Below are 72,089 nucleotides of genomic sequence, written 5' to 3' on the forward strand. Positions count from 1 at the left end.
AAGCATCAAATAAATATAACGACCACATTTTTGCACTTGACTGAAGTCAGAGTTATATCCTTAGTTAACATTTAATGACTCATTTTTTAGTGCAGTTTGAACATGTCCCTCATAGAGTAGGACATTGGCAGCTTGAAGCATTGCGCAGAATTACATTGAAAATTAAATAAAGATTTATGTCTTCATACTGGATCACCAAACAGCTATAAATACAAAATAATAACTTATGTGCCAAACTGTAGGAGTTCAAAGAAGTCAAGGATATATGTGCTAAATTGTATGCCATACTTTATTTTACATTTTTTGCAAGTGTGTAATGTCTAAATAATATACAAGGTATTAAAAATTAAAAATCATAAAGTTCCTTTTCATCAATCTCAAAAGTCAAATTTGGCAGGGTTAAAAGGAACTTTTAGTTTGAAAGTTAACTAAGACAGTGAATATCTAAACAAGTGGAGTCTTGAACGGAATCATAGGATCTGGGACATTGTGAATTGTGAAATTTTGGGGGAACATGCAATTATGGTCTTTCAGTGAACCAATGTGATTTGAGCATTGCGATGAGCTCAATTTAAGAGTTTAACTTGTTCATTATGAGTAGTTAAGTTCATGAAACAAACTTATAGTTTTCCTCACTTAGAATAGAGTAAGGGTGGAGTTATGGACAATGAAAGTGAAATAAGTTTGGATAATGGGAAATATAGGTTCTTAATATAACCTATTGAAGATGAGATTTATGATCTTGTAAGAGAAGATTGTACATAACTCAATTGATGATTATCCTAAAGCTTAGTCGTGATAAATCTTCTTCACTCATGGAAAAACTCTATATATTTCTCCTCCCCAATACACTCTTAAAAAAGAGTGGGCTCTGAAAGCTCACTGATTCACTCAGATAGCCTCTGTTGTGTGAGGCCCAAAAAAGGTTCTTACAACACTGAGAGAGAGAGAGATATAAAGAGAGAGGGAGAGATTGAACTTCTTCCTTGGGTTTATTTCTGATTTGGGCCTCTCTTCTCCTATCATATTGCTCTCTAATCCATAATAAATTTATTTGAGCCCTTCCATACATTAAAATCTCAAGGAAATGTGAGAACCAAGCTATTTGATTTTGAGGAAAGGCATAAAACTTAATAACAATCATTATTCATGAAATAAGGTTAAGTGTTGGTCTATCAAAGTTTCATGCAATGCATAGTTATGATGTAGTTAATGTAAAATTTTAACAACACCACAAAAATTGTGGTTAATCATAAATTAAATGGCATAGTTATTTTATTAAATCACCTTAGTGACCTTTCCTAAAATAGATTATATATTTATTCAAATGACAACTCACTAAGGCATATCCAAGAATGCGTTCAAGAAGTATATTCTCTCCCATCAGTTACTTGTTTATGCACGCAAATACATTAATTAGTTTGATGATATTTCCATATGCTTTTCTGTCACATATGCATCACATAGACTCAAATTATGTGTCTATTGTTTAGATTGCATCAATACACCAGATGTAATATTTTATTATTCTTAAAAAATGGAAAAAATTAATCGTTTCATTATGGTTTGGATCCTTTTTACATTTTTGTCTACTAGTATATGGAATCTTCTGACATGATGATTTATGTTCATCTAATCTTCAAGGTTTAGATCATAGATTATTTGATATTCTCCTTATATTTGAAATATCTTTCTTTTTACAGATGTGTATCCTGAGAGCTTAACAATGAGAGGAATGAACCTACTTCTATTTAGAGAATTTTAAATAGTTATGCTGAAGTTTTGGTTAATGCATATACCTGTCATCTAATTTGTTGTTACTTAAGATGATACAGAATTATTTTCAAATATTCTTTGTCTTGTTGGAGAAAAGTATAAGGCTACCATCTCAGAAATTAGATGTGACTTCTCATCTTGTCACTTAAAAATGGGCTAGCTTATCAATTTTGCATACCTCCATTTGTTTTTTGGACATAGAAAAAACCAACTATTCATAATTTTTTTATATATATATATCTTATAATTAGATTACCATTGACATTTTAAATAGTAAACATAAAATACTATTGAAATAGTTTGCTAAAACCACCACATCTAATTTCAAATGCGCAGATAATGTTGATTTTGGCTAAATAAATGACCAAAAAAGCTCACCACATTGGTAAGATCATAATTCTGCGATACATTCTGGCATCCTCACGCTTCAGCAAAAAGTATCCCAAATATTCTCATTTCAAAGTTCAGTCATTTCATATAAAATACTAAGAAAAAGGGATCACTCTTATTTTAGAGTTAGAACAAAACTATTACAAATAAACAAAAATTATTTTAGAGATAGAGAGATAATCCACCTAGATGATGATGATGATGAAGATGACGATGATGACGATGACAATGAGGATGACGATGATGATGACGATGAAAATGACAATGACAATCATAATGACGATGACCATGATAATGACAATGGTGATGTCGATGGCAATACAAATGATAATGACAATGGCAATGACAATGATGATGCCAATGATACTGACAATGGCGATGATGGTGACATTGACATTGGAGAAGGTGACAACTATGATGTTGATGATGATGACTATGACAATTGTGATGTGATGGATATTATGTGACATCAAGTCCAATCACACCACCATATATTAATTAAGCTCATTAAATAAAATATTACTCTTAGTAATTTTCTAGTGTGATGTTTATAATGAAGTTCATGAATATATGTAATGACCTAGAGAATTATGATGAGATCATAATACAGTGATCACTGGTCTTTAAACATGTAGTCTAAATATTCTTATTCAATGGATAATTGAGATGGACATCAAATTATATGGATAGAATTACCTTAATTGATCCTACTTCTACGGTAAGTAAAGTTGATCATGTGGCTATTAGTGTGGAGACGCTAAGGACAGATAGTGAGTGCTCTTTGGAGAACGAGTTAACTGAATTGATCCGTATAAATCCCTGAATGGTATTATACGTAAACGTCAATCAGGTTGATTCATGTCACGATTGTTTAAAGTGATCCACTAGCCTAAGACACCAATGATATCTTGTAAATGGACTACTATATTTTGACTATGACTTATGAGCTTCTAATCATGGGATTTAAACAAATCATTGCTCGGACGTAGTAAGAAGCTCACGGAGATGATTGAGTTGTCAAGAAGGGATCACTTGCCCTCGGTATAAGAGAAGATTGACTCAAGGAAGATGATGCAGAAAATCCATGGCCAAAGTAGTGAAGATATAGGAGAAGGCATTCTTCTGTGATCCTCGTTATGCATCAGTACTAATTGAACGACGGATCAGGGTTTAACGATCAACCATACCCTAAGTCTTTTGGATCACACATTTACGGTAACCAATGATGGTAAAGGTTGCATGAGAGTGTTCGAACACTACTTGATATCTTCTAGAGCGTGAGGTGTAGTTTAGCACCCAACTGGTTGGAAGCTTATCATGTCGATTGGGTTAAATCGATCCTTAGTTAATTAATTTATATGTTGATATAGTTAATAAATAAGATTATCTAATAATTAATATTGGGCCACCAAATTTATTAACTAGAATGATGCATGGCCCTAGAGGGTCACACACATAATTAACTAGAATGAAGGATCATAGGGGCATTGGTGAATATATTTTACTTAATGAATTTTTGAGAAAAACTTAATTAAGAAAAACTTAAGTGAAATATAAATAGGGAAAGGGGCACCCATTTTAAGACCCTGGCTTGCCCGAATTGGGAGCCCTCCCCTTCCTCCACTCTGATCCCTTCTCTCTCAACTAAGGAGAATGTCTTCATGGTGATAAGATCTTCAACCTTAACTAAGAGAGAACAATCCTAAAATGAGCAAGTCAAGGGTGGAATAAGTTCCCTATAAGGTACATGTGATGTATGATTTTAAAGATTGATTTGGAATCAATAATTGCTTTGGCATTCATGAAAACCATGCTTTAATGATTGAACTGAGGCACATAACCCAACATGATGGAGTGGACAACCAAGATGATGATGACGGTGACTATGACAATGTAGAGGATGATGATGGCGATGGGGATGATGATGATGAAGACAATGATGATGTGGGAGGACGACACGGATGACACTGATGATCATGATGAAGTGGGCGATGGAGAGGACGATGATGACGACACTGATGATAGAGGGGAAGATGAGGATGTAGATGATAATGCTAGTGACAATGACAATGGAGTGGAGAATCAAGATGATAATGATGACGATGGAGGTATGGAAAGGACGATGAGGATGATGATGACGATGACAATGATGATGATGATGACGACAGTAATGAGAATGATGGCGATAAGAATGATGATGATGAGAATGATGATGATGATGGAGAAGACAATGCAGATGACGATGATACTGATGATGCTGACGACGACGATAATGATAATGTTGACAATAGAGAGGACGAGGACAATGATGATGATGACGATGGCGATGACTATGATGATGCTGACGACGATAATGATAATGTTGACAATAGAGAGGACGAGGACAATGATGATGATGATGACGATGGCGATGACTATGATGATGCTGACGACGATAATGATGATGTTGATAATGGAGAGGACGAGGACAATGACGATGATGATGATGACGATGGCGATGACAATGATGATACTGACGACGATGATAATGATAATGTTGACAATGGAGAGGAAGAGGATAATGATGATGATGATGATGGCGATGGCGATGACAATGATGATGCTGACGACGATGATAATGTTAATGATGACAATGCAGAGGATAATGACGATGATGATGATAATGATGGTGATGATGATAATGATGGTGATGATGATAACAATGACATTGACGATGGTGATCCGGATAATGATGACATTCATGATGACATTGCTGATGATGATGCGTTGATTACGATGACATTGCTGATGATGATGCGTTGATTACGATGACATTGCTGATGATGATGCCGATAACTATAACAATGACATTGTTGAGGATGATGCCAGTGACCATGACGTTGGCGTTGCTGATGATGATGTCGGTAAGATGATGATGGAGAGGATGCTGACGAGGACGATGTAGATGGCTATAAGGATGATGACAATGATCATGGAAAGGATGGTGACAACAGTAACAATGACGAGGATGCTGACGAGGACGATGCAGATGGCTGTAAGGATCATGACGATGATGACAATGATGATGTAAAGGATGGTGACAACAGTAACGATGACGAGGATGCTGATGAGGACGATGCAGATGGCTGTAAGGATCATGACGATGATGACAATGATCATGGAAAGGATGGTGACGACAGTAACGATGATGAGGATGCTGACGAGGACGATGCAGATGGATGTAAGGATCATGACGATGATGACAATGATGATGTAAAGGATGGTGACAACAGCAACGATGACGAGGATGCTGACGAGGACGATGCAGATGGCTATAAGGATCATGACGATGATGACAATGATCATGAAAATAATGGTGACGACAATAACGATGACGAGGACGATGCAGATGGCTTTTAGGATCATGACGATGACGGCAATGATGATGTAAAGGATGGTGATGGCAGTAATGATGATGAGGATGCTGATGAGGACGATGCAGATGGCTATAAGGATCATGTCAATGATGACAATGATAATGGAAAGGATGGTGACCACAGTAAGGATGACGAGGATGATGCAGATGGTGATAAGGATCATGACGATGATGATAATGATCATGGAAAGGATGGTGACGACGGTCACGATGACGAGGACGATGAAGAGGATAACGAAGAGTCCTTTCACCATCCCCAAGGACTGTCAAATGACATGGCCCAGAAACCATGCCACGTCAGCATTTGGAGTGGTTTTAGACAGTTTGGCGCCGCCATCGGTTCAAACTGGAGATGGCGAAGTTCCCGCCGATGACGGCTCATCACCTTCCTCTTTCCGTTCTTCACTTTCTTGATTTGTTCGATCCATCGCTCTTCCTCTCTCTCGCGCGATCTCGATTGATCCTTCTTCTCCGGTAGAAGGAAGGCGATGTCCAATTCCGACATGATCCTCCCGGCGATGGCGGAGGCCACAACTTGTAGCTCCATGCTTAAAGAGCTTCAGGTGCTGTGAAACCCCCCTTTCTTATGGGTTTTTGAGATTTTTGATGGGTCGATGTTGATTTATTATGATGTTTTTTTGTGAAAACAGTTCATCGGAATCTTGCGGCTCTCGTTCGATTATTTTTTTCCCTGATTGATGTGAATCCTCCTCAATTCGTTTCTCCTATCTGTTGTTTGGAGCTTTTTAGATTACGGCTTAAAGAGTTTTTTTTTTTTGTTGTTGGGTTCGTTTCTTCAGGATTTTCTTCGGTTTATATACAGTTGAGGATCTATTATGCTGTTTGGTGGATAATTCCTTAGCATTGGGAAATTACTTCTTAACCCTTTAACTTGTGGAGCTTATTTTTCGTAGAATCTTGCTCTGCTTCGGTTAAGTCTTTCCCTGGTTCATGTTTATAGTCCTTACTTAATATACGAGTTCCTCCACTGCCGATTTAGTGTATTTTAGTTCCTGACAGTTGACTGGAGATTAAACATGAAAATTGTGGTTATCGCTGAAGTTGTGGTCCCATAAATCTAAGTAAATCCAAATCAGATGCGGCCATCTACTATAGGACATTTCCCTTTTTAATTTAACTACTATTTATCCTTGAGATATAAGTTTCGGTAAATGAGATCGAAATTTCATTGTAGTTAATTGTTTCTAGAGCAATATGGATGCTTTGATTTACACATGCTACATTGCTAAAGAGTTATTCATAAACAAATTTCAAGGTCTATTTAAGTCGTTTTTATCTGATTGATCCTATACCATCGCTCCCCAGTTCCATTTCATGAAAAGATATCCAATTAAAGATATCTGACATGTTTTTTGAATGTGAGCAGATTCTATGGGATGAAATCGGGGAAAATGAAAATGAAAGAGATCAGATGATTCTCCAGCTTGAGCAGGAGTGTCTTGACCTGTACAGGAGAAAAATTAACCATACCAAGAAACAAAAGTCAGATTTGTGTCAGATGCTGGCAGAATCAGAGGCAGAAATCTCCTTACTCGTTCAATCCCTTGGAGAACATCACGACTTTGTGTCCAGGGTCTGATCTGATATTACCAATTGCGTCGATAATGTTATGATTTTTTAATTCTGTATTTTTTATATCTTTATATGGTTATCTAGATGGAAAAACGAGACCGAAATCTAAAGGAGAAAGTAGCGATGACAATTCCTGAGTTGGAGGATCTGAGATTGAAGAGAGATACGAGGTTGAAGCAATTTATGAGTGTCCAAACGCAAATAGCTCAGATTCAATCTGAAATATCTGGAAACTCTCTTAAAAATTCACATTCAATTGACCAGAGGGACTTGAGTCAAATAAGATTAGAGGAGTTGAAGTCCCAGCTACGTGAGCTGCAGCTAAACAAGGTTCGTTATTCTTTTTTGTCTCTCTTCATTCAACCAGTTAATTTTATTTTCTAATTATCTTTCTCCGTTCATCACTTTCAGAATCGTCGGTTGGAAGAGGTTGCCAAGTTTCTTCATGGGATTCATGAATTATCGGGTGTGATTTCAGTTGACTTCAGTGAAACCATACGGCAGGTTCATCCAAGCTTTGTTGACTTCAGAGAAGAGCAGCCGAAGAGCATAAGCGATGAAACACTATCAAGGTTCAATGGGTCAATCAAATCACTAATGAATGTAAAGAAGCAGAGATTACAAAAGGTGTGAATGATTTGCAGCAGAAACTTTCATCGTAATTTGTTGCCTTTTGGGCCTGCTTGGTTTGATTCGTTTTCTGTAATTTTCACAATTTTTCAGTTCGGTCTAATGTTTTTTATTGATTTTAACTTTCCATCCATCATCCTTTGTTTTGTCTTGGTTTATCATAGTTATTCAGAACAGAGGTTATTGAAAGCTCGAAAGATTTTCCACAGAAACTTTCATAGTATTCTATGGGTCTGCTTGGTTCAAGTCGTTTTTTGCAATTCCCACAAATTTTCAGTTCAATTCATTTGATGCTGTTGAGTCATGTATTTTTATTGATCTCTCATATTTTATCTATTATCTTTTTGTTTTTACTTCAATTAGTAATCAAGAACCAGAGGTTATAGATGGTTTGAATTATTTCCCGCAGAAACTTTCATAGCATCCGATGGACCTCTTGGGTCTGCTCAGTTTAATTCGTTTTTGCTAATTAATACGTATTTTCATTTCAGTTTAAGTTGATAAAGTAGTGCCATATATTGTATGATCTCTCTTTTTTCCTTGATTTATCATGATTTTATAAAACCACTCAACTACATTCGAATTATACGCGCAGTTACAATTTATTGGTGCCAATATTGTGGAGTTATGGCACCTCATGGAAACACCTGTTGAGGAACAGAAGAAATTTGATTTTGTCACACGTTTTATATCCCAGTCAGCGGATGAAATTGTCGAACAGGGCTGCCTTTCTGTTGACGTGATTGAGCAGGTACTAAATCTTTATTGTTATCAGATAAGTTCCATTAAAATCTCTGCGCGTATTGATTTAAATCTTTACTGCTCAATACGAATATGTTTGTTTGTTTATGTTTGTCTGTTTTTTATATCATTTTAAGTGAGTATTGTCTCATGAAAGTCACTATATTTTTAATATTTTTTTCTGGGAAGGCCCAAGCAGAATTGGATAGGCTGAATGTCCTCAAATCCAGCAAGATGAAGGACATCATCATGAAAAAGCAGCTCGAGCTTGAAGCAATATATGACAGTGCCCATATTTATATTAACGGCGATGATGCGCGGCTGGCGATCAATGAAGCCATTGATTCTGGTTGGTTTTTTTAAGCACACCTTTTAGTTTTCTTTTTACATTGTACTCTTCCTTTTTCGGGTATTTTGTTGGGAACCTTTCGCCCCATCATCCTTTCAAAGAATCATCATGGTATACAAGCAGTGATGAACAAACACAACATAATGTGATAAATCCTGCCTTCTTTTCCTTGATAAGTTTTTTCCTGAGATCACTATTTCTTGCTTCGGATGACGATGACCAGTCATGGTTGTCTCTGTCTTTTTCATACAAATGTTGATGGTGAATCATCGTTGCATTCATCCAAGCCCAAACACGGATAATGATGACGATAATGATTTTGCCATTGCCTGCTAACCCTAGTTTGTCCTCAAAGATGACAGGCTGACTGTAATGTTTCATCATTGTTAGTGTTCTCATCATTCGAATGTTTCATCATTGTCATTGGGCTTGGACGAATGATTTTTTTTTTGTTTCCAAAAAAAAATCATTCGTCCAAGCCCAAGCATAAATGACGATGCCAATGAAAATACTAAAGGATGCTGATGACAAGTTTTCCATCGCATTCCAATACAAGGTCATCGCCACCAATGAAGATGACCTGTAGACAATGATGTTTCATGATAATCATAGTCATCCAGTTTCCAATTTCACCTTTGACGTCCTCATCCATCTTGCAATAATGAATTTTTCATGGTCATGAAATTGACTTTCAGGCGAGGTTGATGTCTCACAGTTGCTTTCGGCCATGGAGGATGAAATTGAAAAGGCCAGAGAGCTTGCTCTAAGCAGAAAGGAGATATTGGACAAAGTAGAGAAATGGAGATTTGCTTCTGAAGAAGAACACTGGCTCGATGATTATGAGCAAGTCGGTAGTTAAAGATAAATTTGCTTGGATTAGCAGGCTTCTTTGTAATTTTTCAGGTTTTTTTCAGGATCATAATCGATACAATGCAGTTAAAGGATCTCATAAAAATTTGAAGCGGGCGGAGAAAGCGAGAAAATTGGTTGCCAAATTACCTTGTGAGTTCGTGATTTTCAGATGATATTTGGCTTTTTAAATTCTATCCTTGATACTTATCAATGTGAGTGTTCAATATGAATTGTGTTATTTGGGGAATGACTGGCAAAAATGTATCTAAAATGGATAAAGTCCGATTTAATTGAAATCAAACTTCGAGATACCTCTTTTCGCGAAATGGAAACATATAGAGCCGTATATTTCGCAAAGAAGTGATTTTCCGCTGCAATTTGCATAAAAAAAATCGCATCACTGGTTTTAGTTATGTCATATGATGGAAATCTATAGAAAAAATAAAGGATGGATCAAGCTCAATTAAACTGAAGTCAAAACCTTTTGAAATACATTTTTTTGCTGACAAATTGAAGTAAATATCATGGTTTTTTATCAAAATGCAATTTTCAACTGATATTTTCATCCAAAAATTGTACCTTAGATTCGTATCATTGCGAGCGGTCAATGTTAAATGGTTTTTTCAAAAAATAGAATAAAATGGTGATCCGTGGAAAATCTCTGGCAGAAAATGCCTTCAGATGGGGAAACAACTTTTTATTGTGGACAAACATAAATGTAAATAGCCATAACGGATTCATCAACTTTTGAGCATTTATTTTATGTTTATTCGATTTGTGGCAGCCATTGTACAGAGCTTGGTGGCGAAGGTCCAAGCGTGGGAGAGAGAAAGGGAGTGCCTTTTCCTGTATGATAAGGTTTGAACTTCACTTTATCCCTTCTCTCTCTCTGCACTTGAGTCTACATCATTGAGGGCAATTGACGGATGATAATCTTCTTCAGGAGCGACTTTTGGATGTTCTGGAGCAATACTCTCTCTTGAGGCATCAGATAGAAGAGGAAAAACGAAGATCAAGAGTAAGAGACAACATAATCTGCGCATCTCTCTCTCTACTTACATTTCTACGCATCTCTCTCTCTACCCATTTCTCTTTCTCTACGTACAGCTTTACCATGTCTCTCTACGCGTCTCCCTCCTTACCTAAATTTCTTCCATATCTCCCTCTAACCTTCTCTCTCCTACTCAACAGTGCTCGAGTGAGAGCCACCGTTATCTGCCCATCCTTCTCTCTATGTACATCTCTACCATGTCTCCCCGCCATATCTCTCTACGTCCATCTCTACCATGTCTCTCTCTACCCATCATATTTACGTAGATCTCTCCCATGTCTCTCTCTAACCATCTTTTTCTACATACATCTCCACCACGTTTCTCTGTACTGATCATTTTCACAAACATTTCTGTTTTGTCTCTCTACTGATCTCTGAAATGTTAATTTCTACCCTTTTTTTCTCATCACCTCTCTTTTTGTACATCTCAACCATGTCTCTCTCTGCGTGCTCCTCTACCATGCCTCTTTCTATCCATCTCCCTCTATGTACATCTATCTTTCTACGCATCTCTCTCTCTACATACATCTATCTTTCTACACATCTCTCTCTCCATTTACTTGAGCCATATCTCTCTCTTTCTACCCATATATCTCTACTCACATACCTACCTTGTCTCTCTACATACATTTATTCCATGTCTCTTTCTACCTCTCTCTCAACGTCCACCACCATCCGTCACTCCACCCATCTCTCTCTCTCTCTTTGTACATTCCTACCATGTCTCTCTCCACTCATCTCTCTCACTTACAATCTCTCTCTAGGAGCAAAGGAAGCTGCACGAGCAGCTGGCAACAGAGCAAGAGATGATGTTCGGCAGCAAGCGCAGCCCGCTGACGTCCTTCTCCGGAAAGAAGCCACTGGGCCAGAGCTCACACATGAACATGAACATGAACATGAACATGAACGGCCGCATACTAACGCCGCTCGGCCGCCATGGCGGCGCGTCGTCGACGATGGGGATGACGACAATGGCAAACAAGGGAGGAGGAAAGACGGGGAAGGTGGCTGCTGTTCCAGTTAACTACGTCGCCCTGGCCAAGGAGGCTTCTTCTTTGTCTCCCTCCTCGGTTGCACCCTCACCGTAGATCTGGTGCAATTATAGTATATAGTGCACAAAGACTGAAGCTGGATGCTCTTTTGTTCATGCATAATGTACTTTTGCACTCTTTGATGATAATGCAATGAGGGTCAGGATGATCATGCATAGAGGGAAATGAGGTAGGTTTGCATGGTTTCTGTTGGTAGGTTTGGAAAGACAGGTTTGCATAGAGAGAGATAGAGACAGAGAGAGAGACAAAGAGACAGAGGGATAAAGAGAGAGATAGAGAGAGATAAAAAGAGATACTGAGAGAGAGAAAGACATAGAGACAGAAAGAGGTAGAGAGAGAGACTGAGAGAGAAAAACCGAGACAGAGAGAATGATATAGAGAGAAAGAGCGAGAGAGACATAGAGAGAGACAGATAGAAGGATAGAGAGAGACAGAGAGAGACAGAGAGAGATAGAGAGACAGAAACAGAGAGAGATATAGAGAGAGACACAAAGAGAGATAGAGAGAGGCTGAGAGAGAGAAAGGCAGAGAGACAGAGAGAGATAGAGAGATAGAGAAACAAAGAGTTATAGAGAGAGATAGATATAGAGATAGATAGAGAGACAGAGAGAGAAAGATAGCTAGAGAGAGAACAGAGACAGAGACTGAGATAGAAACAGAGAGAGAGAGAGACAGACAGAGAAAGGCAAACAGACAGAGAGAGACAGAGAGAGATAGAAACAGAGAGAGAGAGACATAAATAAAGAGAGAGACATTGTGAGATGGAGAGAGAGACAGAGAAAGAGAGAAAGAAACAGAGAGAGAGACAGACACAAAGAGAGAGAGAGAAGAGAAAGAAGGAGAGAATGAAGACAATGAGGCTTGTAGTCTCTTTTAGCATATCTTCCTCAGATGGAATCCTCACTATGAATCAAGTCACTGGCAGCTTATTGAATGAGGAGTTGAGAAGAAAGAGCTCTGAAAGTTCTCATGGCGAATCACATTTACTCGTCTAAGAAAATAGAGGATTGTCAAAAACAAGAGACAAAGGTCACTCGCAGAAGACAAGAAGCAAGTCAATGTCAAGGAAAGACATTGCTTGGTATACTTGTGACGAGAAAGGGCATTTCAAGAATCAATGCAAGCAACCCAAGAAGAAGAAGAAAATGGAGAAAGAAGGAGAGAATGAAGAATCAAAGAAGAGCGCCATCGTTATGGCAAAAAGACGGTAAATTCTTTGTCCTCTCTACCACAAATGGATTTTTTTCTTGTACTTGTCAATAGTCTGAGTGCGTGGTTGAATCATGTGCATCTTTTCATGGGACACCACGAAGAGCTTTGAGACAAACCTCAGCTACAAGATGGTGCTCCAGAATGTGAGACATGTGGCTAACTTGAGGCTGAATTTAATTCCAGTTGGAAAGTTTGATGATCACGGCATTGAAGGCAAGTTCGGTGGAGGATGGATGAAGATATCAATGGTTCGCTCGTTGATTCTATAGAGAAGAAGCATAATACCTTGTATAGGTTGCAAGCTGAAGCATGTAGCAACCAGGTGAATGTCACTGAAAAAGCCTCCAACATGGAGTTGTGGCACAAAAGGCTGGGGCATATGAGCGAGAAAGGGTTGCAAGCTCTTTCAAAGAAGAATGTTCTGCCAGGCTTTCAAGGTAGGCGACTGAACCCGTGTGTTGATTGTTTAGTTGGCAAACAACATAGAATTTCTTTCTCCAGTCCTCTAGTGCCTATAAAGATGTATGTGGTCTCCTCAGGACAAAGACACAACATGGTCCCACCTATGTGTATGGCATTAGTGGTATTATTTATTTTTTTGCATTCATTGATGAATATTCCAAGAAAGTTTGGGTCTATCCTTTGAAGACTAAAGATCAAGTAGTTGATGTCTTCAAAGTATTTCAACTCAGGGTCGAAAGAGAGGCACGGCAAAAGCTGAAATGCATCAGATCAGATAATGGTGGTGAATAGATGGGGTTGTTTGATGAATATTGCAGGCTACAAGGTATTCGTCATGAGACAATAGTTCCAGGGACTCCTCAGCATAATGCAGTTACATAGAGGATGAATCACACCATCATGAAGAAGATCATTTCGATGATATCACATGCCAAGCTACCTACGAAGTTTTGGGATGAAGCTCTCAAGACGACGGTTGATTTGATTAATCTTTCACCACATATCCCTCTTGATGGGGACGTTGCAGGGCATGCATGGCCTGGAAAGGATGTCTCTAACAAGCACTTGCGGGTGTTTGGTTGTTGTGCTTTTGCACTTGTTCCTGACATTGAGAGGCCCAAGTTAGATGGAAAGACAAAGGATTGTGTTTTCCTTGCCTATGGACATGATGACTTTGGCTATAGGCTGTGAGATCCATAGAAGTAGAAAGTGTGTCATAGCAAATATGTTGTCTGCTTTGCAAAATGAGAAAACCGAATATATCGAGGAGGTTGATGGATATATGTAGCTGTCAAGCCAATCACACTACCAAGTTTATTTAAGTCTATTGACTAAAATATTTACGTTCATTATTATTCCGTGTGATGTTTATAATGAAGTCCATGAACACATGCAATGACTTAGTGAATTATGATGAGATCATGATGCAGTCATCACTAGTTTTTAAACATGTATTCTAAATATTCCTATTCGAGGATAGTCCAGACGGAAAATCGAATTATCCGGATAGAATAGCACTAGCTGATCCTACTTACTCGATAAGTATAGCTGATCATGTGGCTATTAGTGTGGTGACACCAAGGACAGATAGTGGTGCTCTTTGGAGAAAGAGTTCACTGAATTGATCCGTATGAATCCCTGAATGGTATTATACCTATACGTCAATCAGGTTGATTCAAGTCACGGTTGTACAAGTGATCCACTGACCTGAGACACCATTTTGACGACTACATTTTGATTCAAGGACATCTCGCGAGTGGACGACTACATTTTGACTATGACTTACGAGCCTCTAATCATGGGATTCAAATAAGTTATAGATTGGATGTAGTAAGAAGCTTACAGAGATGATTGAGTGGTCAAGATGGGATCATCCCCGCTCGGTATAAGAGGAGATTGACTCGAGGAAGACGATGCAGGAAAATCCCCGGCCAGGGTAGTGAGGATATTGGAAAAATGTGTTCTCCAATGATCCCCATTACGCATCAGTACTAATCGATTGATGGATTAGGGTTTGACAATAAACTATGCTCTAAGTCATTCGAGAGTCTCGCGCAGATACTGGATTATACATATACGGTAACCGATGACGGTAAAGGTTTCATGAGAGAGTTCGAGACTACTCGGTATCTTCTAGAGCACGAGGTGTAGTTTGGCACCCCACGAGCTGGAAACTTAACCTGTCGATTGGGTTAAATCGATCTTTATTTAATTAATCTATATGTTGATATAGTTAATTAATAAGGTTGGTCAATAAATGTTATTGGCCATTAAAGTTATTAACTAGAACGATACATAGGCCTAGAGGGTCACACGTACAAGCTCATAAGGGCATTGGTGGATATATTTTTCTTTGGAGGGTTTTTGAGAAAAACCTTAAGTGAAATATAAAGAGGACAAAGGGGTCTCATTTTAAGCACCCATGCAAGCCTCATTCGAGAGCCCCTCCCCTCTCCACTCTCTTCTACACTCATCCGAGGAAGAGTGTCTTCATGGTGAGGAGATCTTCAAGATTCTCAAGAAGAAGTGAAGAAGAAGACGTGGAGATCCAAGCTCCGAGTGATCGCGTGGACACTTCTAGAGGCCGGACGCATGAACGGCTTCAGAACGATCTCGGAGCAGCAAAGTCAAGGATGGAACAAGTTCCCCAAAAGGTACTACAAATGTTTTGTTTGATAGATCGATTGAGAATCAATCGACCACGCTTCTGCGTCCATGAACGTATTTTTCATGGATGAACCAAACCACAGAACCCAACAGAGGTTACTATCAAAACTTCTCCAGTGATGTTTGCGGATGTAATCCTGCAACTCCATCCACACATAGCACTAGAGTGGGAGACACAGATGAAGGCAATGATGTAGCTGATGTGGCTTTATCTACATGACATGAGGATCAAGGAGAATAAGAGAAACCTCCTAGAGAGTTTTAACGATGGAAATCCTCGAGACAACGTCAACCTTCAACAAGGTATTCTTATGAAGGTTTTATTATGCTCGCTGATGGTGATGGACGATAGAGATACCAAGAGGCCATAGAGAGTGAGCATACAGACAGGTGGTTAGAAGCTAAGCAAGAAGAGATCGATTCATTGATTGAAAACCACACATATGACTTTGTACCACTACCAAGGGGGAAGAAAGCCTTGAAAAACAAGTGGGTTTTCAAGCTAAAAACCCAAAAATATCCCTCACAGCGAAAGTATATAGCAAGATTGGTCATAAAGGGCTTTAGTCAAAAGAAAGGTATTGACTTTGATGAAATATTTTCTCATGGTGTGAAAATGTCTTCTAGTTGTGTTTCTCTAGGAATGGCTGCCCATGTGGACTTAGAAATTAAGCAGCTGGACATGAAGACATCATTTCTTCACGGTGATCATTTTGTTGGTTGGAAAAGAGCTTGTATGGGCTTAAATAAGCTCCAAGGCAGTGGTATGAAAAGTTTGACTCATTTATGGTTGAGAATAGGTACAAGAAAAATGCCTTTGACCGTTGTGTATACATCAAGTGGTTTGGCAAGGATTTTGTCATTCTTTTGCTATATGTTGATGATATGCTTATCATTGGGAAGGATATGGCTGCCATTGATAGATTAAAAAAGGTACCGGGTAAGTCATTTGCTATGGGGGACATGGGGCTCGAAAATCAAATATTGGGAATGCAGATCTCGCATGACAGAAAAACCAAGAAGATATGTTTATCTCAAGAGAGATGCATAGCAAAGTTGCTTGACAAGTTTGGTATGAGTAATGCTAATCCTGTTGGTTCTCCTTTAGCAAACCACTTCAAGCTCAGTTCAGATAAAAGTCCTACAAGTGATGGAGAGAAGGAGAAAAGTCCTAAAAGTCCTACAGCTCAAAAAAGTCCGGCGCCACATTCTGCCCCAAAATTGGTGGAAATCGGATAGTTTGTTGCACGAAACTCACCCAATCGACTGGAAATCATTCCTGGTACTTCTTGGTTTAATTTGAATTCATTATGAAATTAATTTTGTGTTCAATTTTTCCCAATTCCATAGTTCATTCCTGTTCGCCATTCTTCTTTGAATTCCCGATATTAATTCTCTTAATTCTGAAAATTTAGCTCGTTTTAGGATAGATTAAGTTTCAATTGAGTTAATTAGATAGATCTGAAGTTAATTTGAACTTTAATTCTACTAAACCCTAACCCTAAACCCTAAATCCTAAACCCTAAATCCTAAATCCTAAATCCTAAACCCTAAATCCTAAATCCTAAACCCTAAACCCTAAACCCTAAACCTCCTCAGAACCGCACTTTTTTGAAGATACCCGATTGGCTCGACTTTCCCAAATGCCCACCACCGGCCCTTCTCCTTTCTGGGTCTTGATTTGTCACATCGTTTTAGTCGTAGTGGCCGACGTTGAAGAAAGAAATGAATGAATGTCCTTTTGGGAAAATGTAGAATAATACACCTACTGAGACGAAAGCCAAAGGAACTTATCGTAGGCAGACATATTGAACCGAAAGAAGATCTCAGATTGACATCTTGATACACCATTTTACCATAATAATAAATAGAGTCAATGGAACGTGGGAAGAGCCGCTTCTTTCTTGCGGGGGCTTCCATTCACCAGCGCAGACGACATACAAGTGCTCTCCGAACCGTGCAGGATACTCACCTATCACACGGCTCTCAAACCCGGTGGTTACGAAGTAAAAGCGCTTGAAAACAGCCTTGCCCCATAGAGATGCTCCTCCCCGCCGATCAAGCAGCGACGCTGCTTGTGATAGGTAAATTTCAAACAAAAGGGGCAGGATTATAAGTTATATCTGTTTAAATTGGTAATTACATCGTTGGGGAATTCTTAATTTGACACTCTATAAAGAAATTAACGTGAGATCTCACTCAGTGTGAGCTCAGATCGTGCGAGTGAAAGACTCGTCACCGTGAATGGTAAGAAAGGGTATTTCAGCAAATATTAGATGAGTTGAGGTAGGATTGCAATTTCCTAGATAAAACTTTAGTAGTCCTAATCCGAGGAAACAATAGTTAGATCTTACGAATTAATTTCAATAGAGCATTTAAAATTGATTAAATTGCCTAGAATTTAAGGCCAAATTAACTAGTTAGCCCTCAAATTTAATTCATTTGAGTTAACTTTTGGGCAAAAATAATTGATGATATTGTCTAGTTAGCACTGAAACTTAATTCACCTGAATTAAGTGTTAGGGTAAATAATTTGGGAAAAATTCTGAGAATCTAAGACCAAGTCAACGAACTCAATATATTTACGGATTAATTACTAATTCTCCCAAGAATTGCTAACTAATCATTAATTTGAGTATAACTAACTAATCAATATATTTAGGGATTAATTAGTAATTCTTACAAGAATTTCCAATTAATCATTAATTTGAGTATCACTGCTAACAAGAATATCAGGATTACATCTCCGATTAATTGAGAAAAGTTGAATTGGAAGAGTTTAGAAGGGAAGTTGCAATTTATACGCCTCTTCCATAACTTGAGTAAAAAAAGTTCATATCTGATTAATCTAGAGGGTTAATCCCGAACTAGAGAAAAATTGAATTTCCCTATCACCTCCCTAGGGTTCGACCCCTTACTTAAACACTAAGGGATAATTAAATATTCTTGACTAAGTTCAGAAACCCTTAAAATAACAACAAATATAACATGTCATTTTTGAAAACTTATCAAAGAGCACTAGGCAGCTGTCAAGGGGATATTGATACATCTAAGAGGAAGCCCAAAGGTATCTTGGAGTTTTGGAGATGACCACTAGGACTATCTGGTTATACAGATGCTGATATGGCCAAGGATGTTGACACGAGGAAGTCTACTTCAGGCTATGTGGTCACATTTGCAGGGGAAGCTGTATCATGGCAGTCCAGACTGCAAAAGCGTATAGCTATTTCAACTACAGAGGCAGAATACATTTCCACTAATGATATCTGAAAGGAAATGTTGTGATGAAGGAGCTCTTGCAAGAACTTGGGCTGAAGAAAAAATAATATGTTATTTATTGCGACAGCCAAAGTGCCATCCATTTGTGAAAATCCCACTCTTCATTCCGAGTAAAAGCTTATTGATGTGCACCACCACTAGATCAGAAGTGCGATTAAAGAGAAGCAGTTAGAGCTGAAGAAGATTCACACTGATGATAATGGAGCCGATATGTTGATAAAGACCCTGCCAATAGAAACAACAGATTTGCCGATAGCTAGTCGGCATGACAACATTATGACAATCATGGCATAATTCCCATTATGGGTTGAAGGGGGAGGTTGTTGGGCATGTGGCCACTTAGAAGGCATGTGACTTGCTTATGTTGCAGCCCTAAAAGCCACATTTTCAAACATGGCCCATTAGCTTGGACTAGAATAGTTCATTTAGGGCATTTTAGCCTTGTTTCTGTGTTATTTTGATTGTGCTCAGGTGGTGGCTTCTGCGGAAGATGAGGGCTGAAGCTCACCACCAAGTGTAGAATGGTACCAAAAGCTCCCAAGACCCAGGTTAAGCTCGAGAGGGCTCAAGAGTTCATCCTATTGCTTGTGAAGCAGGGGGAGCTTGTGGAGGGAGCAAGCTTGTGCTTCTTAAGGGCACATTGAATCAATTAAGGCCTTTCTCAAATAGAGGACATAGAGAGAGGAAAAAAAAGGTTTATCCAGTTTCTTGTACTCTCCATTGGACCTAGAATAGCGTTGCTTTTGTGCTTGAGTCTATTAGAGAGGCTTCGCAAGTTACATTGGGATTCCTTGTTTCCTTCTCTTCTTCTCTTGGACTTTTTTATCAAGTGCTTGGACCTTATATCATCTATAGTGTATTTCTTTGAATATCTGGTTCCTTGTTGGAATTTGAGCAGCATAGCTCATCTTGGTATCTATATGGTCAGCGTGTTAATGTTGAAGGTGTGAGTTACAAAGCCCTCATTGAACTATTCATATATTGCGCCTTTTTTATTCTCTGAGAGGGAGAGGGGTATATATATATGAGAGGGAGGGAGAGGGATATATATATATATATATATATCAAAGAGAGAGAGAGGGAGAGAGAGAGGCAGAGAGAGGAGTAATACACTAAGGAGACTTTGAAAGGCTAACAAGCTCAATGACCGAGGGACAAGTGCATTTGAAATAGGCCACAGCCAATGAACAAGGAATTCACAAGCAATTCTTCTGTCCTTATTACTCTTTATCTACGAATGCCGCACCATAATACAATCTACGAAGTTCTGGATTCTCTTTTCAATGCATTAAAAAGGGCGATGTAAAGAAAGATATTACTTAAACCTATTTATGTATGGTTTTTCTATTTTAATAATTTCATAGGCAATCCAAATACTTCTTTCTGAGCATCTGCTGCAATGGGGAAACTGTTTCCTTGAGGATCAGCTTCCTGAACGGTTCTCTGATCACTTTCAGTTTCTTTGCTCTTCCCCCACAAGACAGCGTAAAGGCCTGCCACAATAAGCATCCCACCAATTACCCTGATTATTCAAATAAACCAAAGTTAGAAATTTTCATACAGTGATATTGTTGAAGAAGAGAATGAGGGTAAATGAGATAAGAATCACCCTCCCAGGTAAATTTTCTCCGAGAGGATGAAAGATCCCATGATAGCCACTATTATCATCATCAATGGGCTAAAGGCTGATGCAAAAACAGGGCCCTTCCTCTGGATGACCAGGCCCTGCATATAGTATGCTAGGCTAGATGTCACAATCCCCTGCACAATCAAGCTCCGGCTTCCATAAATTCGTAATGTCACAGTAAACAAGGAAGAAATAGAGATATAGGCTTATGGACATATTTTAGGTTGCTTCATACTTCTACATGAAGTAGGAATAGAGACAGAGAGAAGCTGTGTGTGATGGAGTGATAGATTGCTAGGAAGGCAGCTGTCTTGGTACATGTATAAGTATATATGCAGATAAATATAAAGGTATATTAGGAGAGGGCTATGGAGGGAGAGATGGACAAAAAAATTTAAGAGGGAGGTGAGAGAGAGATAAAGAAAGAAGTAGAAGGAGAAAAAAACAAAGAACTAAAAATACAGAGAAATAAATAAAAAGAGAGATATTGAGATAGAGATGGAGGGAGATAGAGACACAAATAGAAAAACAGATATTGAGATAAAGATAGAGAGAGTTAGAGAAGCAAATGGAGGGGGACAGAGAGAAATATACGGCGAAAGAGATAGAAAAGAAATATAAATGGAGATAGAAAAATATATAAATAGAGATAGAAAAATAAATATAAAGAGAGATAGAGATAGAGCTGGAGATGGAGACGGGGAGAGATAGATAGAAAGAAAAGAAATCGAAAGAGATATAGAGATAGAGAGAGAAAGAAATAAAAGTAGAGATGCAGAAGGACAGAGAGATATAGAAAAACAAATATAAAGAGAGATATATAGAAAAAATAATATAAAGAGAGCTATAGACGGAGAGAGATATATGGAAAAGATATAGATATGGAGAGAGAGAGGGAGAAAGAAATACAAAGATAAATAGAGATGGAGAGCTATAGAGAAAGACATAGAAAGAGAGATAAAGATGGAGAGAGCGAGTGATGGAAAGAGAGGTTGAGATGGAGATAGAGAATTACAGAAGAAATAGAAAGAGAGATAGAGATGGACATAGAGAGACATAGAATTATAGAGAAAAATAGAAAGAGAGAGAGATGGGGAGAAAGAAAGAGATAAGATATATAGAGAGAGATTGAGATGGAGATATAGAATTATAGGAAGAATTATAGAGAGAGATAGAGAAGTATATAGAAAGACCCTAGAGATGGAGAGAGAGAGCAAGATAGAGAAATAAATATAAAGTAGGATAGAGGAGAGAAAGAGATGGAGAAAGAAATAGAAAGTAGGATAGAGAATGAGATAAAGAGATAGAGAAAGAAATAGAAAGTAGGATAGAGAAGGAGAGAAAGAGATGGAGAAAGATATAGAAAGTAGGATAGAGATGGAGAGAAAGAGATGAGAAAGAAATAGAAAGTAGGATAGTGAAGGAGATAACGAGATAGAGAAAGAAATAGAAACATAGATGGAGATGGAGATAGATATATAGAAAAACAAATAAAAAGAGAAATAGAGATGGAGACAGATATAGAGTAAGAGAGATGAAGATAGAGAGAGATAGGAAAACGAATAAAAAGAGAGATAGAGAGGTATGGAAAGAAAGAGAAAGAGAGCGACAGATGGAGAGAGAGCTAAAGAGAGATAGAGATGGAATGAGGGATACTGAAATAGAAGGGCGAGAGACAGATAGATGGAGGGATTGAGAAATAGAAGAGAGAGATAGAGATGCAGACTGAGACAGAGAAGTAGGAGAGAGATCTATTAATAGAAGAGAGATAAATAGGTAGAGCGAGATAGAGAAAGAGAGGGAGCGAGAGCAATGAGAGAGGGTGTGAAGGAGAGATAAAGGAGATAGACTTGAAGAGAGAGAAAGAAAGGAGAGAGATAGAGATAGGAGGTAGAGATGAAGAGAGAGAGAAGAGGGATAGACATGGAGAAAGAGATACAGAGAAAGAGATAGAAAGAGAGAGAGAACGGAGATAACCATGGAGAAGGAGAGAGAGGAACGAGACAGAATGGAGAAAGAAGAGAGAGTGGGCATTTAGATGGAGGAGGAAAAAGAGGGAAATGGATTCAGAATGGAGAAAGAAAACAGAGAGAATGGTGGTAGAAATGGAGAAAAGAGAGAGAGAAAGGAACACAATGGAGAGAGAGAGAGGAGAGAGACAAAGGAGCTAAGAATGGAAAGAGAGAAGGGAAAGGAAGGAGATAGACATTGCGAGAGGAGATAGACATGGAGAGAGAGAGAAGCGAAATGAAGGAGATTGACACGGAGAGAGGAGATAGAGATGGAGAGAGAGAGAGAGAGAGAGAGAGAGAGAGAAGCGGAAGGAAGGAGATAGACATGTAGAGAGGAGATAGGCATGGAGAGAGAGAGAGAAGCAAAAGGAGACTGACATGGAGAGAGAAAAGCGAAATGAAGGAGATTGACATGGAGAGAGAGATAGATAGACAGAGAGATAGATAGATAGATAAAGAGAGAGAGCGGTAGACAGAGAGAGATAGATAGATAGATAGAGAGATAGACAGAGAGAGATATATATAGATAGAGAGAGAGAGATAGACAGAGAGATAGATAGATAGATAGAGAGATAGACAAAGAGAGAGAGAGAGATAGACAAAGAGAGATAGATAGATAGATAGAGAGAGAGAGACAGAGATTGATAGATAGATAGATAGATAAACAGAGATAGATAGATAGATAGAGAGATAGAAAAGGAGAGATCGATAGATAGATAGATAGATAGATAGAGAGAGAGAGAGAGAGATAGAGAGATAGAGAGAGATAGAGAGATAGAGAGATAGAGAATTAGAGAGAGAGAGATAGAGAGAGAGAGAGAGAAAGAGAGAGAGAGAGAGAGAGCGATAGACGGAGAGAGATAGATAGATAGAGAGATAGACAGAGAGAGATAGATAGATAGAGAGAGAAAGAGAGATATATAGATAGAGAGATAGACAGAGAGAGATAGAGAGATAGATAGAGAGAGAGAGAGAAAGAGAGATAGACAGAGAGAGATAGATAGAAAGAGAGAGAGATATATATATACAGAGAGATAGATAGATCAATAGATAGATAGAGAGAGAAAGAGAGAGAGAGGGAGAGAGAGAGATAGAGAGATGGAGAGAGAGAAAGAAAGAGAAAGAGAGAGAGAGCGATAGACAGAGAGAGAGATAAATATATAGAGAGATAGATAGATAGAGAGATAGACAGATAGAGAGATAAACAGATAGAGAGATAGATAGAGAGAGAGAGAAATAGATAGATAGAGCGATAGACAGAGAGATAGATAGATAGAGAGATAGACAGATAGAGAGATAAACAGATAGATAGAGCGATAGACAGAGAGATAGATAGATAGAGAGATAGACAGATAGAGAGATAAACAGATAGAGAGATAGATAGAGAGAGAGAAATAGATAGATAGAGCGATAGACAGAGAGATAGATAGATAGATAGAGAGACAGAGAGAGAGATAGATAGATAGAGAGATAGACAGAGAGAGAAAGAGACAGAGAGATTGATAGATAGATCGAGAGATAGAGACCTGAGAGAGATATAGATAGATAGATAGAGAGATAGACAGAGAGAGAGATAGATAGAGGGAGAGAGAGAGATAGACAGAGAGATAGATAGATAGAGAGATAGACAGAGAGAGATAGATAGATAGAGAAAGAGACAGAGAGATTGATAGATAGATAGAGAGATAGAGACCTGAGAGAGATATAGATAGATAGAGAGATAGAGAGATAGATAGAGAGATAGATAAAGAGAGAAAGAGAGAGACAGATAGAGAGATAGGTAGAGAGAGAGAGAAAGAGAGAGAGAGAGAGAGAGAGAGAGAGAGAGAGAGAGAGAGAGAGAGAGAGAGAGAGAGAGAGAGAGAGAGAGAGAGAGAGAGAGAGAGAGAGAGAGAGAGAGAGAGGGGGAGAGAGAGAGAGAGAGAGAGAGCGAGAGAGAGAGAGAGAGAGAGAGAGAGAGATAGAGAGAGAGAGAGAGAGAGAGAGAGAGAGATAGAGAGAGAGGGAGAGAGAGAGAGAGAGAGAGAGAGAGAGAGAGAGAGAGAGAGAGAGAGAGAGAGAGAGAGAGAGAGAGAGAGAGAGAGAGAGAGAGAGAGAGAGAGAGAGAGAGAGAGAGAGAGAGAATCTAACGGCATATGCAGCTGCGAGAAGATTCATGTCGAAGCCAATGACCCACGCGGAGGGCTTATGTTCCATGACCAGCGTGACGACGATAGCTTGCAGAGTACCCACGAAGCAAATCAGCGCAGTGAGAGACAACGGGGCCGAGTACTTTTTAAGGGTGAAAGCCTGACAACGAAGAAGAAAATCTCTTTAGCTCTATCAGCCAAGTGCAATCCTTCTTTCTTTCTTCTTCTTCTTCTTCTTCTTTTTCTTCTTCTTCTTCTTCTTCTTTTCCCCTTTTGAAAAGGCTCCAAGTTTTACCTGTATAATAAAAAGCGCCGCCCACGCTGCTGTGGCTATGATTAGAAAAACAGAGCCTTTTATCCATTCGGTCTCAGCGGTTGCAGCTTGTTTAGCAGAATCTGAGGAATTATCTTGGTGGGTTTTGCTAGTCCAGACCATATCCACAATGGGTCCTTTGTAAAGTGTCATTATCATGGCTCCAGCAACAGCCACCACCGTCCCGGCCACTTTCGCCTGGCATCTCACCTTCCTTATGTTCACCTTCTCCAGTCTGTTCAGAAGAAATTCTAGCTAAGTTTTAATTTCCTAAATAGAGAGTAACATAAACAAGTCGTAGATCATAAGCTATCTTATAAATCTCACTAAAATGTTTCCCTTTTAAGTTAAAATGAGATTTGGGCATTCCAATAGTGTGTATGGGGTTTAATTAATATGCAGAGGCTAACGCTATCCTAATTAAAAGGATGGGATAACTTAGAATGGACTAAACAGGATTAAGTTTCTCCTGCTTTCTGTAAATAAGGGCCAATCCTTGTCTCAAAAGTAAAACCCCACTACTCTTAAATGATTAAGCTAAGTCCTAGCTGTTAAGTCTCAGAACTCTAAAAAACATCCCCCTTCGATGGATTCATTTGTTTCTTGATTTCTGTTTATTGATTGATTCCTCCATAGAAGGGGGATATTTTTAGAGTTTTGCGACTTAACAGCTAGGACATCCCCCTGCTATGGATTCATTTGTTTCTCTATCTTCTGTTTATTGATTGATTCCTCCTTAAGAATGCAATGAAAGGGTATCTTTAAGTTGAATTTTAATAAACATTAGGGTTTCTACCTGCAGAGGAGAGCCATGATGAAAGTCATGGCTGGGAGTATGTTGCTCATGGCGCAGGAGAAGGTGGGAGAGGTGAGCTTCAGTCCAGCGTAGTAGAAATTCTGATCAATTACTGGCCTACAAGAATGCAATGATATCTTAGCCATAAAAGGAAGATAGCTGTCCGGGAGAAGGCTAAGCTTACCCAAGCATGGCTAGAACGAAGATGTGTAGGAACACTATTAGAGTCATCTTCGGCCTCACCTCCCTGTCAGTACAGAGACAAACCCTTTAAATTGAATGTCTTGAGAGAGAGAGAGAAACGCACACACCCAACATGTAGATGCATAAAGAAAAGAGAGAGAAAACCGTTATGCACAAGGCCTAGGGAGAAAGAGAGAGAGAGGGAGGGAGAGGGAGATAGAGAGAGATGGAGAGAGAGGAGATAGAGAAAGAGGGAGAAAGAGAGAGGGAGAGGAAGAGGGAGATGGAGAGAGAGGGAGAGAGAGGAGATAGAGAGAGGGAGGGAGAGAGAGGAGAGAGGGAGAGGGAGGGAGAGAGAGGAGAGAGGGAGAGGGAGGGAGAGAGAGGAGATAGAGAGAGGGAGGGAGAGAGAGGAGATAGAGAGGGAGGGAGATAGAGGGAGATAGAGAGGGAGGGAGAGAGAGAGGAGATAGAGAGGAGGAACGAGAGGAGATAGAGAGAGAGGAGAGGAGAGAAAGATAGAGAGGGAGGAGAGAGAGGAGATAGAGAGAGAGGAGAGGAGAGAAAAGATAGAGAGGGAGGGAGAGAGAGGAGATAGAGAGAGAGGGAGAGGGAGAGAAAAGATAGAGAGGGAGGGAGAGAGAGGAGATGGAGAGAGAGGGAGAGGGAGAGAAAAGATAGAGAGGGAGGGAGAGAGAGGAGATGGAGAGAGAGGAGGGAGAGAAAAGATAGAGAGAGAGGGAGAGAGAGAGGAGATAGACACAACGACAGAGGGGGAGAGAGGAGATAGAGAGAGAAGAAGAGAGAGAGGAGATAGACACAGCGACAGAGGGGGAGAGAGGAGATAGAGAGAGAGAGGGAGAGAGAGAGAGCCCCATTACGTAGAAGGCCTAGAGAGAAGATATAGAAACCATTTCGTAGAAGGCCTCGGGAGAGAGAGAGAGAAAAACACCTCACTTTCATGGCCTCGAGAGAGAGTACCCATAACGTAGAAGGTCCGTAGACAGAACATTCAACTACGTAGAAGGCGAGTAGAGAGAGAAACCCATTGCGTAGAAGGCCAATCGAGAGAAGAACCAATCACGTAGAAAGTCAGTAGACAAAAGAAGCAACGACCTATAAATCCTAGAGAGAGTAAAGCCTATCACGTATAACGCCTAGAGAGACACGAAACCATTACAAAAAGGCTAGAGAGAGAAAAACCCATCACGCATAAGGCCTACTGGCCTAGAGAGAAACGAAACCATTACGTAAAAGGCTAGAGAGAGAAAACCCCATCACGTATAAGGCCTAGAGAGAGACGAAACAATTACATAAAAGGCTAGAAAGAGAGAGAGAGAATTGGGAGGGGAAAGGAGCTCTGAGACCTATCGAGAACGAGGGCGAAGGGGGCGATAGAGAGGGTAGCGAAGGCGTGTCGGTAGACAACAAGAACGTAGTGACTCATGCCTCCGTTGAGAGACTTCTTTGTAATGATGTTCATGCCAGCATAGCCGAACTGGAGAGAGATCATAAGCATGTAAGGTTTGAGCCTCTCTTTGAAACTGCCGCTGCTTCCTAAACTCCCCATTGTTAAATCCAAATGAAAGGGTTGCCAGACAGCCGACGGAGGAGATGAATTGAAACTAGAGGAGAGGAAGCACCGCTAGTTGCTGGTGCTTCTCCTAAGAATGATACTGGCGACGTGCCTTAGCATTTATAGCCTTTAATTGGCATTGGCCCCTCTCTCTCTCTCTCTCTTTCTCTCTCTTACCTCACTTTCACTGGGGATTGAAAATTACCCCGTATCTCCAAGTGGGTCTCGCGTAGAGCACCAAGACAATGTAACTAGGAGGTTTACTAAAACAAGAAAACGGATGCAGTTTAGGAAGGAAGAGAAATATAAGAAAGCCAAAGAGGGGGGAGAGTGAATTCTGACGTGTTATGAATACTGGGAGAGAGAGAGAGAGAGAGAGAGAGAGAGAGAGAGAGAGAGAGAGAGAGAGAGAGAGAGAGAGAGAGAGAGAGAGAGAGAGAGAGAGAGAGAGAGAGAGAGAGAGAGAGAGAGAGAGAGGTTTCCGAATTAATAGATTTTCTTGAAATGGTTTACAAATAGTAATTTTTTTTAAATCTTAAGTAAATACCTATGAATAATAAATTATTGATCTGTGGCATCATTTAGCCATATTATTATCTTATCCTCAAGGATAGAAAATATTTCAAATCATCTTATCACTTGTAATTTATCCTGAAGCTTGATTCATTTTATTTTTTCTATTGGTTAGATTATATTTTCCTCAATCAGTGTTATCTCATTTCAGTAATTTTTATAGAGGATATTCATTGTAGAAGTTAGAGGATGAAAAGTAGTTTATTTTATTTTGAATGCAAATGCGAATTGATATTCTGATTTTTGGATTTTTATAAAGGCCTATTTTTAAATTTAAATACCCAACGTGTCACTTAAAAAAGTGTACCAAGGGAAAAAATAATGGAATATTAATAAAGAAATATCATTTTTAAAATACTAGTAATGAAGAAAGTACCAAATTTGTATTGTACCTGTAACTATCACCGCGAATCAACTATTTTGAATCTTTCTAGAATCTTAATGGATATTATGTGGCCTGATGGCAAATAAAACTTCCATGTCTTTTTAATATTCGTTTAAATAAACTTATATTTATTATTGTACTCGTGTATTGTTTGTAATGAACTCATTGAATGCATGCAGTGGCTTAGTGAAATATGATAATATCATGATTCATTGATCCCTTGTCTTTAAACATGTGTTATAACTATTCCTATTCAAACGATTCTCAAGATGTACATCCCAATATTCAAATATAATAGCATTACCCAATACCACTCATGTAATGAGTATGTCTGATATAGTAGAAACTGTAATGTAGATGCATATCCTAGACAATAGGTGTTCTTTAGGGGGAAAGTTCCATATGTATTCTTCAATAGTATTATACCCAACCATTAATGACATACAAGGGGAGACCAATCTCATATGGTGTATTTGTGCTCATCTCCTCTTTAATCTTTAATGGAATTTTGAATCACGCATCTCTTACTTTCAAAGATTCCAATATACAAAGAAAACTCATGAAGAAGTGCATTCTCTTGGATTTATGAATCCCGATATTCAATATGTTTCTTGTAATAATTAGTTATTTTATAAATGATCTGTGATATATTTATTTGATAAGTCATTCCTTTAAGAAAAAGGCTGAAAAAGGATTTATAAATGAAAAGAATGGGACGCTTTGAGGAGTATCGTTTTCTCTGTTCTGGAATATATACTCAAATGATTAAAAGAGGAACTGTATATATGGCTCCAACGAAATTTTAACAGTCCATGTGATAAAAAAATAAAAAAATGTTATGGTTTTGGAAATAGTTTTTAAGCTCATTGATATCTGATTATTGAAATAGTGACAAAAAATTATGTTTATTTCAGTCAAAAGTTTCCCACTTTGTATATTTCAAAAGAAATTCATCTAACTAGAATATTAGTCCCCACCAGGAAATAAAATTGGTTGATGCTGCATAAATTTATATTTTTTATATAAATTAAGGATACATATTGATATTGTCTTACCAAAAATCAAATTCATCTTTTATCTATTATAATATTTGTATATTTTTTAGTATATAATGAATTTGAAATCAAATCATTGGGTGAATTTTGTTCATGGCCTTCCCTTATTTATAATGTGCATATGCTTTGTAAAAACCCCCAAACTATAAGTATATCTTTTGGTATTTCAAGACTATTTACATGTGATCCTCTAGGCCCATGTATCAATCTAGTTTATGATTCCAATGCCCAATAACCTTTGTTGACCTTTAAAATTAATCAAATATATCATCATACATTAATTAAAGATGGATCTATCAAACCCAATCGAGAGGTCAAGTTTCTAGACAGTGGGGTCCCAAGCGACACATTGTGTTGTGGAGGAAACAAAGGATTGTGTGCCCACTCTCTCATGGAAACTGTCTGTCATTGGTTATTGTGAAAGTATAGTCCCTCATCCAATCGATGCTCCTAATATGACTTAGGTATAGTCCAACCCTAATTAGTCATCCGACTTAATATTGATGCTTTTGGAAATCAATAAAGAACTCTTCAATGATATTTCACAAACAGGACTACAAACTTCATCACATCATATTATTTGAGTTGTCTCCTCTAATACCAAGGGCGTAAGATTACCTCTTGAGCACTTGATTGTTGTCATAGACTTCTTGATGCACTCGAACTAAGATTGTTTAGAATTCCATGTTTAAGAACATATAGGTCATAGTCAAAGTACAACCATCTGTCCACAAGATGTCTCAGGTATAGGGACCACCTATACAACCATGATTTGAATCAAAAAATTTGGGAATTTGTATGGATAAATTCATTGAATACTTTCTGCTAAAGAGTACTCACTATCTATTTTTAGCGTCTCCACATTAGTATCTATGAGACATGACATACTCATATGAGTGTGACTAGATAGTGTTATTTTATTAGGACACGACATAATGTCCTTCTCAAGTATCCTTTGAATAGGAATATTAAGAACACATTCTTAAAAACACATTACAATAGGTTCGACTTTATTGTCAAACAAAATGTCAAATGGAAGACAGATCGGAAACCAAAAGCATCACCTTTGCACATTCCAAATTTGTATTCCTTGTTTCCTTGAGTGAGCATCTTCAAGCCATTCATATCTCTACGTCTAGGCATATCCACATGGTCCTTAGAGCACTAGGTCTCCTCTTGTTCCTTTGAACCCTAGTGCTAGAAATATGATTTTGTCACCATCCAGTCTCAACAAAAGCACGACTTGCGAAGAGGAAAAGAATAAAGGAGAGGGCCATTCAAACTAACATTATATCAAATGAGTGTGTGTCATGCTATTTATACTTTCCAGGAAATTTTCATAAAGGTCTGAATATTTTTCACAAAGCTCACATCACTAGGAACTTTTAATATATGCCCTTGTGCTTAAGGTTACATCCACCAACGTCCAAAAATCTTGTATGACCTCTTAGGTTCATGTATCACTCTGGCTAATAATTTCAATGACCTTCTAACCTTCATTGGGTTGGCCTTATTAATTAAATAAATAAAATATATGTTAAATAATCAAGGATCGATTTAACCAAGTTGATTGGTCAAATTGTTGCCTCATGGGGTGCCAAGCTATACTCTATGCCCCATAATATATATAGAGGAGTATGTCAACTCTCTCGTGGAATATTAACCATCATCAATCTTGTGTACGTATAATCCTTCACATGTGTAGGCTCTCAAAAATAACTTAGGATAAGGCTAATAATAAAACCCTAATTGATCATTCTGGTTAGGACTATGCGTTATAAAATCATTGGAGAACACCTTTTCTATTATTTTTATACAATTTCTAGGGATTTAATTATACATCTTCTTTATTGAGTTAATCTCCTCAAATATTATGGAGAAGAATGCCCCTTTTTTGGTCGCACAATCATCTTTATGAATTTGTTGTATATGAGCTAGGGCAGTTTGGAATCCATTGAAGATAGATTTTGTAGTTCATAATAAAAAAACATCCGACCATCCACAAGGGAGCTTTAGTGTCTCAAGTATGATAACCACTTACAAAACTGTAACATAGATCATCTTGATTGACTCTAAATATAAGACCATTTATGAATTCATTAAGATCAATTCGATGAACTCTTTCCCCAAAGATCACCCATGGTTTGTGTTAAGGATGAGAATCCAGCAAGAGTATACGGACGAGAGTAACAAAAAACACACACTGATTAAAGAAAAATAACTTTCTTGAAGGGGATCATAAATGTTTACATTAGAGGTCCAAAACATCAAGTACAAAATGAGAAAAGAGAAAAAATTTACAAAAGGGACTAACCAACCAGACGATACATGATGCAAGTTGTCGAGATGCATATAAAAAATCACAATTGATCACACAGTTATTATGAATTCCTGCTCAAAATTAAATTGAAAACACGGGCATAATGATGAGTATGGGTCAAATCCACAGAGAACTAGTGTTGACCTTCTATGGTTGACTTGGTCACCTACTCTAAATTTGGAATTCTTTTAGAGGGAAATGGGAGAAGAACTTTAAGTCCATATTAGAGAACCATCGTTTTGCCTAAACCAAATTTGATCATCAAGAGTTGAATGGTCAAAGCCAACTCCGTTAGCTTTGACCTACAAAATAGGGAAAAGTCACCGCTAATTTAAGCCAGCACATCTTAAGAAAATTTTACGAACATTTTGTGATTATAGAAAGACCATAACTAGTAGAACCCAAAAACACTAAAATTGAAGACTTTCAGGGTTTTACCAAAAGAATATGATTATTTAAAGTCAAGATTTTGAAATTGAAACTCGCATGAGAATAAGTTAGTCAAAGGGACATTTCGATGGCCAAAAGTTTATGGAATTCCACAAAATTGGGGCATTGGAAAGATAATCTATAGAAACTTCTATTAACACCTAAAACATGAGGATTAGATAAAAATCACAGAGATAAAACTTCTGTAAGTTGACTCCAGAAATTTGCAACTCGCATGGATATGTGATTCTCAAACAAGGAATTTTGGAGGCAAAAGAAAACCAAATCATGATTTAAGCTATAGATGGATAGTTCATCAGGAGAAGAATCTGTTGTGAAAAAAATCATGTTGATTAATGGAGAGACAGGGGCAAAATTGTTGCGGTATTTCACCATCCAGAAATTATGACTCGCATAAACATGTGGTGGTCAATCACAGATTCTGATACCACAACTTAATCAATCTTTTCTAAACTGATATCAGAAGAAAGTTAAGTCAATGAAAGATCAAATGACTCAATAATCATGTGAACCCATTAACTATTTGATGGAAAATCATTGGATCAATCAGCTTACAAAAAATGGAGACCAAAGAGGTCAGTTACGATAAGTTTCAATCAAATTTTGGTCTAAAAACTGAAGCAATAATTAAAGCTATTCAGGTCACATGACAGAGGAAACCCAAGTTTCTTACCCAACATTGCTGAAGCTAAGGCCCTAAAACACAATTAAGGGACGATTTTATCCACTTTCTGATTTTGAGGCAAGTTGGTTTGAAGTCGTTGAATTGCCCCCCCTCAGTTGACCAATTTGTAAACTTTCATTCCCAGGAAAGAAATCATTTATTCCTCAACATGTCTACACCTTGAATTTGATTGAAGAGCGCCACTTCACACTCGGATTTCACAAGGATTCAACAATGTATTTTCATCTAGAAAGAGAGATAATTATAAGAGAAAATATCTGAACTCGTGCAATCTCAGCCTTCTGATCCCTTTAAATAAGTTCAGACAGTTGAAAGGAGGACACGCTTCAGGACATGATAGGTCACGTCGAAAATGTGGTGGGTCCCACCACATGTGATGCTGATTGCCGCCATCCATTTGTGATATGACACCTGAGTTTCTCTTGAGCTATAGTTCTGTCCCGCTGGTTGATTTTTACCAAATCTACGATCTAGATTTCATGACGCCGTATGTAATGACCATGAACCTGCCATGTTGCATCTGCGAAAAACTAAAACATCAAGAAGTTGGTAGCATATTGGATATTTTGAAAATTTGGAAACGATTATATTAACCTCTCCAAGTCTATAATCTCCTTTGTGCCAAACGTCTGCATATCCATGTCAGTTGGATCACTTTAGGCCCTGCATTTTTAACCTATTTTGGAATAGATTTAAAGATCAAATTAGATGCCTTCAACTCTAAAATTCATAGAAATAAATATACTCGCCATTTTTGCTGAAATTTTTTGCCATTGGGTTCCAAATTTAATTCTGTTTTACATCATGTCAGGTGCAGCCAAAATTAAGATAAGAAAATTTTGTTATTTTTACAATTTTGCCCTTATGAATAAAAAAATTAGTCAATTACAATATTGACTTTGAATTTGTCTTCACATCTTCTTATCTTCCTCTTAGCTTGTATATCGAATTTATCTAAAGAGAATAGTTAATATCAAAAGAAGTTGACCTTAAAAAAGATCAACTATCCTTAACTTGTATACTTTTCATTTATTATCTAAAACTTCAGATTCTGGGGAATTGACATGTCCATGGAGAAAGTTAACTAAAACAATGATGACGTGCATCATTATGAATGGCAAGAAGCATTAAAAGTATGAATTTGATGTATAAAGGTATGTGCATAACGGATGTTATCAATACACACTTGTGGTCACCTCCTCACAAAAGCTTCTTTGCAAGGTACTATGTAATCCCAAAATTTTCTACAACTCTCCAATTAGCAAAGCTTGAACCCTCCAAGGTTGCTCACAAGATGCTCTCAGGAATTCCTTCCATAACTCCAGAATTCACTCCACAAGATGAGCCATAGATCTCCTTTTATAGAGCTCCTTGGAAGCTTCTAGAGACCTCCCTCTCCAGAAGATTTCTACAACTTTCTAGAACATATAGGAAGACTCACATGCTTCTAGAAAGATCCATTAGTTTATAGAATAGTCTAGAGGAACCCACAATATTTTAGAAGCATTTAGATGCCTCTATAAGAATCTTGAAGGTTCTAGAAGAATCTAAAAGACTCTAAAAAAGATTCCAGAAAATTCTATATCATTCTGGAAGCTTTTAGAACATTACAGTTGAACAACTCAACCTCACAGTTTGTCCTTGAATGGCTCCACACTAATGGTTATGAAATTGACCATACTCATCATATAAGTTGGACTAGAAACTGACATATTTTGGATAATATAATTTCCTTCTAGATTATCCTCTGAACATTAATATTTAGAACAAGTATTTACAGACATTAAAATCTTACGGATGTCAGAGAGCAACAAAGGGGATCTCAGATCACAGGATCATAGAACATAATACTAAACATGATTACCATAATATGATATTTTGATAACTTACTTATTCATTTCATGAATTCATGGGCTTCAAATGTAACCCTCACCTGTGTATCATACTTAATATATATTATCTTGGAAATGTTGAATGAGATGTGAAATGTGAGGTTAGCTTAAAGGCCACATATATTCCAACATTTACTGCACTACAACCAAGTGACAATTATTAGAATCACATTTTTTGTTTTTTCGTTCATGAATCCACAAGAATAGTCACTGACTAGTCAGGTAACCAGCCCAAATACAACAATGCAATATATTTTTCAGTTATTTGACAATAGAGCATGCCCTTGTAATGGTAATCTAGTGTTAAAATCAGATCAATAGTCTTTAGATTCAAAGCTTATATATCTATTATTATTATTCCTAGTGAGTAATAGATTTGATGGATAAAGAACTGATTCACTTGTACGGACAATTAACATTTTTGAATCCAAATGAAAATTTTACCATTCCGTTTATAAAAATTGGGTATAACCACATCTCCAAAATCCATTTGTTACATTCAATTGATGTAATTACATTAATATTATTGCTTCTTATTCTAGAATTCACTATAACCCTACGGATATAGTGTTTAAATATCTATATTAAAAATACATATTAAGAATTTTCCAAGTTAAACTCGTAGGAAAACTGAATGATTAGAAAATATCATGTACTGTCCCAATTAAACGAACTATTTGAAGGCATGATTGCTAAACTGGATGAAATTGTTGTCTTGATACCTTAAAGCTTATTTGGTAAAGAATATAAGTATCACGTTAATATACTATAATATGTGTCATGTGTTTGTTTATTTAACCTTGTCATAAGCATGGTCATAGGTCACAATATCTGTCAATGCTCAGTGAGATGAAAAGGTGAATTTTAATAAGGCATCTAAAAGATAAATTTACATGTTCAGTATTACGTTCTATGAGAATGTGATATGGTATCCCATTGCTATTCTCTGATATCCAAAAGATTTTAGGTCTTCTATGCTAAAACATTTGAATAGCAATAAAAAATAATATTAATGGAGTACCAAAATTAAGTACCTTGTGACAGATTTATAAACTTTGAAACCTAGGTTTCATAAAACATGCATAGAGAAGAGAGGAGTGAGAGAAAGAGAAATGTAAAGAAAGAGAGAGAGAGAGGAAGAGAGAGAATAAGAGAAAGGAAGAAAAAGAAGAAGAGAGAGGAATAGAGAGAGAACAAGATAGAGAAAGGGAGAGAGAGGAGAAAGAGAGAGGGAGAGAGAGAAGAGGAAAGATAGGAGAGACAGGAGAGAGAGGGAGAGGGAGAAGAAGAGAGAGAGGAGAGATAGGGAGAGAGAGAAAGGAGAGAGTGAGAGGAGAGAGAAGAAGAGAGAGAGGAGAGAGAGGGAGAGAGAAAGGAGAGCGTGAGGAGAGAGAAGAAGAACAGAGGGAAGAGAGAGGGAGAGAGAGAAGAAGATAGAAAGAAGAGAGAGAAGAGAGAGAAGAAGAGAGAAAGAAGAGAGAGGAGAGAGAGAGAAGAAGAGAGAAAGGAGAGAGTGAGGAGAGAGAAAAGAAGAGAGAGAGGAGAGAGAGAGGAGAGGGAGGAGAAAGAGGGGGAGAGAGAGAGAGAGAGAGGAGAGAGAGAAGAAGAGAGAGAAGGAGAGAGAAGATAGAGAGGAGAGAGAGGAGAAAGAGGGAGAGAGAGAGCGAGAGAGAGAGATGAGAGAGAGGGAGAGAGAGAAGAAGAGAGAGAGGAGAGAGAGGGAGAGAGAGGACAGATAGGGAGAGAGAGAAGAAGAGAGAGAGAAGGAGAGAGAAGAAGAGAGAGAGGAGAGAGAGAGAGAAAGAGAGAGGAGAAGAGAGAGGAGAAGAGAGAGAGGAGAGACAGGAGAGAGAAGAAGAGAGAGAGGAGAGAGAGAGAAAGAGAGAGAAGAAGAGAGAGAAGAAGAGAGAGAGGAGAGAGAGGGAGAGAGAGAAGAAGAGAGAGAGAGAGGGGACAGGGAGAGAGAGAAGAAGAGAGAGAGGAGAGAGAGGGAGAGAGAGAAGAAGAGAGAGAAGGAGAGAAAATGGAGAGAGAGAGTGGAGAGAGTGAGAGAGAGAAGAGAGAGGGAGAGAGAGAGGGAGAGAAAGTGGAGAGAGAGAGGATACAGTGAGAGTGAGAAGAAGAGAGAGAAGGAGAGAGAGGGACAGAGAGAAGAAGAGAGAGGAGAGAGAAAAGAAGAGAGAGAAGGAGAGAGTGGAGAGAGAGGGAGAGAGAAAAGAAGAGAGAGAAGGAGAGAGTGGAGAGAGAGGGAGAGAGAAAAGAAGAGAGAGAAGGAGAGAGGGGAGAGAGAGGGAGAGAGAAGAAGAGAGAGAGGAGAGAGAGGGAAAGAGAAAAGAAGAGAGAGAAGGAGAGAGAGTGGAGAGAGAGGAGAGAGTGAGAGAGAGAAGAAGAGAGAGAGGAGAGGGAAAAGAAGAGAGAGAAGGAGAGGGGGGAGAGAGAGGGAGAGAGAAGAAGAGAGAGAGGAGAGAGAGGGAAAGAGAAAAGAAGAGAGAGAAGGAGAGAGAGTGGAGAGAGAGGAGAGAGTGAGAGAGAGAAGAAGAGAGAGAGGAGAGAGAGGAGAGAGAAAAGAAGAGAGAGGGGAGAGAGAGGGAGAGAGAAGAAGAGAGAGAGGGGGAGAGAAAAGAAGAGAGAGAGGAGAGAGAGGGAGAGAGAAGAAGAGAGAGAGAGGAGAGAGAGAGAAGAAGAGAGAGAAGGAGAGAGAGGGGAGAGAGAGGGCGAGAGAGAAGAGAGAGAGAGAGAGAAGAAGAGAGAGAGAGGGAGAGAGAGAAGAAGAGAGAGAGAGGAGAGAGAGAGAAGAAGAAGAGAGAACGGAGAGAGTGAGGAGAGAGAGCGAGAGAGAGTGAGAAGAAGAGAGAGAAGAGAGAGAAGAGAGAGGGAGAGAGAGACGAAGAGAGAGGAGAGAGAAGGAGAGAGAGAGGAGAGAGAGGAGAGAGAGAGAAGAAGAGAGAGAAGGAGAGAAAGTGGAGAGAGAGGGAGAGAGAGTGGAGAGAGAGGGAGATAGAGAAGAAGAGAGAGGAGAGAGGGGGAGAGAGACGAAGAGAGAGAAGGAGAGAGAGGGAGAGAGAGAAGAAGAGAGAGAGGAGAGAGAGGGAGCGAGAAAAGAAGAGAGAGAAGGAGAGAGAGGGGAGAGAGAGGAGAGAGAGGGAGCGAGAAAAGAAGAGAGAGTGGAGAGAGAGGGAGAGAGAGAAGAAGAGAGAGGGGGGGAGGGAGAGAGAAGGAGAGAGAGGGAGACAGAGAAGAAGAGAGAGGGAGAGAGAGAAGAAGAGAGAGAGGAGAGAGAGGGAGCGAGAAAAGAAGAGTGAGAGTGGAGAGGGAGGGAGAGAGAGAAGAAGAGAGGGGGGGGGAGGGAGAGAGAAGGAGGGCGGGGGAGACAGCGAAGGAGAGAGAGAGAGAGAGAGAAGAAGAGAGAGAGGAGAGAGAGGGAGCGAGAAAAGAAGAGAGAGAGGGAGAGAGAGGGAGAGAGAGAAGAAGAGAGAGGGGGGAGAGGGAGAGAGAAGGAGAGAGAGGGAGACAGATAAGAAGAGAGAGGGAGAGAGAAAAGAAGAGAGAGTGGAGAGAGAGGGAGAGAGAGAAGAAGAGAGATAAGGAGAGAGAGTGGAGAGAGGGAGAGAGAGAGGAGAGAGAGGGGGAGAGAGTGGAGAGAGTGGGGAGAGCGGTGAGAGAGAAGAAGAGAGAGAAGGAGAGAGAAAAGGAGAGAGAGTGGATAGAGTGGGGAGAGTGGAGAGAGAAGAAGAGAGAGAAGGAGAGAATGTGGAGAGAGAGGGAGATAGAGAAGGAGAGAATGTGGAGAGAGAGGGAGATAGAGAAGGAGAGAATGTGGAGAGAGAGGGAGATAGAGAAGGAGAGAATGTGGAGAGAGAGGGAGATAGAGAAGGAGAGAGTGGGGAAAGAGGGAGAGAGAGAGGGAGAGAGATTGGGGAGAGAGAGGGAGAGAGAGAGAGTGAGAGAGAGAGACAGAAAGAGAGAGTGAGAGAGAGAGACAGAAAGAGAGAGATTCCGTTGATTAATAGAGTGAAAGAGAAGAACTCTTCTATCAGTAACAGAGCAAAAAAAGAGAGGCCGACTGACGTAACAGAGAGACAGAGAGAGAAGCTTTTATAGCATTAAAGCCCGATCTCCGTTAAAGCGGGGAGGCGGGCGAGGGTTCCCGTCAACTCCAGCCGAGAGGGTGAGTTGGGTTTTCTTGAACGTTGAATTCTTTCTGTTCTTCACTTTCTCTCTAGGAGTTGTAATCGAGGATTACAAATCAATGGATTTCTTGCAGTCTACCCATTGCCAATGCCATCAGGATCGCAAAAGATTTAAGGATTTTCTTTTTTGTTAACATCACTTAATCTCTTAGTGACCGACGATTACCAGAATAGAATGAAGACCCACGTCTTCCTTTTTTGCAATCCGCCGATCATCGTCTATAATATCTACTGTCATCTTCGAGAACAAGATTTTCTTCTTTTTGAGAGTTTTAGATTTGCGGGGTCGATATCTTTTTATCCGTATGTTATCCTTTCCTTTTAAAGTCGATCGGTCGTTGATGCTTTTTTTAATGCGTTTCGGTGTCTTTTTACGCTTAATATGGAGATTTTTCATGTGGGATCGATCCCTTGGATCATCTGGGATTCTTTTCAGCCAACGACAATCTTCCACATAATTCAACATCGCCAAATCTAATGGACAGAATTTTTGAGAATCCTGTTTTGAGAATCTTTGCCGGTTATGCCCAGAACTGCTTTTCTCTGTTTTGAGAATTTCAGGCCTCAAAAACTGGCGAAAATTTTCCTTCAATACACCAAGTTTAAAGAAAACCTCATTTTTTGCACTCAATTGTCCACTTGTTTGATTCTTAATGTCGCTGTCTGTGCTATCTTTCTGTAGATTAAGTTCGTAACACAAGAAAAGAAGCTCAATTTTCGCTCTCAAAATTCCCTCCTTAATTAATTCTAAATTCTGAATCTGAGTCTTCATGTTTTTGCCTCTGATTTGTTTATGAAGAACTTCAAGAAATGGGTTCCCTGGGTCTCCGAGAGGACGACTTAGTGGTGAACCAGGTCAGCATTGGAGGCTTTGATGAGACAGTCTCTGCCCGGGAGCTGGCCGATTTCCTTGAACAAGAAGTGGGTCTGCTGTGGCGATGCCGAGTCAAGACCCAGTGGACCCCACCTGAGTCATACCCAGACTTTGACGTTGACCCATCGGTCAACAGTCAGACACAGTGGACTGACAATTACGAGAAGGCCGCACCGCACGCCTTTGTTCACTTCGTAGTCAGTAGTAGCGCGGCCAGAGCCCTCGAAGCTGCTAAGGATTCTGGGCTGCTCCTCCATGGCCGTCGTCTTGTGGTGAGATCCTTAGCCGATAGCAGCCTCCTAATGCGCCGCCGGCGGACTGTTGATCCCTTCAAAATCCCAGCCATTGACTTCCAGATGGGCTCTCTCATCTGTGGTGCCGACGATCTTATGGTCTACTGGTCTGGGCCCAAGTCTGGCGTTGACTTCCTGGTTGACCCCTTTGACAACCGTGGCCGTATTCTCTTCTCTAGAGATGTGGTCTTCTCTCTCAAGGGGAGGAAGGAGAAGGCTCTGCTGAAGTGCGACCTAAAGATGGAATTCTCCATCAGGGATATTGTGGAGCTCAGGTTTTACTCTGACTCGTCGTCCATAGTCCTGCTCTTGTTGCTGGCTTCGGTGCCGTTCATGTTCTACAGGGTGGCAGACGATGACGTCTTCTGCTCCGAGCCAGTTAACCTGCTGGACGATGATGATCCATGGGTCAGGACAACCGATTTTACGGGCAGTGCTGCTGGCTGTTACAGCTGCTACAGATTTTCGCTCTCCCCACGCTACGGAGCAAAGCTGAAGAAGCTGAAGTCTTACCTGTGTGAGCAGGGAGTGGCAGTCAAGGACCTTGCAGCCGAACTTGCTGTCCACCGTCCACCACGTCCTCCACAAGAGGCCGATGTCTTCTTTGCTATCCCCCCAGTTGTTGGGATCGGTTTTCGAGCCATGTTCATGGTCAACGCTCTGATCCACAAGGGAGTCCTCAACCCATTGCAACTGTCACCAGAATTATTCAGCCTAATCAAGGATGATGATCGTGCTGCCGAGGCAGCACTGTGCCATCTGTACTACTCCAAGAGGCCTCTTACCGACCCCAACTCCAAACTGAGGCTGGTGCTGGACTGGCAGCGCTGGAATTCCCGCCCCACCGGCGACATTGGCAGCAACCATGTGGAGGTTCGACGTCTCGTGATCACGCCAGCAAAGGCCTACTGCCTGCCACCAGCTGCCGAGGTCTCCAACCGAGTGCTGAGGCAGTATGCAGCCATTGCTGACCGGTTCCTGCGGGTCACCTTCACTGATGAGGGGATGCAGCGGCTTAACATTGGCACATTGGCCTTCTTCCCAGCAGCAATTTTAGGAGATCTTGTGAAGACTGCAGGCCCCCGGAAGTCAGCTATCTTCCGGCGGGTGAGGCAGATTCTAGAGAAGGGCTTCCTCCTCTGCGGGCGGCGCTACCATTTCCTGGCCTTCTCTGCCAACCAGCTCCGTGACCGATCAGCATGGTTCTTTGCCCAGGAGGGAGCACTGACTGTGGACTCTATTCGGGCCTGGATGGGCAGCTTTCCTAACCGTAATGTGGCCAAGTTGGCAGCCCGCATGGGCCAATGCTTCTCCTCCACAGTGGCCACAGTGGAATTGCCTCCCACTGCCGTGGACCCCTTTCTCAAGGACATCAAGCGCAATGACTATGTCTTCTCTGACGGCATTGGCAAGGTCTCACCCGACCTGGCCTTGAAGGTGGCTGCCCACCTCCACCTCCGCTATGATCCACCATCAGCGTATCAAATCCGCTTTGGTGGCTGCAAAGGTGTCATTGCTGTCTGGCCCAGCTCTGGTTCGAACACGGATAGTGGCCCCAAGCTGTTCCTGAGGCCAAGCATGAAGAAGTTTGAGACAGGTCATTCAGTGATTGAGGTGGCATCCTGGACAAGACCCCAGCCTGGGTTCCTGAACCGGCAGATTGTAACACTATTGTCCTGCCTTGGGGTGGGGGATGACGTGTTCGCTGCCATGCAGGAGGAGCATCTTCGACGCCTGGATGAGATGGTGGTGGAGGCAGGGACAGCGGCTGAGATGGTGGCAGCATCTTGTGGTGATGGTGGTGCAGTGCCTGGGCTGATGCTGGGAGCAGGTTTCCGGCCGGAAACAGAGCCTCACCTTCGGGGCATGCTTGCCTGTATCCGGTCAGCTCAGCTGCGGGACCTGATGAAGAAAACGAGGATCTTTGTGCCTGGGGGGAGGTGGCTCATGGGCTGTCTTGATGAGCTCGGGGTGCTGGACCAGGGCCAATGCTTCGTACAAGTGTCGTCACCTAGCCTAGAGAGGGCCTTCTTCTCACAGCATGGTCGGCGGTTTGAGGTGGGAACGCAGCCACAGAGGAGGGTAGTCACTGGAACGGTTGCCATTGCCAAGAACCCGTGTCTCCACCCTGGGGATGTGAGGATTCTGGAAGCGGTGAATGTGCCAGAGTTGCACCATCTGGTGGATTGTCTTGTTTTCCCACAAAGAGGGGAGAGACCTCACTGCAACGAGGCCTCGGGGAGCGACCTTGATGGGGACCTCTATTTTGTCACCTGGGAAGAGCAACTGCTGCCGCCAGGCCGTCGGAGTTTCCCCCCTATGGACTACCAGCCCGACAAGCCCAGTGACGCACCTCGTCGTATCGACCCAAAGGTACTTACGTAAACTGAACAATATTCACTGTTTACATTGGTCTGTTGTGCTTTGGGGTCCATGGGGTTCTTTTGGCTGTATGTTTTCTTTCTTCTCTCAGATTCTTTTGATGAAAATGAGTCTTCGGGTTTTGGGCTATCGAGAGGTGCTTAGAGGATCAGAGTTTTGTACTGCGTCTAAGGAATTGTAAAGTCACCTTCCGAGGGTAGAAACAGACTTGTTGAATGTTTTCAGAAATTCTAATGGTATCTTTCTTCATGGGTGGCAGGATGTGGTGGAGTTTTTCATGAAGAGCATGATAAATGAAAACCTAGGTCAGATCTGCCATGCACACGTGGTGCAGGCAGACCGGAGCCCATTTGGTGCCGCTGACGCCCAGTGTCTGAAGCTGGCCGAGCTGGCAGCACAGGCAGTGGATTTTCCCAAGACCGGCAAGGCTGTAAAGATGCCCCGCGAGCTTCGCCCCAAGCTCTACCCTGACTTCATGGAGAAGCCACCCTACCTTACCTACCAGTCAGAGAAGATCCTTGGCCGCCTCTACCGCCAAATGCGCAGCTTCCTCTCCAATGACCACTGCGAGAAAGACCTCCTCTCTGGAGATGACAGCAGCTCTGCCAGCCCACCTACATACGACAGTGACCTCGAGCTGCCTGGTACAACAGAGCTTCTTCCTGCAGCATGGCAGGCTAAGTGTGCCTATGATGCACGCCTTGCCTCGCTGCTGGCTCAGTACAGTGTCGCCCACGAGGAGGAGCTCGTTGTCGGCCATGTCTGGTCTCTGCCCAAGTCACTAGACAGTCGCCGCGAGAGGGAAACCAAGGAGCGCCTGAAGAACGTCTATGCATCTCTCCGGCGAGAGTTCCGACAGGTGTTTGAGGACCTTGGCCCGCAAGAAGGAAAAGAAGAAGATGATGAAGACAAAGGAGAGGCGTATGAAGCCAAAGCATCTGCCTGGTATCAGGTGGCATACCATCCAGACTGGGTGGAGCGGGCTCGCCAGAGACGGGAGATTGGTGGCGGCACGACCAGGGCCAATCTGAGTTTCCCCTGGATTGCTGTTGATTATCTGGCTAGGATCAAGGTCAGAAGGAGGAGAGACCGAGGAGAGCTCGACGAGAAGAAGCCGGAGGATGCTCTTGCCAAATACCTCAGTACCAGGCTCTGATTGCAGTAACAAGTAATGCAGCAAAGCCACTCTGCCATTGAGTCTTAGAATCTAATTCCATTTAAGAGTCTTCTTTTGTCGTCTTTGCTCTATGTTTTCTTCAAAACTTTTGGATCTTCTTATAACATGTTCCCCTGCTGTCCAAATTAGTTTTACTTCGGGATTTTTCCTATTCCCCTAGAGATTAATGATGTTTAATTGGTTCTGATGTTGTCTGAGGATAAGTATTTCTTCAGGATTTCCTTTGCAAAGGCCAGTCAGCAAACCCTGTTTGCCATTGTGTCTAATAATGATTACGCTTCTGGGTTGCATTAAATGGTGACTGATAAATTTTAGCTTTTATTCGCATGGTTCTTCCATTCATGTTTAACGTTGATCTCCGATGGTCAAAACTAGTGTTGAATTTTATTGCGTATGAAGATAATTAGCCCAACTGCTTTACTTTGAAGTTACAATCTCAATTGGTGTTTGTGCGTGAGCTGATTCTTGACCATATAATATTTTAATAGCAAAAACGTTTATGATAAGTTAGTATTTTGTATTTCAATTTTAGTTGTGTTACAGTTTAATAAAAGCTCTTATGAAACAAATGTCAAAATGCTTGAATTATAAATCAAATTAAATGTTTCAAACAATAGATTCCTCACATTATTAATGTAGTTGTATTCAAAGTTGCTTCCACATTTTTTAATGGAGAACATATCAAGTTATAGGTCAGAATGGTTTGCTCAATGGTTGATATGCACACCAAGATCCTTGTGATTGTAACACTAATCACAAGTTTGGTGCCTAAACTCAGGTATTTGTTTGAGGATGGTAACTTTTTTACTTTATATCAGAATGAGACGGTGAAATCACCCGTCTCCTATTTCCAGTGATGCTCAAAATTACAAAAGATTATGCACCTTCCCCTTTGGTCTCTGAGGTATCCTTCTCTTTTTAAAGTACAGTAAGACCATTCATATCTTGAACCACTTGAAACAGGTGCATGATTTCTCCATGTTTTCAATTGTATACATGATTTCACTATTATCATTTTGATGTAACACGAAGACGCCAGGATCAATTGACTCATGCCACACCACAGGGAGGGGCCGCTAGTCAGATATGCAAAGGTTGTTGGATGATGCAAGTTTAGTAAAGTAATGAAAATATACTGCGGAAGCGGCGGACCTAGGGCATAAAACCAGATAAACGACACAAGGGGTCTAGGGTAACAGACAAGCTCCCAATGACCTGATGGACCAGCTCGAAGGCCCACGGGTGGAGGACAATCACTGTCCACAAGCGTCCACACCAGTCGATGAGAGTGACACGAATCTGACACCAGCAGTGAATTTTGTGTATCTCGATTTGGTGCCTAAATCTATGAGAATTCTCAACAAAGGAAAAAGCAAGGACAGCACTAGAGAAAGTAATAATACTGGAAAGAGAGAGGAAGAGTGGTGTGACCTGCGGGCCAGGGCTCGGCTGCTTGCAGGCGATGTGGGTTCTTGCCCGTGGTGGGAGTTGCCGAGCCTGATGGGTAGTCGTAGGCAGCAACAACAAGGCACACAAAGCACACTGTCTAGGTCCCGCACGCACGGAGTACATGGACGACGTGTGGAGCAGCGCGCGGAGGCATTGAGCATGCAGGGGCGCTCTATCCTTTCAAGATCGGCAATTCCTAGAGCTCAGGCTTGATCTTCCAGATGGTCCTCCATCACATTTCCATCTTATTTTGACAGATAAGAGAATCCAATACAACATGATAGACTTGTTTTTTGAAACACTTGATACAATGGACATGAAAGTTAAATTAAATATGACTATAGTGCATTTTCCTTTATCAATGCTAATTTTTTCAGTTGTTTAATGATCAACTACTTTTACTAACTTATGATCTATGAAACCCAAGAAAGAAGATTTAAAGGAGTTTTATTCTACCTAAATGCTCTTAAATATGAGTTCTATATTTATAGGACGGACTTTATTTTACAATCGTAGTAGTCTAATGTGGGCTCGATTTCTCATCAGCATAAGCACTTCCGTGTGTTTGGTAAGTGATAACGTCAAATTAGATCAGTAAAACAATGGTTTTATACTTAATTTTTTCCTCATATTATTCGATTTGCACTAGATTTATTCACCATTTAAGGATAAAATGAGAAATTTATGATTAATTTTCCTAAGATCTATTTTTATATATTCTATTGATTTTTGACACTAGCCCCACTTGACTCTTTAGACTCAAGTGGATTTCTCACATCTTCTTGGAGTTTTATTTGATAGACATGACTTAGGTAAATATAATGGTGAATTTGAGATATAAATGGGAGGAAATTAGAAATCAAATGGATAATGAGAAGAGGCCCAATACACAAGAAGCCCATTTTAGAAGTTCATTCAAACCTCCTTAAAGATTGGGTCAACAAAAGGCAATAATTGTGGAATTAACACCCAATTTGAATGTGAATGATCTATTTTGAAATCTGAGAAGGAGGGAACGTGGGTCCAGGCTGGAAATCAAGAAATCATAGGCCTCCAATCATTTGGACTTATATCCAATGACTGGGAGAGTTAGGTCACTTTTATTTATTCTCTTTTCTTTTCTCTTTGTATCCCATCTTGGACTTTTGTTTCCAACTTGTTGTTGGACGCCTAGTGCATCAGATTTCTTTGATCCATTCTTGTTCTACAAGATTGTAGGAGAGAGAGTGATATGCTGTGGCAGCGGGTCTATGCTCGGAGGAAGCCACGGGCCGGGCCCATCACGCACGCACCGGCCCAGCCCGCATCGAAGCCTATTTAGGGACCTCTCCCATGACAGGGGGAGGCAGACAGTAAGGCTTCTGTACTCCTTCCCTACCTCCATCTCTGGGTTTTCCCTCTCTCTCTCTCTTGTGGTTCATAGGTCAACCCGCCATCTTCGCCGTAGAGCCAACAGCCGCCCTACCCCGACCATTCCTGTTTCTTCTCTTTCTACCCCGAGAACTTTCTCCTCTCTTCCACTCCTATCTGATATCGACATTTGGATCTTGAAAAAACTTCTATTGATCGTTGAGTTACAAGTGTTCCATGATATGTTCCGAAGTAGGATCGTATCAGAGAGTTCAAGGGAGAACAAGATTCTTGAAGAAAGAGCACCACTTGGTCGTTGGGGGACATGACAACAAGGTTGGTGTGATCTCCTAAAGGTTTGATTTGAATTTTCTCACAATTTTGTCTAGATAAACATTCCACAAGATAGCCTAAAGTTCAAGCTTTCTAATGCATCAAACATCACTCAAAAATTTCTCCTGTAGCAAAACTTACAGCTCTTTTCATCCACTACTCATTCCTACTCAACAGCTCCGCCCCTTGGAGCTGCACTGTTCTTTGCCATCAAGAAATTCCAAGGAGAGAGTTCTCCCCTTCTTGGTGATCTTGGAGGTGGTTACTCAGCTCGCGGCACCGCTTAGAGGATGACCAGCAGAGGCCTTACATGTCCACGTCCGTGTGCGCGCGCACGCCGGTGCACCGTTCTGTCGCCAGGCCCGCGGACATCGCCACCGCGTTTGCACGCAACCCTGCGGCCGCTTCCTCTACGCGTTACCGTGCGCCAAGGATCTTGCCTTTGGCGCCCGCGTGCCTCGGGGTCGTGAGCGCCCAATCCTTTGGCGGCCCTCACCCCACGCACTACCGTGCGCCACGTTCCAGCCCGGCGTGCCACCGCACCGGTGGTCTGATCCTCGGCGAACAAGGAATCTTGCGGCCTTGGGCGCGCCTCCCGCGCCAACAGCCGCGCGTCAGCGGCCCTCATAGTCGTGCCCGACTGCACCACTCGCGGTCCCCCTTTCCTTCTCCGTGCGCTGCCGTGCGCCCGTGGCTGTCTCCTCGGCGCCCACTTCCCGCCGTCGTGATCGCCGCCCACGCCCTACACGAAGGTTGTGAGAATCGTCTAGTGTCCATCGTCCCCGACCAACAAGCCTCAACTTCGCACGGGCTTCGTCGACACCTTCGGGTCCAGTCGTTCCCTATTATCTCACCTTCGGACTAGTTCCACTCAGGTATCTTCTCGCCCTCCCCCATCCATTACAATTCAGTAATATTACTTAGTGCAGTGCAGTCTTCCCTATCAGTTCCTCTGCCTAAGATGAAGACGTCAGCTGGATAGGTTAGCCACCTCGTCGTGAGTTAGGGATTCATTGAGGTAGACGACTACTAGCTAACTTGGGCCGTCAAACAACCTTGGGCTAACCCCTCTCTTAGTGGAATTCCTTGATCGTTCACCCTTGTACGTAGATGTTTCTTATTGCTCATTGGGGTTTTTAATGACATACCTTTCATCTAAATAGATTTTAAATCAATTCATTACTTCTGTACTATGTTGTATACAAACCGTCGATTCCGGTGTAGTCGTATTACATCACTTAACCTATAAATTGGGTTAAATAGATACATGACCGATTAATATATATGATGATATAGTTATATAATTTGGAAGGCCCAAAGAGGTTATATGGCCATTAGTTTATTTAATTAGACTGATAAAAGGGCTTAGGGTCACACAGAACTGGTATTTTTAACATTTCTAAATAAAATACTCAAATTTTAGGGGTTTTATAAAAAACCCCTTTTCAGTATAAAGAGGGGAAGACCCTAAAAAACTCACCTAGGCCAGAAAGTTTTCTTTTATTACCGTTCCTCTCCCTTGTCCCCACTCTCGATGTGATCGGATCGCCGTAAGGGCTATGGTGGTGTGATAATGAAGCTCTCACGATGGAGGAGACTCATCATAATGGGGATTACATCGGTATGTCTAGAGGCAATATACATGAACAACTTACATCGTTATTCTTAGAAAACAGACAAATCGCAGATCCAGTCCACACAAATTGAGAAAGGACTTTTTAGTAGTAAAAAATACACATTTTAGAATTATTACATGCATAATTTTGTTAATGTTATCTCTATTTTACTATAAATTTTCCCTCCATGCGTTAATTCTTGAAATCTTCAACATGACCATTTTTTCTCACTAAAATCGTACCTAGTGCTTGAAGATCACTTTTGGAAAATATTTTGAAATTACTATGGAATTAAGTTTTAAGTGCAAAAGAAGATGAACAAAAGGGGGGTTTTGCTTCAATAGTCAGCTGTCACGCGGTCAAATCCCAAGCCAGGAACAATGCTTGGATTGAATGCGTGGTGGTCTCAATGCTTGGATGACAATACTCATTAGCCTTCAATTGTGTGGCGCAAGTCTTGAGCAACAACTTTAGAATGCTTGGAGGTTAAGGAGAGAGGGTGAGGACGTAGCGCCATACATGAATTGGGTCATTGGACTATATATCCAAATAGATGACATCGTAGTCGTAGTCCTAACATGGGAGAAGAACACAGATGATATCAACTTAACGAGACTAGGTGCTGCACACCTGAGTTGTGTCCCTCCTACACCTTGTAGCCTGCGTCTACAGACACCGCTGCTACATGCATACCACCTGAGTTCAGCACGCTCGTGGCCCTTTGCACTCAACACACATGGCAGTCCAACCCGAGCCTTGACGCTCTATGCACCACCAACAGCCACACAAACACCATCGCACTCTGATAGCGGACGTCGTGGGGGACGTCATCCGATAGTACTGAGACAAAGCAATGACACTAATTTGATGTCGAACGGCATTGGAGACGTCGTCCAAATGGGTATTGAGATGATACTCTCATACCAAGATGATGTCAGACATCGTCAATGACGTTGTCCAATGGGTAATTTTCCCAAGGGGAATGTAACTACGTGATGCAATGAATCCTAGGCGTATGTACGTGCAGGTCCCAACTCGTGGGGTTTTGCTGAGCTTCGAGCTTCGGGGTAGGCGACATGTGATGGTGACAGTGACCTTTTGACCCTCATCACAGCGACGACGGTGACTATGACGTCAAGCGGATTAAATCCGTCGATGCTTGCATGTAACGGACAGGCTCGACCCGACTTAGGAAATCACTCAATTTGTAGTTTTCAATAGATAATCTCTCATGTAATCTAACCCGAGCGCAGTGGAGTGCAGCCAAAAATATACTGAAGATGGTAATATAATTGACGAGCAGAGAGGAACGACGTATCTCCTCCACGGTGATGCTAGTCGTCGGTGTCTTCATCGGTGCGTGGACCGGTTGGGGCAGTTGGGGCAGTTGGGGTAGAGGAGACGTGCCGGGGAAGGTAAAGCGTCGCTCAGCTAGCAGCGGAATGCCGCGCAGGAGGCATGATATGGGCGGAAGCAAGGGGAGTAATGGCTTGCAGCAGTGCAGTGCAGGCGGCGTGACATGACGTCGGCAATGCGGTTGGGCGACGGGGTTGTTAAAAGTGTAGGTGATGCTATTGGGATGGAAGCGAGGGAAGACACTCAAAGGGCATGGCCGGTAGTGTGTATGCCAAGGGGGATTTGCTCGGAACAGGCTAGCGGAGGCTGGTGGGTAAGCGCAGCAAGACGGTAGAGTGATAGTGTGCTCCCAACAATCTTGGACGTTGCGCAAGTAGGGCTGATGGATGGCACGACAGTGCTCAAGCACGAGATGTGCAGAAGCCCGCGACCGAAGGGTGCTCACCTGAGAGCACCAGCAACACACATGTGATTGGCATCCGAGCGGTGGTTTGATTCCGTGGTAGTAGTGGCACTACTATTAGTTCAAACGCACTCTCTAGAGGTCTTTAGCGGTATCCTCATGATCAATTCCAAGCAGCAAGCAGGAGGCAGAGCAATGCCCGTGAAGGTGCAGATCGCACTATGCGGGTGTCATTAGTGGGGTCTTGTCTCCGGATATTCAGCACCGGGCAACATGCAAAACTACCTCATTGCACATTGACCTGATTGCACGTTCGGTCAGTCGTTCTATGGATGGCCGCACGGGAGAGAATAGTGCAACTGGCAAGTGCAATAGTCATGTGATGTCTCAGGTGGCACAGGGCGTCGCATGCAACACTCTTATGTGCGGTCTCTGGTGGCAGTATGATTCATCGGCAAACGGTGAGGTGCGTACACAGGATGATAAGGTCAGCTATTCCAAGCAAAGTGGCTGGAGACGTTGGATGGGTGGCGAGCGATTTCCCTTCTTACTTCATTCACTTCCCTCTTCTTCTTCTTCTTTCGTGATACCAGCTATCGATGAACTTCAATCTTGATAAACCAATTGGTCTGATCGCCTAGGGCTCCATCGTGCCCCTTATATACGAGCATGATGGCCCTGACAAAAGGCAGGGGAGCCCTTAGTAAGGGCACTAGTGTGCTTACTAGGGGGGGGGGAGGTGGTCTTATACATAGGACCCCCCTTCAAAACAAAACACCAATATTTTGACATGCGTTTGATAACGTGAACACGACATAGGAAAACATGAAGGACACATGACAGACACAACAACAACACAATGAACAGAACATGCAAACACGATAAAAGGACGAACTGAATAAGCACGTACCAAAAAAAATCAAAGCATCTAAATATACAAGCATGCTTTACCCAAAGGACTTGAACCCGAAGTCTTCACTATTGCCTTAGAGTACCGGTCGGGTTGGACGCGAACCGGCTGGGCTGTCAATGACGACGATGATGGCTCCGTAGGCATCTCCGATGGAGTAGGCAAGCGCACTCCATCACACGTGCACTGCGTAGGCACCACCGTGCTCGGCACGTCAAACTGGGCGTTGCGTGCCCAGCACTACCCGCGGAGGTGCCGTGCACTCCGCCACCATATGAGCACTCTTTGTACACCAATGCTTTAATCTCTTTGCGGGAAGTCCCCCACCCACACAGTGCACATGCTGACCCCATAGTACACGCACATTTCCTGCACATGACGCCCACATCTCTACCGCCCAGCATGCGCGCGCCTTGCCCTCATCTGCCGCCATTCTATATGACAAGCAAGAGCACCAAAAAATGGGTGTTGGCTTTAAAGATCAGGTTGGGCGTCACCACACTTTAGAACTCACTTCCATCATGAGTCCTCCAAGCACGCAGACATATCCTCACAATATCCATGCAGGCCTCTATGCTGGAAATGCCGCCTACTTTGGGGCCTTACACCAACTAAAAGAGGAGCTGATGGCACTCAGGCCAGCTCCCAACCATCTAATGCACAGCGCTTAAGCTGTCCAGCAGCTTACGAGCACTGCTGCAGACGGGCCCCCACTACTGGTGCACTAAGCACACAAAGAGGCCCCATAGAAGCCCACCAGCAGGCCCATATAACCCCATAGAGAAGTCCACACATGCTCGCAAGAGAGCTCAAGTAATTTCAAAAGAGAAAAAAGTCATTTATATGGTATGTTATATTTTTTATTTTGCGAAATGGGATAAATAATGGTTTGTACCTTTCAGACCCGCGTTGGGTGGGGCTCAGAAGTAATAAAAGTGATCTGGCGGGGCTCATATCTCCGCTTCTTCGGGTATAACATTAGCTCAAGAATACTATTGATTTGATTAAACTAGGTTTGAATTGATTAGATTCGATTCCGACGATTTCATTAGATTTTTCTTAATTGTTTTGATTTTGGAATTTCCTTGGACACCTGGTGTGTATTCAAGAAATATGCATCGATTGATATAACTCCCTTTCTATTTATCCTTATATAACATATATATATATATATATATCAAAATATTAAAAACTCAGAGTATTGCATTCCAGTATTTCGGCCTCTCTAAGGCATTCTTTTGAGTATCTCCAAGGTGATGACAGAATTACCTCCACTCCTGATTTTCAACCACACAATAATTATATAAATATTATTTATATAACTATATGGTAGTTATAACATCTATAAGTTGTAGCCTACTATTATAATCAACTTAGTAATAACATATAGTCATACTTAACATTCTTTGATGGAGCGCACCAGCCTACCCCATCGGAGACGTCTTGGAAACTGCCATCTTCATCATCGATGGCCCCGCCGGTTCGCGTCCAGTCTGACCAGCACGCCAAGGCACAAGTGAAGACACCCAGGTTCAAATACCCCAGGTAAAGTACATGCGCTCAATTCTTACATTTTGTTTTTGCCTTTCTCGAGCTTGTTCTATTAGTCATTTTACCGTATTCATGTTCGTCATGCCTGTGTTTGTGTCCATCGTGTGTTGCGTCGATTTGGTGTCGTTATGTGTCAAGTTGTTTTATTTATGTTATTTTTTAATGTTGTTAAAGAAGTTAGGTCAAGAAGTGGTTCATGGAGAAGGAGAAGGAGAGGAAGAAGAAGAAAAAAGAAATGGGGAAGGAGGGAGAAGAAGGGGTTGGAGAGGAACTGCTCGCCCTTCTAGTTTGTCGAGCGCACCCTCCATTTCCTCCTCCTCAAGTCGGTGTTCACACGTGTGACGACCACGCTCGCGCCCGTGTGTGTTGACCTCCCAATAGCGCTTGCACAACGACCAACCACCCTATTTTTCTAGTTACGACACCAAGGAATCACCAGCTGGAAGGCCATACTCGCCCTCTACGTGAACGACCCACCAATACAACGGACTTTTGCCCTAGCTCCATCAGCCACGATGCCTAGGACCCATCAGTTGGATTGCCGAGTTCACCCACTCCCACATTGCTGACTTGCCGCTGTCTCATTGGGCGACGCAGTTGTGACCAGAGCATCGTTTGCTGTCGTGGGACGCCCTCGCCTTTTCGCTGAATGCTGCTATCTGCTCTGCCTAGCGACACTACTGCAACCCGAGCGCCACCCCCACTTGGCAAGGTGTCACCACAGGTCTCCAGAGGCTCCCGTCGCACTGACAAGTGACTCATGCGGCTTCGCTAAGGTCGTGCTGCAACATCTACAGCGTGCTGCAATGTCGCGCACATGCGCTACCGAGCCAACTTCCTGTGTTGCTAATTTGCCATCGATACCGACATTGTATGCACCATGCCACGCCTCCGTAAAGCACGAACACAACCGTGAGGCTCCCCCCTTTTTGCTCGACTTCCTTTCATAACGTCACGCTCCTACGCAGCAGCTCCACCGCCTGTTGAGCGATGCCATGCTTGTCCCAAATACGCCTCTACCATACCTGACTGCACCAGCCAATTACACCAATGAAGATGCCGACAACGAATGACATTGCCAATGAGGTACATCGTTCTCCTTGCATGTCTGTTATATTACCGGCTTCAGTATATTTTCAACTGCACCCCACCGTGCTCGGGTTAGATTTAGTGAGAGCTTAAATATCGAGAACTATGAATTACGTGATTCCTAAGTACGGGTCGAGACCCTCCATTACATGTGAGTGCCGACAGAATCATTTCGTTCGACGTCGTAGTCACTGTCTTTGCTCCGATGAGGGTCAGAAGGTCACCCTCAATGGTTGTTTGCCTTGGAGTTTGGAGTTTGAGGAATCCCCTCGAGTCAGGCCTGGAAGTACAATCGCCTATGACACTGCATTCCCATAGTTTCATTTCTCTTGGGGGTTACCCGTCAGACGACGTCACCGATGACGTCGGGCATCATCTTCGTATCAGAGTATCATCTCGGTACCCATCGAACGACATCCCTGACAACTTCCGACATCATCTTGGTATAAGAGCATCATCTCACTACCCATGGGACGACGTCCCCGACGACGTACGGCATCATCTTTGTATCAGAGCATCATCTCGCTACCCATCAAACGATGTCCCTGACGTCGTGTGGCATCATTCTTATTAGTCTTGTTAGTGTCCCTAACTCCTCTCTCTTCTCTCATTACTACCTCTTTCACTTAAAATGTTCTAACTAAAATGAAAAATAATTCTTCTGTCTATCTAATTAGCTATATTACCTTAGATATTCTTCTGACCTATCTAATTAGTTCTCTTACTAATTAAATAATCTCTATACTTTCACTTATCTTCTCTACTCTTGAAATTTAAGCATACATATATATTCTCATATTTTCCAATCCATCATTCAACTCACAATACTCTCTCTCCTCTATTTTTATAATACTTATTCTCTCTCTTTTCTTCTTCTTCCTAACTCTTACTAAACAAAATACCTCTATAAACTAACTATTTACCTCTTATTATTATAATATCTTATTCCCTATCTATCTAAAATCTTGATATCATTATCTGTATATCCAATTTATATTTTCCATATAGCTAAAAACTAATTAAACAAGTGCTCCTATTCATAGAATTTTACTATTCTATATATCTTATTAATCTTCTCTACTTCTCCCAGTACTTACACTTACATCATTGTTAACTATAACTCTACTAATTTCTCTCAACATCCTACTTTCTTATTATGTTTAAGATCTATAAAAGTTAAAAATAATATCTTATATTTTCTCTCTTTGTCTTGTTCTCTTTGTTATCACTTACTATTCATTATTATTGAATATTATCTTAACTTCTCTAATCCATTGGATATTATACCTTAATTACTAACTACTTATCCCATCTTACATTCGCCATCTTTAGTACCTCTAAAGGCAAGTCCCTGTGGAGATGACCTCGCTTCCATTATACATTTGTGTGAGTTTATATAATTTAAAAAATTATCTGATTTTCAAAAATTAAAATTACAACAACATTTAAATTATATATGTAATTTGAATTCATGACAAAGGTGATTAGATCATTAAGTTTGTTATGATTTTGCTTATTGTCTTTCATGGCATGAATCATTGATATTTCTTACAATTGGTGGTCATGTTTTCTTGTCAAGGGGTGAGACTCTAACAATATGATTTCTAGCCTTCCCTTAATTTATGATTTATGTGTACATGGTTTTACTTGAAACCTCTTAAATTTATAGTCGATACGAAAGGTCGATAGAAATTTCTTATCTTATTATATTTTCATATACCTTTAAATACTTTAATATATGTGAATAAATTGGTATTAGTGGTTAGAGCATTTATAAACTTGCTTTTTGTCTCCAATCTGAAGGCTCGCATCTATCTTTTTTCATTTTAACACCTAATTTCTATGTTGGTGCAGGTTTGGTAATCCAAACATTTGTTTAGATCATAAAGTACACCCGTTACCTTCAATTAGCATGTGTTCAAACTCGTATCATTTTGGTAAGTATAGGCACACCACCAATGAATTACTTATTTTTTTAACTTTGTAATATCTTTGGCTTTTGTTCATAGTGAGGTGCCATGCCCCTCCCACATAAATTAAACTATCAATATTTGTTACTTTATTACTTCTATTAATGACTAATATGGTGTATTATCATTCTCTCCTAAAAAAGAAATGAATCTCCCTCGATTTCTCAAAATTTATTAGCAAATAAAGAAATGGAAATACGAAGTTTGTGGAGAATGTTCCCTGTAGGAAGCATATTGGATGGAAATTCAGCGGGTGATTCAGAATAATCCTTGAAATTCTAAATATTTCTAGTCATAAATAGTCATGTTTTTCCCTAAGCTTTTATCTAAAACAAATGTATCTCCCTCTCCATATTTCATTAGATTACTTGTCAAAAAATGCAATTCAAGGAATGAGTTAAATAATTCCACATGGAAGCTTCCTTGGCCTCACATCCTTTCAGAGCTGCCATCATCTAGGTAAGATGTCACCAAAGACCACCCCTAAATTGGCATGTAACTATAAAAGGCTGGTTTTATGGGGAACCACAAATGGCACTAGAAAGGGGACAAGTTTCAGATGATGTGGAAGTTTTCTGATATGTGTTTTAGGAATTCACCATTCATAATAATAGAAAAATAAATATTCTTCTTGTGCCCCTCACATATCTATTCTCTCTTTTTTGCCAGTTTCACAGACTTTCATTGATGTTACAATGCTCATTCATTTCCATCATACTTATTTTTTCATGATTGACACCAATCAAAAATTTATTTGTTCTTGAATCAGATTTTTACATGATGTGTTTTTGTATAAATTTCATGATAAAGAATAGTAAAATAGTTATTGAGATGACAAACATGTTTCATGCCCTCATCTTAGTATGAGAGGTCTGAAGTTGATATTGCCAAAAAGTTTGTGGAATATTAGCAGTGTGATCATGAACTATGTTAATATCTACCAATCATTGCCATTGGCAGGAAAATTTTCATCAGAAGGAAATCCAACTTGTTTTTAAGAAGGATGTTGGATTCTAGAGGCCTACATCTCGATGAAGAAATGGAAACGATCCATAGTAGAAGACTTAAGTGAAATCGTTCGGCATCGATAAAACCCTGAAACGAAGTACCTTTGCATAGATCGCATCCATGATTTCTTGGATCCTAGAGCAAGATGAGTCAAGCTGCTCTAGTGTGCAGCCTCTAGACGTATTGATGTGATCCTCGGCACGTAGAATCTCCTTTTTCTTATTGACAAACCCCGTTCTTTCTCTATCGCCGTTGTTACGTCATCCCGATCACTTCGTGAGTGGAGAGGGGTTGTGGGGAGAAGGGAGAAGAAGGGGAAGGCCCTGAAAAATTCTGGCCTTGGTCAATTTTTTCCGCGCCTTCCCCTTTTTTATACTAAGTGGGTGTTTTTCATTAAATGCCCAGAACTTAAGTATATCTTCCGACGTCCGAAAGACCATTTGCGAGTGAGCCTCTAGGCCCATGTATCAGTCTAGTTAATGACTCCAATGGCCCAATAACCTTTATTGGCCTTTGAAATTAATTAACTATATCATCATATACATTAATTAATGTCATTGATTTAACCCAATTGATAGGTCAAGTCTCCAACAAGTGGGGTGCCAAGCTACATCTCGTGTTCTAGACGAAACAAAGGAGTGTGTATTGACTCACTCATGGAACCTTTTCATCATCGGTTACCATGTACATATAATCCTTCATCCACTTGATGCTCCTTGGATGAGTTTGGATATGGTCAATTGTCAAACCTTAATCGATCATCCGAGTTAGTTCTAATGCCTTCGGAAATCATCAGAGAACTCCTCTTTGATATTTCACTACCTTGGCCAAGGACTTCATCGCATCGTCTTCCTTGAGCTGTCACCTCTTATAGTGAGGGTGGACGGTCCCATCTTGACCACTCAATCATTTTCGTGAACTTCTTGATTCACCTAAACTAAGACCGTTTATAATCCCATGATTAGAGACTCATTGGACATAGTCAAAGTACAACCGTCCATCCACAAGACATGTTTGGTGTCTCGGGTCTAAGGACCACCTACACAATCGTGACGTGAATCAACCTGATTGAGAGTCAGTTATAATACCATTCAGGGATTCTTATGGATCAATTCAGCGAACTCTTTCAACTAAAGAGTACCCCCTATCTATCCTTAGTGTTTCCACACTAATGGCTATGGGACCAGCCATACTCATCATATGAGCAAGGCTAGATAGTGCTATTCTATCCAGATACTTCGATGTCCTTCTCGTGCATCCGTCAAAAAGGAATGTTTAGAACACATGCTTAAAGACTAGTAATCTTTGTATTACGATCTCATAATTCACTAAGTCCGATCATGTATTCATGGACTTCATTATAAGCATCACACATGCACTATAATGAATATGTTCTATTAATGAATATGGAGTGAGATGTGAAATGTGTGATTGGCTTGTCAGCCACATATATTTCCATCAAAGGATACGGTTTATCATACAGACTAGTACTACTACTATGTATCTCAATAAAATTATTCCCTCTATCGTCTTACATAGTGGTTTTGATTAGGATTTCATAGTTCTAAAAGAGAAGGAAAATAAATAAAAGGCTAGACTGCATTCTTATCGGCACCCAATTAGATGTGACATTTTGTATAATTTTTATGCACGACTATAAAGTAGTTCAAAGGAGCCTCTTTTTTGTGACATTCTATTTATTAAAGGTTTACATATTTGGCCATTTTGTATATTTTCTACAAATTTAATCATAAAATAGGTTATATCATTTACATAACGTTATTACCTCTTATTATTGTTATTTAATAATGATATTCATCTCAAATGGGGATGAATATTACCATTCATTTGTAATGGGGACCATACATACACTATTAGACAGATTTAGCAAAATAATGATGACCAAACTGCCTTTCACGTCAAAAATGAGTTAAATTCATAATTATGCATCGTCTTGCTCCAATCCAAGGCTGCATCTTAGGGGGCATATCCTAGAACTTCAAAAAAGTCTTAGAAAGGATACAGTAAGAAGCACACGGATGATTGAGTGGTTATGACAGGATCATCTGCACTCGGTTTAAGAGGAGATTGACTCAAGGAAGAAGATCCAACTACGTCCCTTGCCAAGGTAGTGAAGATATTTGTCAGATGATCCCTGTTAAGTGTCAGTACTAATCAGATGATGGACTAGAATTTGATGATTAACCATATCCTAATGTACTTGGGAGTCTCGCGCAAATAAAGGGTTATACAAATGATGATAATAAAGGTTCTATGAGAGAGTTTGAACAAACTCTATATCTTCTAGAGCACGAGGGGTACCTTGGCACCCAAGGGGCCAGAAACGTAACCTGTCGGGTTGTATTTATACTTAATTAAAATATATATGTCGGTATAATTAGTTCATAAGGTTCACTGATAAGTTTTTATAATTTACTTAAGTTTTTGAAAAACCCATGAAGCTAAAGTATCATCCACCAATGCCTCTATGATCTTAGGTCTGGGACCCGCTAGGCTTATGTATCATTATAAGTAATAACTTTAATATTATAAAGACTTTACTCATAAAATAATTTGATTAGTTAGCAATGAGAAAGGGTCCTCTCCATGAGGAACGGATCTTAGGGCAATAACTCTTTGGATAAGTGATTTTAAGAGAATGAGAAAGGATACGTATAGCGTAAGCGGTAGCAATAGGATGGAAATGGTGATTAGAGATAGGGATAATAATTGTGTTACAAGAATAAGACGACTACTATACGAGCAGTATATAGTGGATAATGAACAAAGGGAATGAAAACAAGATAGTAGGATGGAGGAAGATGTGAACAGATGACAATAAATAGGGATCAGAATTAAGAATAATTGATAATAAGAAATATCTAATTTAAGGTTTAATATATAAATTGGGATTTAATATATGTTACAATGGTTAGAATTGATATGTGATGGGGATAACAGAGTGTGATGTAGGGATGAAGGATGTGGATGTAGGGAATGAGTGAGGAATAACATGGAGTAACGTAGTAGTTTATGGTTATTTGGGTTATATAGAGGAAAACACATTATGTTATCATGATGGCGTGCATGATATATGATGTAGGTGTAAGATGTTACATGACGTGGGTGGTAGATGACGATGGATGGTGATGGGTGTTTGTGGACAATGGTGATGAAATGGATATGATCTATCTAAGTGAATGTGTTGGTGACTGATCAATGTAATGCAAGAGTCTAAACTTAGATCTATATGTTCCACCAAAATTAAGGCATCTTCTTGATCCAGATTAGACTCCCCACTTCTCTGTTGACCTTCTCCAAGGACTCACGACAAGAATAATACTCCTGATAGATGTTCAAAACTTCATTTTCTTCAATCTACCTCTCTAGGAGAAATTGAGATTAAAGATTCTTCTTACAAAGATTTAGAGATCCAACCAAACAGATGGATATAGGACAGAAAGACAAAGCTACCCCATATATTTCAGGTGGATCCAATTTACGGATTGTAGGATATCAAGCCTTGAAGTTGGAAAATATATGGTCATTGATTCAATCCAAATATTTCTCTCTCATCATCATTGTAAGCACCATCATGTCATTTTTAAAGATTTTGTGTTCATAAAGGTTTCAAATGCAACCATTAGTAGGATTGAAAAATATCATCATCAGTCATTGGCTCTCATCATGCCACATGTCATGTCTTGAAAAAGATAAAAATTGGGAATAACGATATATCTAATAATAATACTAAATTAGAGGATAATGTAAAATGTGTAAATGTATTTTCATGTACCAGGTCAGCATGTTTTTAAATAAAACTAATGAAATAACAACTTGTGCACATCACATGGACGTGTGTGTGCCATGTGTATCGTGGAAAATCAGTGGCGCCATTATTTTTTGCCAGCCAAAGGTTTTAAAAAATTTCTTTTAAAAATTTTTTGGCCTTGGTCCATGGGCACATTTTTGTCAGACTTCTTTTTTAATGGGCCCATATCTTCGTGTGATTGAAAAAAAGAGATATGTCTGTTTCCATTAAATGCCATTATTAAATTTCTAATCATGATTCTATAATGGTTTTGCTTTTAATGATTCAATCATTAATAAGGTTTAATGTTTGGCTTTTACCAATTATTAACCATAATCACTGATTGGTTGCCATGCAACGAATAAAAAAAATGACAAGTGGCACCATGGAAATAAAAACCAAAATTTCCGAGTATCAATAAACGAAAATATTTTCAAATATAAAATTGGAAGACATGTAAGGTTTTGAAATTTTCTATTTTTTTCAAATAAGAAATAACCGGGGGTTGGCATATTCATTTAAGGGTGGACAGGAGTGTTATATTTGAAACTCTTAGAGATTATATACATTAATTGCATGATTCAATCAAGTATGGAACTAACACATTAGTACGGTTTCGAGTATATTTTAGAGCTTTAACTAGTGCCACTATTAACTTATTGTATGTAGAAATTTGGAAAAGCCTTTTGGAGGCCATACATTTGATTCATATTCCACCCATTAGGCACAGGTCAATGGGATTGTTTTCTTAATGAACAGCCTAAAAGAGCAACCAAGCTTTGCTGCTTAATCTCATACATCTAAGCCTTTCCTGACTTAAGAGTTAAAAATCCATTCTTCTTTATAAACTGTTTCTCTGGATTCATGACATTCAAGATTATATGAATATTCACATTCCATTAAGAGAGAAAAAAATAAGTGAAAGAAATTAATGGAGAGATGGAAAGAGAGCAGATATGCAGCAGAAAAATAAAGTGCACATAAATAGCTAGAAATCAAATAGACATGGAACTGATTGGAATGATGGAAATAAATACAAACAATAAGAAGGTAATCAAAATGTTATAAAGATAAAAACACAATAAAGACACAAGGTCCACACTATACAGTATTATTATATATCACTGCTAAGCCTGAAAAGGTGTGCATCTTTTTTCATGCATTATTTGACTCTACATAATGAAACCATAAATGCTAATTAGCTACAGAGAGAGACAGAGAGATAATAACAGATACAGAGGGAAGAGAGAGGAATAACATAGACGAAGGAGAGAGGATGTAGAGAGAGTGATAAAGAACAGAGAGAGAAGGAAAGAGGAGAGAGAGAGGGATAGAGAGAGAGAGAGAGGGACAAAGAGAGATGGAGAGAGTAGAGAGAGATAGAGAGAAACACAAACAGATGGAGGAGAGAGGGGCGAGCTAAAGAGAGAGGAAAAGCGAGAGATGGAGGAGAGAGAGCTGTAGAGAGAGGAAAGGAGACAGACGGAGGAGAGAGGATGGATAGCTATGGAGAGAGGAAAAGAGACAGACGGAGGAGATATAAGAGAGATGTAGCGAGAGGAAAAGAGAAAGACAAAGAGGAGAGAAGAGCGAGATAGAGAGGAAAAGAGTAAGATGGAGGAGAGAGGAGAGAGATAGAGAAAAAGTAAGAGATGGAGGAGAAAGGAAAGAGATATAGAGTAAAAAAAAGAATCGGCAGAGAGAGGAGAGAGAGATAGAGAGAAAAAGAGAGACGAAGGAGAGAGGAGAGAGAGATAGAGAGAAAAAGAGAGACGAAGGAGAGAGGAGAGAGATAGAGAGAGGAAAAGAGACAGATGGCGAAGAGAAGAGAGAACTAGAGAGGAGAGAGATAGAGAGAGGAAAAGAGACAGATGGCGAAGAGAAGAGAGAACTAGAGAGGAGAGAGAGATAGAGATAGAGAGAAAAAGAGAGACGAAGGAGTGAGGAGAGAGAGATGGAGAGGAAAAGATTCATACAGAGGAGAGAGGAGAGAAATAGAGAGAGGAAAAGAGACAGATGGAGAAGAGAGGAGAGGGAGCTAGATAGGAGAGAGAGAGAGAGAGATAGATAGAGGAAAAGAGACAGATGGAGAAGAGAGGAGAGGGATCTAGACAGGAGAGAGAGAGAGAGATAGAGAGAGGAAAAGAGGGAAATAGAGAATATAGGAGAGAGAGATCAATATTGAATAGAGACAGATAGATAAGATAGCAGAGAGAGTAAGATAGAGTTCAAAGGGGAAGAGAGAGAAACAGTATAAAGAGGAAGAGAGAGTGAGAGAGATAGAGCTCAAAGGAGCAAGACTGTATAAAGAGGAAGAGAGAGAAAGATAATGTTCAAAGAGAAAGCGAGAAAGATAAAGTTCAAACAGGAAAAGAGAAAGACAGTAAAAATGAAGAGAGAGCAAGATGGAGTTCAAAGAGGAAGAGAGACAAAGACAGTATTAATAGGAACAAAAGAGAAAGATAGAGTTCAAAGAGGAAGACAGAGGAAGACAGAGAAAGATGGAGTTCAAAGACAAAGAGCAAGAAAGAGAGCGTTCAAAGGGGAAGATAGAGAAAGATGGAGTTCAAAAATGAAGAGCGAGAAAGATGGACTTTTTAGATGTAGAGCGAGAAATATAGAGTTCAAAGGGGAAGAGGCAGATAAATGGAGTTCAAACACGAAGAACGAGAAAGATAGAGTTCAAAGGGGAAGAGAGAGAAAGATAGTTCAAAGCTGAAGATCAAGAAAGATAGACTTCAAAGGGGAATAGAGAATAAGCATCATGGATCGGATTGGATCGGATCATTCGAATCTTGATCAACAGATTCAAACGAACAAATGCCAATTCGAACAATCTGTTCGAACCTTTTGATCGAACAGACCCTTTGTTCGCGTTCGATTGGAAGTTTTGAACGAACAATTTGGTTTGTTCGTGTTCGATTGCCATTTGTTCAACCTTGTTCGAACAAGTTCAAACAAATGGCCACCGACTGGCAGCGACTCTCTCCGGCGGCCGCTGGCGGTCGGTGGCGTCCGCTGGCGGCCGGTGGCATCTGCTAGCGGTTGCTAGGAGCCACTAGCGCCACTAGGGGTCATTGGTCGGCCGCCGCTGGCAGTCGCTGGCATCCATTGGCTGGTGCTGGGGGCCGCTAGTCAGCGTTGGGCAGCGCTAGCAGGCATTGGCCGGCGCTAGGCATCCGCTAGCTGGCTCTGGTGGCCGCTGGCCAGAGCTGGTGGTCACTAGCCGGCACTTGCAGCTGCTGCCCGACCCTGGCGGCTGTTGGGTGGTGCTAGCAACCTCTGGCCAGAGCTGGCGGCTACTGGCCAGTGTTGGGCGGCTGCTGGCCTGCGTTGGTGGCCGCTGGCTGGCTGTTGGGCCCCGCTGGCCGACGCTGGCCGCTAGCGGTCGCTGGCGCTGAGCGGCTATTGGCCTGCGCTGGCGCTGGGCGGCTGTTGGCCTGCGCTGGCGGCCGCTGTTCGCGCCGTTGGCCTGCGCTGGCAGCCGCTGGCCGGCACTGGCCACTGGCGGCCGCTAGGGAGTCACTGGCTGACACTGGGCGGTCGCTAGCCGGCGCTGGGCGCAACCGCTTGTAGCCGCTGGGCGGCGCTGGCGGCCGTTGGGCACTACTTGCGGTCGCTGGCACCGCCGGATTCAAACATTCGATTCGATCCGATTCGAACAATGTGTTCGAATCGGATATTATTCGAACATTCGATCGGAACAGCCTTCTTTTTGGAACAGTTCGATCCAAACAGACGCGCAGATCGTGTTCGGATTCGTTCGAATGCCCGATCCGATCGAACATTTGAATGATCTGTCTAAATCGCCGATCCCTATTGGATAAAAAGTATTAATAGGAAGTGAGAGAAAGATGGCGTTCAAAGGGAGGAGAGAAAATAGAGTTCAGAGGAAGGCGAGAGAAAGAGAGTAAATAGTGTTGGGTTCGGTGCCTTGGTTCATCCATGGAAAACATGTGTCCATGGATGCGGAAGTGTGTCGATCGATTCATAATTGATTTTTAAATCAACATCAAATTTACCTTTTTGGGGAACTTATTTCACCCTTGGCATGTTCACTTTGAGATTGTTATGAAGTCGTTCATGCGTCCGGCCTCTAGAAGTATCTATACGATCGCTCGGCGCTTGTATCTCCACCTCTTCTTGTTCAACTTCCTTGGAGACTCGCTCCTTGGTTGAGTAGTGATATAGAGAATGAAGAAAGGGAGGGGCTCTCAAATCTGGCTTGCATGGATGCTTCAAATGAGAGCCCTCACCCTCTTTATATTTCACTTAAGGTTTTTCTCAAAAAATCTAGAAAGTAAAATATATCCACCAAGTCCCTTATGACCTTGTGTGTGCGACCCTCTAGGCCCATGTATCATTCTAGTTAATAACTTTAGTGGCCCAATAACATTTGTTGACCTACCTTATTAATTAACTATATCAACATATACATTAGTTAAATAAGGATCAATTTAACCCAATCGATAGGTTAAGTTTCCAGACCGTGGAGTGCCTAGCTACACCTCGTGCTCTAGAAGATACCGAATAGTGTCGAACTCTCTCATAGAACCTTTAGCGTCATCAGTTACCGTATATGTATAATCCATCACCCTTGAGAGACTCTCGAACGAATGAAGGTATGGTTTATCGTCAAACCCTAATCCATCATTCAATTTTGTACTTATGCGTAACAGGGATCATTGGAGAACTCGTTCTCCAATATTCTCTCTACCTTGGCTAGGGGTTTTTTCTCCATCCTCTTCCTAGAGTTGTTCTCATCTTATACCAAGGGCGGATGATCATGTCTTGACCACTCAATCATCTCCATGAGCTTCTTACTACATCCGAGGTAATACTTGTTTGAATCCCGTTGTTAGAGGCTCTTAAGTCATAGTAAAAAATTAGTTGTCCATTCACGAGATGTCCTTGGTGTCTCAAGTCAGTGGATCACTTATACAACCATGACATGAATTAACCTGATTGACGTTTAGATATAAAACAATTCAGTGAACTCTTTCTCCAAAGAGCACCCAGTATTTGTCCTTAGTGTCGCCACACTAATAGCCACAAGATCAAGTATACTTATCATATAAGTAGGATCAGCTAGTGCTATTCTATCCGGATAACTCGACTATCCATCAAATAGGAATATTTGGAATACATGTTTAAAGACTAGAGATCACTGTATTATGATCTCATCATAATTCACTAAGACGTTGCACATATTCATGGAGTTCATTATAAACATCACACAGAATAATAATGAACGTAAATATTTTATTTAATGAACTTAAACAGACATGGTAGTGTGATTGGCTTGACGAGCACATAATATCCATCAAATATGAAGAGAGAAAAATACAGTATTAATGGAAAGAGAGAGAAAGACAGTATTAATAGGAAGAGAGAGAAAGATGGAGTTCAAAGAGGACGAGAGAGACATACATTATTAATAGGAAGAGAGAGAAAGACAATATTAATAGAAAGAGAAAGATGAAGTTCAAAGAGAAAGAGAGAGAAAGATAGAGTTCAGAGAGATAGAAAGATAGAGTTCAATAGGAAAAGAGAGAAAGATAGAGTTCAAAGGGAAAGAGGTAGGGAAGGGCAATCATCATCTGTCATGTCACACGTCACTGTGACGACAACGTGACGGATAACGTGATGGTGACAGTGACAGATTTCAGGGGTAGTGACGGTGACGCGTGACGAGGTTTACGTGACGGTGACGGGATGCCCTGGACCCATGACGTGATGAAATGTGCGTCACAGATGACGGCCATGATGTGTTTTTAATGCATTTTAATAATAAATTTAATGACTCAAAATTATGAATATAATGAATTTAATAAATTAATATGTTGATGGAAAAATAAGTATTTAGTGTCTTTTGTTTTAATATATTGTGATAATTAAATTATTGATGTAAAATTGTGAATATAATTAATTTCTTGCTGGAAAAATTAAAGATTTAGTGAGGTTTTTCTTGAAAAAAATTTAATAATTATTATATTGAATGTGAAGTTATGACTGTAATAATTAATTTCTTAACGGAAAATTAGAATTTTTAAAATGTGTTCTAGTAAGTAATTTGTTGGAGGAAAATGTGTGTAAATAACATAATCATTAATTTTGACGGAGAAATTAAGAATTTAGTGACGCATTTTAAATACAATTTAATAATTAGTCTACGAAAGGAAATTTATGAATATAACTAATTTATTAATTAATGTCTCTTCGGAAAATTATTTTAAGGATTTAATGACGTTATTTTAATTACATTTTAAAAATTAATTTAATGACAGAAAATTATAAATATAATAAATGTAATAATTACTTTCTTAACGGAAAGAGTATTGATTTAGGGCAATTCTTTAATACATTTTAATATAAAAGCCCAATATAGCTAAGAACAGTCATGTTTATTATCTAAATAATCACTTTAACTTTGGAATGAGATTACTTCATATCTGAATCACATGGTATCTTCACACTTCATAAACATATGCGCGAACCAATTGTTTGTTCCTCGGTACTTATTGGTTTGATAAATGAAGTTCCTGTACCTAAGTCAATATTGGGACTCAATATACAAAGAGAGGGTGAGAGCCCGCGATATATATATTTAGAGAGAAAGAAATGGTGTATTTAGAGAGAAAGATATATATATATATATATTTAGAGGTTCATATGGCGTTTGTTTTCCACTTTAGTACTTGACCATCAGCGTCTTGACTACAGATTGATGTCGACTACAGATTAAATTCTCTTATAAATTAGATAACCTGTATTCTCCACCTCCATTCTCCTACTTTTAAACTAAGTATTCAGAGATATATAGATACCTTTATATATTCATTTTAATCCATAACTCAATCGATAATTCATTCTTTCTCTTACATCCTAAAATCAGGAGTCCTGATTTTAGGATAAATGGGACGATGGACGGATGAATAGATATTATCTACTCGTTCTTCCCAACGAACATTCAAGCACGATTAAAAAACGAAGCCTACAAGCCTCACTAAACAGGACCCTGGTTTGTAACATAAATATTTACATGCAAAACATTACATTCAATTAATTGTTTTTATTTCAAAATTATCGACAATCTGTAAGCCCTTTGAAGATCACGTTGGGCTCCAGGCTAGAATCAGAAAAAAAAAATGATTTGCACAACTCACGGAGAGAGCAGTAATTTTGGTGTACGTCCTGTTCTTGGAGTTTTATGTAGGAGATCATCTTCAGCTTTCATTTTTGCGCTTGATCGATTGCACTGATCGATCTTCTCCTCAGCTGATCGTCAAAGATTTTGAGTTCTTCGTCGCGAGCGATTTCTTCCGTCATTCGTTTTTCTCGGGTTGAGTGGCTGGATCATTTCTCCAGTGAAGAGTATGTGATGGAGGACCATCTCGAGGACGATGCCACGATGACGAAGAACCATCTCGAGGATGACGCGACGGGATGTCGTCAGCCACGCCGAGCAGCTCGCGCCGACGCTCGCCACCCGGGGTTTAAGTACCCCGCGTAAGAACTTTTATCTTTTTACTTATGCTCATTTTCATGTGTGTTTGTATTTTTGGATTCGTGGACTGGGCCAATGTTGTTGGGCCCCGTCCTCGTCATTTTTACTTTTTATGTTTGTATTTTGAATTTGTAAGGGAGGCCGAACCACGTCTCGCGACGGTTCGTCCTCTCCCACGTTCACTTGGCACCCATCCTCACTATATAAGGGGATGGCATGCCCAAGGAACACCTTGGAGTCATTGTTGAAAAGTTTATTCACAATTCGTCTCCCCCCCTATCGTAGAGAGTAGTGTAGGGGGTTTGGCTAGCCCCACCCCACGTCAAGATCACTCCGTAGAGCCCACGTCTCCCGTCGAGATCACTCCGAGGGAGGCGTGTTAAAGCGCGTCGTCGACATCACTCCGGTCGAGGAAAGAGTTTCAAGAAGTCGCCGCCATCAAGAATCGAAAGAGGCCTTCGCCGAGATTACTCCGGGGTCTTGGGAGATTCAAGAAGCGCCGCGACACGCCATCAACCGGGAAATCTGCTTCGAGGAGCACACCCCAGATCCATCAAGAACTCCTCTTTCTTGGAGGGTTCTTGGTTGTTACAGTTCAAGAAAGCCATTTCTTGGTACCTTTTTTCCCCCCCTTCCACCATTCCTGATCCATACCCCCCCCTTCTCTTCGTTCTTGATCCACCCCACCACCGTTCTTGAACACCCTCCCACATTTCTTGAATTTCCCCTCTTTCCTCCTTTCCCCATCGTTTCTTGATTCCCAACCGCCTCGTCTTGCCTTTCTTGATCGCCCACCCTCCTTTCCCCATCGTTTCTTGATTCCCAACCGCCTCGTCTTGCCTTTCTTGATCGCCCCCTCCTTTCCCCCTCGTTTCTTGCTTCCCAACCGCCTCGTCTTGCCTTTCTTGATCGCCCCCCCCCCTTTCCCCATCGTTTCTTGATCCCCAACCGCATCCTCTTGTCTTTCTTGATCGCCCACTTTCTTTCCCCTTGATTTCTTGATTTCTTGATTTCTTGAATTCTTGATTTCATGATTTCTTGATTTCTTGATCTCACCATATCTCCTTGATTTCCCTTCGTTCTCCCCTTCGCCCTCATCTTTCTTGATTTCTTGATTCCCACCCTCTACGCCATAACCGATTACTTGGTTTTCTGCCCCACCCCCACGACTATTCCCACGATACTTGGTTCGCTGTCTTGCCCGCCCACACGACTACGCCATGCGCTAGCCAAGCACGCGCCTTGTGCGCCCTCTGCTCTGACTTTTGTTGCACGCCACCCGTGGACTCAGCTCTCTGCTGGTAGTTACGACCGCACCGTCCGCACCCGGTTTTGTCCTCGCCAACGACACTCGTCCGCACGACCCGACACTAAGCATCCGCTCGACGACTTGGACGCCTTGGACTAAGCAATACAAAGGTCAGTCTCGTCTCCCCTCTATAAACTCCAGTATTATTATCTTCGACAGTCTCGTCTTCCCCTATCGCGTCCGCTACCGTGATATTCTCGAACATCATCGGATAGGACTAGCCACCTTGTCGAGCATAGGGATTCTTGTGGTAGACGGACTGTCATCCGACTTGGACGCCGAACGCTCCAGGGCTGTTAGATGCCCCTCACTTAGTAGACGTCTAGTAGGTCCAGCGGGTCATTGGGAGTTTGATCTTAGGTTCACTCGTCTCTCATTGATCGGTACGGCCGACGTCGCTATCCGTCAAGTCCTTATCTGCTCATTTGTATTTTCTCATCATTCGACTTACATCCCATACATTCGCATCATAACCCTGTGACGTGAAACGCGCCGATCGATCCCGGCCGTCGTCGTATCACATCAGTATGATCAGATATAGCATGGGCTAGAATAAAAAAAATGATTTGCACAACTCACCGAGAGAGCGAGGAAGAAGATTAACATGAAGGAGAATTTCCAGAGTTAACAACGAATTGCCAGAGAAATAGGAGAGAAACGGGGCTTCCGACTTTGACTTCGACCTAATGCGGCTTCCGACTTCGACCTAACGGAGCTTTGACTCAGAGAACTTAGAAGTACTATGTTTTTTACCATAGTAAAATAGTTATACTATTTCCGTCAACGGTGAGAGTGACGGCATCACGGTGACGGTGATGTGACAGAACGAGGAAAGAGGGACGTGTGATGGTATGTGATGGATTTTTTCCAGACTCCTCAGACCTGTGACGAGACGGTGATGTGATGAACTGTTCGTCACATCACCGTTCGTCACGCATCGTCATCCATCCTGTCATGTCTGGGTCGTCATGTCCCGGACGTGACGTTCCCTAGAAAGAGGGAGAAAGATGGAGTCCAAGACAAAAAGCGAGAAAGATGGAGTTCAAAGACGAAGAAAGAGAAAGATGGAGTTCAAAGATGAAGAGGGAGATGGATAGAGTTCAAAGGGGAAGAGAGATAAAGATTGTATTCAAAGGGGAAGAGCGAGAAAGATAGAGTTCAAAGGGGAAGAGAGAGAAAGATTGTGATCAAAGGGGAAGAGAAAGAAAGACAGTAAAATGGAAGAGAGAGAAAGATGGAGTTCATAGAGAAAGACAGAAAAATACAGCATTAATAAGCAGAGAGAGAAAGATGGAGTTCAACAAGGAAGAGAGAGAAAGATAGAGTTCATAGAGGAAGAATGAGAAAGATGAAGTTCAAAGACCAAGAGCGAGAAAGATTGTGTTCAAAGGGGAAGAGAAAGAAAGATGGAGTTCAAAAACAAAGAGCGGGAAGATAGAGTTCAAAGGGGAAGAGAGAGAAAGACAGTTAAAAGACAAAGAGCGAGAAAGATAGAGTTCAATTGGGAATAGTGACAAAGACAGTATTAATAGGATGAGAGAGAAAGATAGCACTCAAAGGGGAAGAGAGTGAAAGATAGATTTCAAAAGAAGAGAGAGAAATATTTCATTCAAAGGGGAAGAGAAGGAAAGACGATAAATAGGAAGAGAGAGAAAGATAGTTCAAAGACGAAGAGAAATAAAGATTGAGTTCAAAGGGAAGTGAGAGAAAGACAGTAAATAGGAAGAGAGAGAAAGATTGCCTTCAAAGGGGAAGAGAGAGAAAGATAGAGATCAAATAGGAAGAGAGAGAAAGATTGCGTTCAAAGGCGAAGAGAGAAAGATAGAGATCAAATAGGAAGAGAGAGAAATATTGCGTTCAAAGCGAAGAGAGAAAGATAGAGATTAAATAGGAAGAGAGAAAAAGATTGCATTCAAAGTGGAAGAGAGAGAACAACAGTTTAAAGACAAAGATCGAGAAAGATCAATTTTAAAGATGAGGAGAGATAAAAACAGTTCATTGATGAAGAGAGAGAAAGACAGTTCAAAGAAGAAGAAAGGGAAAGAGAGATGGTAGACCGTTCAAAGAGGAAGAGAGAGAATGAGGGATGGCAGAACCTTCAAAGAGGGAGAGAGAGAAAGAAAGATAGAGTTTAAAGGGAAAGAGAGAGAAAGAGAGATGCTAGAACATTCAAAGAGGAAGAGAGAGAGAGAGAAAGAGAGGTATTAGTGTAAAGTAGCTCAAAAGAAGGCAGAAGAAGAAAAATAAGAAGAAGAATGGAGATAGATGAGACGGATAGACAACAAGTGTTAACATCTAGTTATATGTAGTTATAGGAAGTTAGAAACTGAGATCTATAACTTCCTATCATAGTTTGATCGTAACCATTAGATTTTCTAATGGTTGTGTTTACTATCTAGATTTAATCCTTTCCAGTAGATTTAATCCTACCTAGATTTAATCCTAGCCCTCTATATTTTCTTATATTTAATCACATCCATCTATTTCTCTTAACGAGTAAAGATATCAGTTCAGTTCTTACTAGTCTACTTCTTATTTTAGATCCTA

At 40.7% G+C, this 72,089-nt stretch overlaps 3 protein-coding genes and 1 long non-coding RNA gene across 5 annotated transcripts; 3 read left to right on the forward strand and 1 right to left on the reverse strand.

Moving 5' to 3' along the window:
- Positions 1-5,644: 5,644 nt before the first annotated feature.
- Positions 5,645-12,006, forward strand: MAP65-5 (microtubule-associated protein 65-5). 2 transcript variants are annotated; one of them, XM_078590865.1, is made up of 11 exons: positions 5,645-6,144; positions 6,969-7,175; positions 7,259-7,504; positions 7,586-7,801; positions 8,400-8,555; positions 8,735-8,894; positions 9,590-9,741; positions 9,809-9,896; positions 10,531-10,604; positions 10,690-10,764; positions 11,562-12,006. In XM_078590865.1, the coding sequence occupies exons 1-11, from the start codon at positions 6,070-6,072 to the stop codon at positions 11,883-11,885; spliced, it is 1,773 nt and encodes a 590-aa protein (XP_078446991.1). In that variant the 5' UTR covers positions 5,645-6,069; the 3' UTR covers positions 11,886-12,006. The 2 variants fall into 2 exon arrangements, with proteins under 2 accessions (XP_078446991.1, XP_078446992.1); XM_078590866.1 differs by lacking the exon at positions 6,969-7,175.
- Positions 12,007-20,012: 8,006 nt separating this feature from the next.
- On the reverse strand, positions 20,013-27,743 carry UMAMIT9 (nodulin MtN21 /EamA-like transporter family protein). Its single transcript, XM_078590552.1, has 7 exons — positions 27,396-27,743; positions 26,030-26,092; positions 25,846-25,962; positions 25,032-25,284; positions 24,738-24,896; positions 20,578-20,729; positions 20,013-20,490 (listed from the first exon to the last, which is right to left on the reverse strand). The coding sequence occupies exons 1-7, from the start codon at positions 27,596-27,598 to the stop codon at positions 20,313-20,315; spliced, it is 1,125 nt and encodes a 374-aa protein (XP_078446678.1). The 5' UTR covers positions 27,599-27,743; the 3' UTR covers positions 20,013-20,312.
- Positions 27,744-38,862: 11,119 nt separating this feature from the next.
- Positions 38,863-44,094, forward strand: RDR6 (RNA-dependent RNA polymerase 6). The gene is made up of 3 exons (XM_078590493.1): positions 38,863-39,132; positions 39,954-42,694; positions 42,963-44,094. The coding sequence occupies exons 2-3, from the start codon at positions 39,965-39,967 to the stop codon at positions 43,857-43,859; spliced, it is 3,627 nt and encodes a 1,208-aa protein (XP_078446619.1). The 5' UTR covers positions 38,863-39,132; positions 39,954-39,964; the 3' UTR covers positions 43,860-44,094.
- A 683-nt stretch (positions 44,095-44,777) lies between these two features.
- LOC144715560 (uncharacterized) lies at positions 44,778-45,685 on the forward strand. Its single transcript, XR_013584655.1, has 2 exons — positions 44,778-44,843; positions 44,947-45,685. It is a non-coding gene; the product is annotated as an uncharacterized LOC144715560 (long non-coding RNA).
- The last annotated feature ends 26,404 nt before the right edge of the window (positions 45,686-72,089 follow it).

Source organism: Wolffia australiana, chromosome 19, assembly GCF_029677425.1.
Source record: "Wolffia australiana isolate 7733 chromosome 19, ASM2967742v1".
Lineage (NCBI taxonomy): Eukaryota > Viridiplantae > Streptophyta > Magnoliopsida > Alismatales > Araceae > Wolffia > Wolffia australiana.

What these genes read in the sequence shown, in the direction of transcription:
- MAP65-5 (XM_078590865.1), top strand. Translation starts at nt 6,070, where the DNA reads ATGTCCAATTCCGACATGATCCTCCCGGCGATGGCGGAGGCCACAACT. An exon ending in CAATGAAGCCATTGATTCTG is followed by an intron (nt 8,895 to 9,589) that starts GTTGGTTTTTTT and finishes ATTGACTTTCAG; the next exon opens with GCGAGGTTGATGTCTCACAG. An exon ending in ATTGGTTGCCAAATTACCTT is followed by an intron (nt 9,897 to 10,530) that starts GTGAGTTCGTGA and finishes GATTTGTGGCAG; the next exon opens with CCATTGTACAGAGCTTGGTG.
- UMAMIT9 (XM_078590552.1), bottom strand. Translation starts at nt 27,598, where the DNA reads ATGGGGAGTTTAGGAAGCAGCGGCAGTTTCAAAGAGAGGCTCAAACCT. An exon ending in TTCGCCCTCGTTCTCGATAG is followed by an intron (nt 26,093 to 27,395) that starts GTCTCAGAGCTC and finishes CTGTACTGACAG; the next exon opens with GGAGGTGAGGCCGAAGATGA. An exon ending in TTCTCGCAGCTGCATATGCC is followed by an intron (nt 20,730 to 24,737) that starts GTTAGATTCTCT and finishes TTGATTGTGCAG; the next exon opens with GGGATTGTGACATCTAGCCT.
- RDR6 (XM_078590493.1), top strand. Translation starts at nt 39,965, where the DNA reads ATGGGTTCCCTGGGTCTCCGAGAGGACGACTTAGTGGTGAACCAGGTC. An exon ending in CTCGTCGTATCGACCCAAAG is followed by an intron (nt 42,695 to 42,962) that starts GTACTTACGTAA and finishes CATGGGTGGCAG; the next exon opens with GATGTGGTGGAGTTTTTCAT.